General features: G+C 40.2%; 4 protein-coding genes across 4 annotated transcripts; 1 reads left to right on the forward strand and 3 right to left on the reverse strand.

Moving 5' to 3' along the window:
* Nucleotides 1–3,589: 3,589 nt before the first annotated feature.
* On the reverse strand, nt 3,590–6,776 carry LOC143863442 (uncharacterized). The gene is made up of 3 exons (XM_077374107.1): nt 5,052–6,776; nt 3,723–4,961; nt 3,590–3,598 (listed from the first exon to the last, which is right to left on the reverse strand). The coding sequence occupies exons 1-3, from the start codon at nt 6,774–6,776 to the stop codon at nt 3,590–3,592; spliced, it is 2,973 nt and encodes a 990-aa protein (XP_077230222.1).
* A 16,563-nt stretch (nt 6,777–23,339) lies between these two features.
* On the forward strand, nt 23,340–28,614 carry LOC143863887 (triacylglycerol lipase OBL1-like). Its single transcript, XM_077374666.1, has 5 exons — nt 23,340–23,719; nt 25,070–25,299; nt 25,500–25,533; nt 26,356–26,996; nt 28,222–28,614. Exons 1-5 carry the CDS (start codon nt 23,425–23,427, stop codon nt 28,477–28,479), a joined length of 1,458 nt encoding a protein of 485 aa, XP_077230781.1. The 5' UTR covers nt 23,340–23,424; the 3' UTR covers nt 28,480–28,614.
* A 10,486-nt stretch (nt 28,615–39,100) lies between these two features.
* Nucleotides 39,101–41,686, reverse strand: LOC143863443 (protein FAR1-RELATED SEQUENCE 5-like). Its single transcript, XM_077374108.1, has 2 exons — nt 39,449–41,686; nt 39,101–39,202 (listed from the first exon to the last, which is right to left on the reverse strand). Exons 1-2 carry the CDS (start codon nt 41,684–41,686, stop codon nt 39,101–39,103), a joined length of 2,340 nt encoding a protein of 779 aa, XP_077230223.1.
* An 11,134-nt stretch (nt 41,687–52,820) lies between these two features.
* Nucleotides 52,821–54,923, reverse strand: LOC143863907 (growth-regulating factor 6-like). The gene is made up of 4 exons (XM_077374689.1): nt 54,723–54,923; nt 53,848–54,142; nt 53,326–53,762; nt 52,821–53,130 (listed from the first exon to the last, which is right to left on the reverse strand). The coding sequence occupies exons 1-4, from the start codon at nt 54,898–54,900 to the stop codon at nt 53,123–53,125; spliced, it is 918 nt and encodes a 305-aa protein (XP_077230804.1). The 5' UTR covers nt 54,901–54,923; the 3' UTR covers nt 52,821–53,122.
* Between the last annotated feature and the right edge of the window lie 6,025 nt (nt 54,924–60,948).

The following is a 60,948-nucleotide window of genomic DNA, read 5'->3' on the forward strand; positions in this document are numbered from 1 at the left end:
CCAGGCAGGACTTCATCAACAATGTAAGGACCAGACCAGTTTGACCTGAATTTTCCTCTGGGATCGAACACCGGTGCTCGATAAGATTTCAAGACGAGATCTCTTGGTTTCAGGTCACGAACCTTGACTTTCTTATTGAATGCCCTTTCAATTCTTCTCTGATACCCTTGGATGTGGTATAAGGCTCTGAGCCTCTTTTCATCAATCATCTGCAATTCATCATGTCTGGCTTTGGCCCACTCAGACTCTGGCAGATTCGCTTCCATCATAACTCTTAAAGACGGGATTCTCACTTCAACAGGGAGGACTGCTTCCATTCCGTAAACTAGAGAGTACGGAGTTACACCTGTAGAGGATCTGATCGACGTCCTGTAAGCCCACAAAGCATACGGGAGTTTATTCGACCAATCCTTATAAGTTTCTGTCATTTTGCTAATAATAACCTTGATGTTCTTATTAGCTGCCTCTACAGCACCATTTGTCTGCGGTCTGTAAGGAGATGACTTGTGATGCTTGATTTTAAATTCTTCGCACAGGTGCACTACCTCTTTCTTGAAGTGAGATCCATTGTCAGAAATCAACTCATGAGGTACTCCATATCTGCAAATGATGTTTGCACGGATGAACTTCGCAACTGTATTGGAAGTTATGGAAGCATATGAAGCAGCTTCTATCCACTTCGTGAAATAGTCAATGGCCACCAAGATGTACTCGTGCCCACTTGACGACTTAGGATAGACTTTGCCAATGATATCAATCCCCCATACTGAAAACGGCCATGGCGAGGTCATAGAATGCAGCTCTGACGGAGGCACATGAATGAGATTCGCATAGACTTGGCATTTATGACATTTCTTCACAAATGCGAAACAATCTGTTTCCATTGAGGGCCAATAGAAACCGAGTCTAAGGATCTTCCTTGATAGCATTTTACCATTCATGTGAGGACCACAAACACCTTCATGTGTTTGTTCAATGAGCTCCGCAGCCTGATCTTCATCAACACACAGAAGCTGAATCCCATCAAAGGATCTTCTGTACAAATCTTCACCACAAATGATGAAGTTAGCGGCGAATCTCTGAAGAGTTTTTCTCTCTTTGCTGGAAGCTTCAGGGGGATGTCCATTGCCTGAAATGAAATTTCGGATATCAGTATATCACGGTTTTCCATCTGGACATCGCGCTGATATCTCAATGGCATTTACATGCGCTGGAGCCCATTGCGACCTCACAGCTAAAGGCTGAACCTCCATTGTCTCAGAAATATCCAACATCGAGGCTAAAGTAGCCAAGGCGTCTGCAAAATGATTCTTGGTTCTCGACAGATGGGTAAATGTGATACTCTTGAATTTCTTGGCCAGAGATTCGAGATAGAAATTATACGGGATCAATTTCGATTCTCTTGTCTTCCAATTACCATTGGTTTGACAAATTATCAGAATTGAATCTCCAAATACATCAATCTCTTGGACTTTCAAAATTAAAGCTGCCTCAAGTCCTGCGATACAAGCTTCGTACTCTGCCATGTTATTTGTACATTCGAATTGTAACTTGATGGATATTGGGATGTATTCTTTCTTGGGAGATACAAGCACTGCTCCTATTCCTTGTCCTCGATTGTTAACGGCTCCATCAAAGTACATTGTCCATCTAGTACTTGGAATTTCTTCTTCAAGTTCCATGATCTCTTCATCAGGAAATTCAGCCTTCAGAAAAGCATTCTCCTCAACAGGAGCATCAGCTAGCTGCTCAGCAATAACCCGTCCTTTGACAGATTTCTGAGTGACGTATGTGATGTCAAACTCAGATAACAATAGTAACCACCTTGCAGTTCTTCCTGTAAGAGCGGGCTTCTCGAATAAGTACTTCAACGGATCCATCCGTGAAAGCAAAAATACCTTATTTGACAAGAGATAATGTCTTAGTCTTTGAGTCGCCCAGACTAATGCTAGACAAGTCTTTTCCAAGATAGTGTACTTTATCTCGTACTCTAGCATTTTCTTGCTGATGTAGTAGATAGGCTTCTCCTTCTTAGATCCTACATCTTGCTGAGCAAGCATACAACCCATTGCTGTATCTGTGATGGACAAATACATCAACAATGGTTGACCAGGAATGACTGGGGATAAGACAGGAGGCAAAGACAAACACTGCTTGACCTTTTCAAATGCTTCCTGACATTCTTCATTCCATTTCTTGGAGGAATTCTTTTTCAATAATTTGAAGATGGGTTCACATGTCATAGTTAAATGAGATATGAATCTCCTCAAGTATTGCACTTTGCCAAGGAATCCACGAATTTGCTTTTCTGTCTTTGGTGGTTGCATTTCTTGGATAGCCTTGATTTTCTGAGGATCCACTTCGATTCCTCTTTCACTGACCATGAATCCCAGCAACTTCCCTGACGTGACCCCAAATACACATTTATTTGGGTTCAAGCGAAGTTGAAACTTTCGGATTCGCTCAAAGAACTTTCTCAAAGCGACTGTATGCTCTGGCCGAGTCCTGCCTTTGACGATCATGTCATCGACATAGACCTCGACCTCCTTATGAATCATGTCATGAAGAAGAGTAGTCGCAGCCCTCTGATAGGTAGCTCCAGCATTTTTGAGGCCAAACGGCATTACTCGGTAACAGTACGTCCCCCATTGAGTAATAAATGCCGTCTTCATCATATCCTCGGGCGCCATCTTGATCTGATTGTAGCCTGAAAACCCATCCATGAAGGATAACAGAGCATGTCCAGCAGTGTTGTCTACTAGGATATCGATGTTCGGAAGAGGAAAATCATCTTTTGGGCTCGCCTTATTCAGATCTCTGAAATCAACGCACATCCTGACTTTTCCATCTTTCTTGGGCACAGGAACTATATTTGCAAGCCATTCGGGATATTCCACTACTTCAATGAATTTTACTTCAAGTAGCTTCTTAACCTCATCATGAACTTTCAACTCCCATTCTGTTTTAAGTTTTCGGAGTTTTTGCTTCTTCGGCTTGATGCCCGGAATTAGAGGTAATTTGTGTTGCACAATGTCCTCACTCAATCCCGGCATGTCATCGTAAGACCAAGCAAAAACCTCCTTAAACTCTTTTAGCAAGGTGATTAATTCTTCGCGCTCTTCAGGAGATAAAGTTTTGCCAATCCGAATCTCCCGAATTAAAGTTTCATCACCTATATTTACGGTTTCAATTTCTTCTTCGAGTGGTTTTGCTCGGCGAATCTCCTCTTGTTGAATCATGTATTTGATTTCAAAAGGAGTTTCGTCGGCTTCCTCGTTTGAGGGGGAGTCTTGATTATTATTATTATTAGTTATTTGATCAGGCTTTGAAGCAGAATCAGAAACAGAATTAGAAATAAAGACAGGATCGTACACAAATGAGTCTTTTATTTCTTTTGCAGAATTGATGATTACATCGAATGATTCACCCACATCGGGCGTTACAGACTCTGAATTCAAATGAAATGACATGTTGACATCAGTATCAACATAGACAGGACTATGTACAAATGAAGAATCAGTGAAAACATCTTCTGACCGAGACTCGACAGGAACCGACTCTTCACCACCTCCGAGAACTACTCCGACCTCTATGGTACCTGCATCAAAAGAAAAGTTAGAAATGACAGACTCTGGGTTGAACTCAGAAACTGACACATTTTTTGAAATGACTGACTCTTTTGAAAGGACTGGACTATACTGGAGGACTACTTGGGGTATAACCTGTGCGGTCCAATTGTCTAAGGGTCCAGTGGCTGGAGTAATGCAATCCCTTGGGCTCATGAAGGGCACATCTCCTCCAATCATAGCGACGATTGGGGCCTCAACCTGATATAGGGAGTCTAGGAGATGTGGCTCAATATTTTCCGCCCAATCTGCAGCTGGTTTTTCTGCTATCGAAGCCAAGGCAAACTGCTCACTGTAGAAATCTTCTGACAACTCATCTGTGAAGAAGATCTCTAACCCTGGAAGCCTCTTCCCAGTCTTATCGCACCAGGTCTCAGGAAAACCATAGAACGGACAGTCTGCCCCTTCTTTTCTGAATCGGCCGTTCATAATCATGCTGTACGGTCCTGTCGGAAATTCTGTACCCCGACGACGACATTCAGCCCACTTCATCATATAACGCTTCATTTCTTGAACCTCTTTCGGAGTTGGCTCGTACCCTAACCCGAATAATCCGCCGACTGCTTTCAATTCCGGCCACTCAGTTGGGCCCTGCAGATTTCTTCCCAGACCAGTTCCCGGGACATAACCATACTTTCGCATTATCTTCACCACTTGAGTGTTCGTGCTTGATAAAAACATTATCTCTTCATTCATTGCTTCCCCAAAGGAAATTGTAGAGATTTCTAAAGAAAAACCGGTTAAACTAACATCTCTTGATTTTTCAGGGTTCAGTTCAGATGTTATTTGTCCAACTTCCGGCTCAGGGTCTCCTCGGACTGTTATCACTTTGTTATTCCTAACAAATTTCAACTTCTGATGCAAAGTTGAAGGAATAACTCCGACCTTGTGCAGCCAAGGTCGGCCCAGAAGAAGGAAGAAAGAAGTCTTTATATCGAGTACTTGGAATTCAACCTCAAAGGTTTCTCCCCCTATTTCGATATCGGTGGCCAGTATCCCGATCACGTCTCTTCTCGTACCATCGTATGCTAATATGCCTTGCTCAGATGGTATGAAGTTGTTGGGCCCAAATCCCAAAGTAACAGCGGTGCTCAAAGGACATACGTTTAGAGCAGATCCGTTGTCTACTAGCACTTCAGGTACCCTTTTCTTGTTGCAGATTATGGTAATCCTGAGAGGTCGAGTGTGATCTCTACCCTCCGGAGGCAAATCCTCATCAGTGAAAGATAAAGTCTTTGAGGCCCTTGCCATGGCAACTAGACTGACTAGTTCGTCAGGAGTAATCTCGACTGACACTTGGGATGCGTTAAGCTCTCGAAGTACAACTTGTCGGTGCTTTGGGGATGCCATCAACAAACCCCAAATTGAAACATTAGCTTGTGTTTTCTTCAATTGTTTCAACAAGTTGTCTTCTTCTTCTTCTACAGTCTGTCTTTGCCTCTGATTTTCTGATGCTCGGGCTATTTCGGCAGGATTCTCAGCTCTGAGTTCAACTGGCTTAAAGACCCGACCACCACGTGTGACATGACGAAGCTCGTCACACTGATCCTCTAGAAGCAACAAGTCTTCTTCCTCTAGTCTCAAAACATAGGGGACTTTTTCTTTCATCTCTTCTTCCTCCTCACTCTTGAGGACATAAGAACAAGAACACTCAGAGGATCCTGTTAATCCTTCATCTGGAATGGACAGTATGTAAGGTTTCTTGTTTTCAATCGCTTCGTCTTCATCATCCCATCTCAGAACATACGGTCTATCAGAAATAACCGCACAAATACGGGAGTGATCTAAGAGGATTTCTTCAGTGAAAATGGCATACACGTTCGGGGGAGGCATTGCATGTGTAGGCAATGGGTTTCGAGTGACATTCGGTGCTTCAACGGCAAGATCCTTTGCTTCTATCATGTCTTGGATCTTGTGTCTTAAAGCCATGCATTTGTCAGTCAAATGCCCTGAATTCTGATGATAATCGCAGTACTGGTCCTTCCTCCAATACTTGGGCAAAGGGTTAGGAAGCTCTCTAGGTTCCAACAAAGTAATCTTTTTATCTCTCAGCAACTTCTTCAAAGCCACTGATAAGGAGTAAGGGAGGGGGTCAAACTGACGAAAAACCTTCTTTTCAATAGGCCTCCTGACTTCAGTCACCGTTCTGGATGGTGGTTGATCATAACCCGGTGGTCTGGCATAACTGGAAGGCCTGGTATAGTTAAGATTGTGCACCTCCTTCGGTGCCACAATAGGTCTTTTTCCCTCTCTCACATCAGACGAAGATCTTGATCTTAGTCCCTTGGACAAAGCATCTTCGATTTGAGTCCCTGTTTTTATCAGATGATTGAAGTCCAGAAAATACTGAATAGCCATGTGATGATAGTATTGCGGGGATAGGTTCTTGACAACAATCTTAATTTGATCGGCATCTGATAATCGATGTGTCATCTGCGCCGCTTTACGCCTCCATCGGCGAATGAAAGAAGTGAAGGTTTCATTGTGCCCTTGTTTCAGCGCCTTCAGATCTCTTTTTGTCACATCTATTCCCTCCTCCATGGAGAATTGCTCAACAAATCTATTGGCAATATCCTCCAGAGTTCTGATCTCTTCGGTTTTCAAGCTTAAAAACCATTTCTTTGCTGTTCCAGTAAGAGATCTAGGGAAAAGAAGAGCAATCTGCTCTGGAGTAAGCCCATGCTGCTGTAAGAGAGGAATAAGGGCTTTCAGATGACTCTTGGGACATCCTGTCCCATCATACTTATCATGATCCGGCATCTTGAAATTAGGAGGTAGCACAACTCCCGGTATTATCATATACTCGGCCATGTTTAATTTTTTCGGACCCTGCATTTTCATGCTCTCCATCTCCTGGGCCATCTTATCCAACCTATCGACTATCCCCTTGCCTTTATCCAGATGGGGGAGACAGTTCTCTTCTTCATACTGCTCGTCATCAGAATGGTCAAAGACTGGCAACACAGGAGGCTGAGCCATCATAGGAGGTGGGCGAGGCATGATTGGGGTTTGCTGAGGTGCAGGATTTTTGGTAGTAGATTCTCTGTCATTTTTTAATCGGGCTATTTCTTCATTAATAGTACTCAATTGTAACATTATAGCTTTCATCATCTCATTGGTGTCCATACTATTTTGCCCATTCTCTGCCATCATTTCAGGGGTTGGTTGGACTGGTGAAAGTATTTCTTGAAAATTCAAGGAACGCGATAAAGGAGAAGTAAAAGAAAAAGGTGACAAGGATTGCCGGCTCAGCCTGGAATCAGATGTCTGACGGGACCATGTTGGTTTTGAAACGAGGATTTTCTTAGGAGCAATGGCTGCTCAATCAAGAATCCTGAAATGGAAGTATAATCACTAGATTAAAATTTTGATAATCGAGATAAACTATCTTGATCAAACAATGACAAAAGAAACAAAAACACACTTTCATTAATAAAATCCAAATTGTGATTACAACGGATGAAAAAATTAATCTCTGATCACAGCTGGATAAACAGACTGACAAGAATGGGAAATGCAGAAATCGGAATAACAAAACATGATATGGATCTTCAAAGTTCTTCAATCCGAGCTCGCCGGCTTGCGGGCTCTTCCGATATTTCTCCACGTCGGAATTTGCGAGATAGACCTAACCTCCTTTCTATATTTTTGTTTCCCCAAGCAGCCACAATGGATCGGACGAGATCCGGAGTAAGATCTTCACAAAGAGGAGGGATTATGATTCCGGGAGGACATGGAATTCCCGTAATCTGATGGAGAATTCGAATGGGTGCATAAAAGGAAGACTTCTCGGTACCCATGAGGTAAACAAATGAATGTGGGTAAGTGCTAGTAAAAACATGGAAACATGAATGACTTACCCAGCGAAATTGGCTCTCCTCTACATGTTGTAACCAATTGTGCCATTCATCAACGGACTGAGGTTGGTTGGCTATTAGTTTCCATGTATGGAAATTCTTCAGGGTATACGGATTTTGTTTTTGTCGCTGAAGAATTTGAAATTTTTCACCAAGCCAGACATACAACAACTTCACACACCCACAGAAATTGTCTTTGATATTTTGGGAAGCAATAAGATCTAGTCCCAAAAAGGTCTCTGCTAACATGGTAGGAATGGGATTCCTCCCTTTGTTAATTTGGTCTACCACAGTTAACAAGGTTAACGAAGCAACACGAGGGTTTTTCCGAATGACATATCGCGCAAAGACACTAAAAATCAAAGCATTGCGTCGACAACTCTGAAAACGAGAGTTAGTAGGATCGACGTTTTCAGAAAAAAGGGTGATGAGGTTTTGAACTTGCACACACGTATCCGTTAAGCATGAAAGTGCATCAACGGTTTGATTTTTGAATAGCTTGCAAAAAATGGAATGAGAGGAATCTATGTTCGAAGATTGTATCCAAAGTCCATCTGTTGGGAGCTCTAATAAAGCACACCAATCTTCGAATATAGGACAAAGCTCGAATGATCCAAATCGAAAAACATGAAGATTAGGATCCCAGGATCTAACGGCTGCTTGGAGAAACTTCCAATTTATATCGGAAACACTCAAATGACTGAAGGCACAGATGAACCGATCAGCCATACTCCTATCCGAGGATTCTAGCGGAAGAGCCCCAATAGTCTCGCTTATCCAGCCTTTCAACAAATTATTCGCCATGATTTAACCTAAACACAAAGAATAGGATGGGATAATTAGGGAATGGAGAAAAACTTGGAATAAACAAAGAATAAAGATGGACTTAACCAATAATCACAAGAAGGATATAATTGGCGACATCAAATGTTCCATTGATGATCAAAGATGATCAGAAACTCAGGGAAGAGACCACGGTCATAAAATGACAAAAGTAGATCATAGACCGGATCTAAAACTGAAAGGTGGACGACAAAAATGTACGATCAAGAAGATCAATAATGATAGACTATGGTCATAGAGACAGCAGACAGGCTATCGACCATATCTAAGACAGGACGAACAATAATCTGAGTAATACAACAAAAGAATGGATAAATGAGGTTTGCATTTGAAGGATGAAAACAGGTAATATTTATCATCACTGGGTCGAGGAATAAACCATAGCTATGAGTGTGACAGGTAGAAGCCACTAGCTAGGTTTAGATCTGAAAAATGAATATACACGATTGATTGATTCAAGCCCAGGAATCTCTACTAGAAAGTAGGTCCTAAACTTATAATCAAAAGATATATGGACAAAATCTCCATGACTAGAGCAAAAGATAGGCCACGACCATGAGAGGGCAAGTAAAAGCCACTGGTCGGGTCTAGATCCGAAGAACGGACTGATATGCCTAATTTGATTAAAAAAAGGAAGCCTCACTAATGAGTAGGCTCTAATCTGATAATCAAAATATAGATATATACATATATATCCTAACCAGGGGCACCAGCCCTAAAAGATTCCATAGAGTCAAGAAGCTTGACTCAAGACAGACATGTGAGTGTATTAGGACTGCGATGTAGTCACATAAGGTGAGCTACAATAATCTAAGAAATAGGACATGGCTCCTAAATCTAAGCTCCAACATGTGTGAGCAACACATGTTCGTCCTTATATGAATGCAATATATATATAAGCACATGCAGATCCTAATTGGGTTTTACTAAATCAACATATATATCCATGTACATAATATATGTAAAATGAAAGTAGAGCTCCGGACTCAATCAGGTACTATGCATATGATCCATACTTTAAGTATATAACACAAGTACACCGAGTGTTATATACAGTATGCTTCATTGCTCACCGGCTGCTGTAAACACAAGTACACCGAGTGTTTACGACTGCAGCACTGGCGCATAGCTTGGTAATAGATACAACAGCACCATCTGGATAGTGATATCCCATGAGGCACGCATTATATCTATCCCGTGGAGCCAATAATAAGAAAATCAATAAAAGAAAATAAAGAACAAAATGATGTATGCTGTGCAATGTGTGAATCCCTTGTTTTAAACACCTATCTGGTGCCCCTGGATTCTAAGCGATTAAATTCCCATTTATAATGATTTCAGCTCAAAATTCTTCAAAATTAATAACAAATGGCATTTTAACAGAGTTAGGCAATGTTCCAAGAACTCCCCAGCAGAGTCGCCAGCCTGTGGACCCCGATCCGAGAGAGGCGGCGGTGGAGGACGTGTGCCCCCACGCGAGTCAGTCTCAGGATCATCCACGTGAATGGAGAGCTCTACCAAGGAACTCTCGAAAGAAGTGCCCCTCACAGCATGAGTGGCGATACAAAGGTGAGATACCTCTCGATTCGGGGACTAGCCCAGATTCGAGGCGTACCTTAAACAAAGAAGAGTCGCCATCCAAGGAAAAAGGCAAATGGGCCCTGGATCCCATACTATGCTCTGTTGCAACGGATAACCAGAGATATAAAATAAGGTTCGTGCCTGGTTACGAATTCGGAAGGTCTAAAGAGCACCTCATCCGCCCAAGTGCAAACACCTGGTCTCTTATGCCATTTACTTAATAATTTTGAAGAGCTTTGGGCGAAAATCATATGGAATGGGAATGAATATCTCCGAGAAGACGTCTATCTAATCATGCATGTCTCGGAGATGAAATCAAAGGCACACAAGATAAAATAAAAGAAACATGTGTCACCTAAGCATAGCTAGGTTATAAGTGACATGCCTAATGGGTGTCTAAGTTCTGATGAACAAACACATGCACGACATACCAAAAAAGTATAAGGTCTGCGCAATAAAGTAAGAAAACACTGCAAGACATAGAAAAATGACTCGATACTATACAACCCTAAGACTCTAATCTATACCTAGGCCCGAGTCTTTAGATGATCTGATGTTCATCCAAAGAAGCCTACGTATCCCCGCCTCCACGAGAATCAAGGCAACGTAGTTCTTCGCACCTATTCTAAGCTATGATGCCTAAGACATCTAGACCTCTATCCTAGACTCGATCTAAAAGACCGGACTAGTTCTTTAAAGCTTCTTGTGTGATTATTTAAATTCCAATGGATTGTAGATTTTAGGACACCCTATATGCCTTAACTAAATGCAGGTTAGCCCTAAGCTAATGCAGGTGGTTCCTATAATCTATGTGTAGCTAGGCTGTACGCCCTAAGGGAAACAATGGGATCACTAGCGTATCCAAGACTTAATCATCATTCGGCGATATGAATCGCCAACTGACTGGACGGAGGCGCTCCTATAACTCTAGGACAAACTCCTAACTCTAACACAAACACAAACAAACCACACAACACATCAAAGACAAACTCAAAACTCTAAAACTCTTTAACTAGGACAAACTCCTAACTCTAGAGGAAGATCTTGTTGAAAACAAGGTTTTGAAGATTTTTGGTATTTTTTCTTAAAATGGGTAAATGATTTATTTACAAAGGTTTGGCTGGACCTGAGATAAGAATCTCAAGCTGCACTACGTACCTCGTGGAAGAGGATCAAGCCAACGTAGTTCGAAACAGATTTCCTAACTACTCCTAATGACTCAAGATTTTTGAGATTTTTGGTTTTTCAGATGTTTTTGTTGTTTTTAAATGTTTTTAACTCAAGGGGGTATAATCCTATCATCATAAGGGGAGGACAGACTCCTGATACCCCGCAAAGGTTGGACAGCATCCTATGCTTTGTGGGGGGAATGAACAGAATAACAACTCTGCAAGGGTTGGACAGCATCCTATACCTTACAAGAGCGGATAGAAAAACACAAGATTTGATGAAAGGTTGTATAAAATCCTAACCCCTATGATGATAGGACTGACTCCTGAAAGAAAAACAGACTCTCTAGCTAAGGACAGATTCCTAGGCTAAGGACTGACTCTGAAAATAGGATTCTAAGAAGGAGGTGCTAATGAGACAAAGCCTGTCTCCTAAAAGAAAAAGAGATAAAGAAGAGTGCTAGTGAGACTATCAAGTTAAGATAAAACTCACAAGTAATAAGGGAAGACCTTGCGCATATTTAGCAAAGGTAAAACATCCAGCCAGGCCGAACAGCTACCTAGCCCTAGGGTGCAACAAATGTGCAACCCAATACCCATAAGGGTAAGGGGTATGATGCCAAGCCGAGTAGGATGTTCTCCCAAAACCAAATGATGCACAAAGATGAGGATGCTAATAGAATGAGACTGTGCAAGTCTCTTAGACATATAGGTAGGATAGAGGAAAAAAAGCGAACAAGGAAAAAGAGACCTTGTGCATATTTGGTTTAAGTAAAACACCCAGCCGGGCCGGACAGCTACCTAGCCCTAGGGTGCAACAAATGTGCAACCCAATACCCATAAGGTAAGGGGTATGATGCCAAGCCGAGCAAGGTGTTCTCCCAAAACCAAACAACGCACAAAAAGGAGGGTTTAAGACCTATGAGACTAGAGGTAGTCTTCTAGAAGTTAACTCAGGTTGATTCATTAATGAGACAATGCCTGTCTCCAAAGATTTGGATCTAAAAGACTAGGCAAGTCTTTTGAGAAAATAGAATGCTATTTGGACTGTACAAGTCCCCTAGAGATGGGCTTGGGCTAGCGCCTTCATTGCCCTACAAGAAAAGGGGATTCTAATATCTAAAGAAAATTAACAGCAATCTATAAGACTGTGTTAGTCTATCAAAGAGAGAAGAAAAAGCTGCCAGATAATTGCAAATTTCACTCTATTTTTATAAAAATAAATCAAGTGCTAAGCAAAGAAGAATTTTCAATAAGAAAACAATACACAATCTAAAGCAATCATAAAATGATAAACATCATTAATTAGTCCAGACCAGCCGCTGGATAGCCTAATAAAGTAAAATAAAACAATATCAAACACTTCTAAACCAACCACAAACCCCAATACGGGGACTCCAATGAAATCAGATGATGCCAAAGTAATCATCTGATATCATATACACATGATAATATTTCTAATCCCGCCTTGAGATCAGACAGTACTCATGTCGATAATATCGAATAGAGTAGTCATCTGATCTCCTTCTTTCCTAAAACAGTTTATTTAAATAAATAAACAAGTATTATAAGCCTCAAGATATTCTCACCTGAGCATTCCATTTATCACCACCTTCAAAATCTAACTTAAAGATTAGTATAAAAGACAAGTATTAAATATTCAGCATGTTAAATATATTAAATGATATTTCTAATTTGTACAAATTTTAATTTGAAGGAGGCATTTACTTGTGCAGATTCAAGTGCAAAAACAGTGAATGAAATGTGGACAGATTCGTGTTGAATAGCGGGTTGATTCAGTGTACAGATTTATGTTAAACAGTGAGGGTGAAAATGTGGACAAATTTTGGTGCATTCTTTTCTTGTTTTATTTTCAATAGTAAACCAAATACGAAGTCGTATTTATAGCATTATAATAAATACCACATTTTTAATCAACACTATCTCAAACTATCTCCGATTATGAAAGATATGACCATCACCAATTTTTGTAATTTTCTAATGAATGCTGTCATTTTCAGACCAAAGTGAAAGGAAATGAATCAAGTCATTGAGCATTTATGATTTGCGATAAATCAATGACTCAAAAGAGCGTATTAAACCAATGTAATATATGTGTGCCGATTCATCGGTTGAAACTATGTAAACTAGGGGTTGATTTTATGCAAAACAGGGCGGAATCGGGGAGTCAAAACATGCATATAACAAGGCTTAATTATGAAAGACCAAATTCAATTATAATCATCAAAAGACCTAACCAGTTGAAAGTTGAACCAGCATATAATCCACATAAATCAGTGAGAAGTTGCATCCTTGGAAGACCAAGCCAAAGTGCAAATCATATAGTTACATACACATTCTCATATATTCATCACATATATTTTCACCTTCACAGCCACACTCATTCTCTCACATTCATGCACATATATCAATCTATATATCTCCCTTATCATTGCTTTGTTTAAAAAAAATTTAATTGTCGCCTTATATATGGAATGACCCCAAAAATCAATCATTGAAAGATATACTAGAGGGGAATGCTATCCTCCATAACTAAAATCGTAAAGCACACAAATTTCAAACAAGAAGTATCAGAGATATCTCAGATTTCAAAAAAAAAAAAAATCTAGAACATCAATCAACAAAATTAACTGTACAGCTAAATTCAAAAATCATGCCTCAATAATAATCTTAGATTAGTAAATCGATAGTGAAATAACTTCAGATTTACTAAATTACAGGTTTAAAAAAAAAAACAACTAATTCAATCACAACTCTATACAATTCTAGCATCAATAAGCAGAATAAGCATTGAATAGTAACAGTAATTGAAAAAATTAAAGAAATTAAACTAAAAAAATAAATACCTATTTTCCTCAGCTAAGAATGAATATTGATGAGATAATACTCCAAAAGATGTATGGATGCCTCGATCTCCCTCTCTTTGAACCGCTTCAAGGTGCAGATGATGATCGGAGGTGAAATTCCGGGCCGGAATGGACAGATCTGGCCGGAAATGATATGGATCGGTAAGATCTGCAGGTTAGGGTTTCAATGGCGGAAACTAAGGGTTTTGTCTTGAAAAATCAAATGAAAAAATGAACTAAGAAGAGAAAGAAATAATTTTAGGGATGCGGCTACCGGCGGAAAATGATCTGGACTCCGGTGGATCGGCGGGAAATAATCTGGAAAAGATGATCGGAGAAAAAGAAAATTGATCGGAAAATCAAACGGAAAATGAACAGAGAAAAAGAAAGAAACAGATTTAGGGATTCGAGATTTTTCTCTTATTCTCTTTCTCTGTAAATTTTCTCTATTTCTCAATCTTCTTCTCTCTCGGCAATATGCTTGTTGTAGAAAGTGAATCGGCTAGGGGAAATGACCGGAATTTGATTGGATCAAATCGGAAATAAAGAAACTGCCGGAGAAGATGACCGGCGAAGAAAAAGGAGGATCGGCTGAAGAAGATGCCGGAGAAGGATCGAAGCTGACGGGTCGTAGATGTAGAGGAATTCTGGTGATCGAACAAGTGACGAGCATCGGCCGGAGCTCCGTCAAGGACAATGACACGATTGATCGGAGAAGAAGTTTCTGGATCTCTCTTTGTAACTATGCAGATCGGAGATGAATCGAGTTGCCGATCCCGGATCTGCAGAGGTAGCCGGAAGGAATTGATTGGAGAAGATGATGATGAACGGAGTCGGAGAACGATCGGAACAGAAGAATAAGAAAGTTAAGGTTAGGGTTAGTGAATTTGGGTTTTTCTCTCCTCTCTCTCTCTCTCCAAAGTTTTCAGAAAAAAAAACCTAGATCCCGAAAACGAGAGCTTAAGCTCTTATTTAAAGAAAAAAAATGGGATCTGTTATTGGCACTACAATTGATAAGCGCACACATGCGCGATCCTAATAGGATAATGCACCCCCCCGCTTCCTGATAACCGCACTAACTCCACTTGTCTTTTTCGAAATTTTTTGTCGAATTTTTCTGGGATTTTGCAAGGGTTTTTCTGAGGTCTCAAGGCTTCCAAATATGTATACATGGGTATTTGAGGTCTTGATTTGACTTGGATTTTCCTTGAAATACATGGATTTTGGGGAAATCAAAGAAACAGTGTGGGCCACCCTCTCTTTGCACTGTACACACCATTTCAGCCCGTTTGCCAAGCAAACGAACTCCGATCTCGACGAAATTTTGCAGAGATTAAAATAAAGCCTTAATCAAGCTTAGAGTGAAGTTTAGAACCCTAATGCTGAGATTCGGATGGATTTGGCACGAGCCGGGAAGGTTTAGGGCTTAGTCAAAATGGGGTGTCTACACACTCCTGGTCAGGAACGAGCCCAGACAGGAAAAACCAAACCAACTTGGAAACCCAGTTCGCTAAAACTAGGGTACTCGCTGCTTGGTTCGCCTCGGCTCGTCCTTACAAAGACCGGGAGCGTACTCCTGGTCAGGACGAGCCCAGACAGGAAGAACCAAACTAACTTGGAAACCCAGTTAGCTAAAACTAGAGTACTCGCTGCTTGGTTCACCTCGGCTCGTCCTTACAAAGACTGGGAGCGCACTCCTGGTCAGGAACGAGCCCAGACAGGAAAAACCAAACCAACTTGGAAACCAGTTCGCTAAAACTAGGGTACTCGCTGCTTGGTTCGCCTCGGCTCGTCCTTACAAAGACCGGGAGTGCACTCCTGGTCAGGAGGAGCCCTGACAGGAAGAACCAAACCAACTTGGAAACCCAGTTCGCTAAAACTAGGGTACTCGCTGCTTGGTTCGCCTTGGCTCGTCCTTACAAAGACCGGGAGCGCACTCCTGGTTAGGAACGAGCACAGACAGGAAAAACCAAACCAACTTGAAAACCCAGTTCGCTAAAACTAGGATACTCGCTGCTTGGTTCGCCTCGGCTCGTCCTTACAAAGACCGGGAGCGCACTCCTGGTCTGGAACGAGCCCAGACAGGAAAAACCAAACCAACTTGGAAACCCATTTCGCTAAAACTAGGGTACTCGCTGTTTGGTTCGCCTCGGCTCGTCTCCACAAAGACCGGGAGCGCACTCCTGGTCAGGAACGAGCCCAAACAGAAAAAATCAAACCAACTTGGAAACCCAGTTCACTAAAACTAGGGTACTCGCTGCTTGGTTCGCCTTGGCTCGTCCTTACAAAGACCGGGAGCGCACTCCTGGTCAGGACGAGCCCAGACAGGAAGAACCAAACCAACTTGGAAACCCAGTTCGCTAAAACTAGGGTACTCGCTGCTTGGTTGGCCTCGGCTCGTCCTTACAAAGACCGGGAGCGCACTCCTGGTCAGGACGAGCCCAGACAGGAAGAACCAAACCAACTTGGAAACCCAGTTCGCTAAAATTTGGATACTCGCTGGTTAGTTCACGTTGGTTCGCCTCTGCAAAGGCCGGGGTCAACTGAAGCTTGAATGTCTGCCCGGAGTATTTTTGGCCCACGGTATTAGAATCAAGAAGTATTAACCAGAAGCAGACATAAGTGGACAGTGGACGACAAAATGTAATTTCTATTCGTGAAAAAGTAGGGCCTCGAAGGGCCATTACAAAAAATAGGGCCTCCAAGGGCCGTTACAAAAAGCAGGACCTCCAAGGGCCATTACAAAAAGAGTCAGGAAGCCGTGCCCAAGGGGGAAAAGAAAGGGAGCTCAAACCACCCCGTGAGTGCCACCCCGTGATGGATGTGCCTCAGGGACCTCTGCGGCAGCGGTAGTGCCCGGCTCGTCGTCGCCAGCCACTAGCGGATCGGGGAGGACAAGGCCCGTCAAAACCACAGCCGGGTTGGATTCCTTGACCTGCTCAAGACAATCAAGAATCCCAACTTGTAGGATTCACTGGACAAACTAATAAGTTCGTCCTCTTTCCTCCGCACGGCCTCCTCGACGGCCGCTATCTGCCTCTTCCGGGCTCTTTCCCTCTGTGCGTTAAGGGCTTCGGCACCCTTCTGTTTCTGGGCGGCCATATCATCTTTGAGCCGCTGTACTTCCGCGTGCCTCTCTCCGATGGACCTTTGGAGCTCGGCTGCCTCCTGCATCAGTTGGCCGCTCTCCTCCTCGGACTTAGTGATTGCCTCAGAAAACTTCTGGCTCTTCTCCCGTAAGTCATTATAATATAGTCCGATCTGCAGGCAAGTGTTAAAAACAAAAATACCTGATAGAGTGAAGAGAAGATGGCCTCGTCGGCCACAGTTGGGGGTTCGTTTAGAACCCGGAGCTTGTCTCTATTCAGGAGACCCTTGGTGATGATCATCGCGGCTACCCGGCTCTCACCCAGGCAGGTGTCGCTCTTCTGAACGGCCCAGTTAGGCCTAAAAACATTATCCCCAGACTTCACCGAGGGAGGGGGGCGGACTCCGGTGGATGCTCCCCCCGACTTAGAAGACCCTGCTCCTCAGCCGTAAGCGCCGACCAGCTTCACCGAAGGCTTGCCCTTGGAGGGCAGCGTGTCCTGGGTCAGAGCAGGACTTGAGATCTCTGCTGTTTTCCTTTTCTGGCCCTGCTGGGCCCTTCCAAAGGCTCCTTGCCTCACCTTCTCCAACTTAGACTGCGTCTGCATCTCTGCAACTTAACATGGACGAACAAAAACCGGTCAGGAGCGAAAAGAAGAAAAAAAGAGAGTTTAAAGCAAAACTAGCCACATACGTGCCGGGGTCGCAGTACTAATGCCAAGCCCGACCTGAACCTCTTCCCCAGAGAATTCCGCACAATGAACGAGGCCCTTCCGGTGCAACTCCTCATAAACTAAAGCGAACGTCCCCATATCCTCGCCCTCAAGGAGCAGCTTGCGGCTCAACGCCTGTGTGTCTGGGGTGTCCCATTTTAGAGGAACCGGCCAGGGCTCAGTAGACTCCCTGTCCTCGACATAGAAGAAGCTGTTCTTCCATAAGTGTATGGAAGTTGGAATGCCAGTGATCATTTTCACCTCAGGGCGCTGGCTAATGTAAATCCAACCCCCGTCCTTATGCCTCTTCAGGTGCGCACACATGCGAAACAACGGCACAGACAAACATTTTTGAAGCCGGCCCTGGACAAGGTATATAAACCCGATTAGCATCCTCCACGAGTTCAGCGCGACCTGAGCCGAAGCCAGCCCGTAATATTGAAGGCCGCGACGATGAATGGGTGCAGAGGGAACTTGAGCCCAGCCCTCAACGACTCGTCATATATACAGACGTCGGAGCTGACGTTGCAAGCCCTATCTCCCTCTATCGCGACCCTCAGCCCAAACCTTTGGGGAATACAGTACCTATCCCTAATGTCCCCCAGCCTGGACTCATCAAGGATGTTCTCCTCGTAAAGAGCTTGGATGTTGTACTGGGGATTGGCGTCCATCCGGGCCCTAGCTACGACCTTGACGGCCCGGCCCGGGAGGAATGTTGTGGACGCCTCAGCGGCGTCGCTACCAACGCTCGCCTCTGCTAGAAAGTAACTATCCGTTGGGAGCGGAGTGTTATTCAGATCCAAAATCACCTCGTCCCCACTATCTATGACCTCTACGCTAACGTCAGGACTCGCCATATAGGGGCCGGGAACCCTTGTCGAAACAGTTCGAGTCCTCGCCGAAGAGCTAGATGCCGAACTACTAGAGGACCCGGACTCCCCCGAATCAGACTTAGAATTGGACTCGGAACTTCAGGCACTACCGGACATAAAGAACGTGGAAAGAAACGAATAAAAGACGCGCTCAAGAAGATTACCGGTCCGAACAAAGAGAGCTCCTAAATCCGTGGACGGTCACAACCACGAGCTACCCGAGCCGAATAGGCAGAGCAAAAAAGCAGAAAGGCGAAAGTAAAAAGTTAAAAGGGGAAAATGAAGGGTGAAAACCTCTTCTTACAGCCTCTGGGCTTGGGGCAGTTCGCATTCGCTAACTAGATAATGCCACGTGTCTTTCATTAATAACGGACACACACTTCGAGGCGAAGGCGTGAGAAAATATGCGCGTATCTCCAAGGGGCCAAGGAACGTCCATAAGCTGCTTGTGTACAGGATTAGATGCTCGTGTACGCGATAACTTTAAAAACGATTGTGCCCGGCCCAAGAAAATCTGCCCGGCCCAAGCCGGACAGAATATGGCGCATTCACTAGACGACAAAAATCTGCCCGGCCCAAGCCGGACAGCATGCGTTCGCTAAATCTGCCTAGCCCAAGCCGGACAGAATATGACACATCTGCTAAACGACAAAAGTCAGCCCGGGCCGGATAGAAGGCTTAGCCGGACAAATTTTCCTGACAGACTCCCCAGGCTGAACAAACGGCTTGGCCGGACAGATTTTTCCGCACAGGACAGACGGCTTAGCCGGACTGATTTTTCGGACAGACTCCTCCGGGCCGGATAGACGGCTCAGCCGGACAGATTTTCAGGACAAACGGCTTCGCCGGATAGAGTTTTCCGGACAGACTCTCCCGGGCCGGACAGACGGCTTCGGTGGACTAATTTTCCGGACATTCCTCCGGGCTGGACAGACGGCTCAGCCGGACAGATTTTTCGGACACACGGCTTTGCCGGAGAGAGTTTTCCGGATAGATTCCGCGAGCCGGACAAACGGCTTCGCCAGACAGATTTTCCGGACAGATTCCCTAGGCCGGACAAACGGCTTCGCCGGATAGATTTTCCGGACAGACTCCCCCCGTTCAGGAATATAACTCACACTTCCTCAAATCACTACAATGACTTGGAGAACTGGGGAGCAACTGATGGGGTATGAAAAACAGCAGCTAATTAGCTGTCGACACGTGGCCCCAGGATGGCCCACCACAAATCCAGCGTTGGCCCAGGGGTAGTCTGGTAATTACCTAAGAGTAGGTAAACTTAAACCCGTAAAAGGTTGACACCTGTCCTGGGGTAGGTAATCCAACCACCCCAGGTTTTCCTCTATAAAAGGCCTTTCAGGGCTTAGATCGAAGGGTAATAACTTCTCAACCACCACTCTTAAAAACTTGCTCTGCACTCCTGCTCATACTGACTTGAGTGTCGAAGGGCCTGTCCGGCGTAACGACTCCTGGTTGATCTTCTGACCTCGTTTGCTCTTGTGCAGGACTCAGCTCCTTCACTTTGGCTCCTCGGGTCCTCCAGCTCAGCTCTGACGTCACTGCCGTATCTGTTTCCGATTTTAGGCCTAACGAAATGCACTTTCACAACTTCCAACCAATGGGCGGGTCCTTTCATCCGATTTCTGCAAGGGCACCATTGTGTTTAGAATTCCTCAAAAGAAAAACAAAGAAAGTTGCTCTCAAGCCACAATTAAACTAGGTAATGATGTATTCTCCCCCATTTTCTTCCTTGGGCCACCTGTTTGTAGTTTAAAATGGTAGTCATACACATGGTTTAAAATTTCGACCGAAATCCGAAATTTCGGTTTTCGGTGGGGACTGAAACCGGTATTTGGCGAAATTAGAAATTTTGAGAAAATGACTTTTTTATTTTAAAAAAAAAAGCGTTACAAAATTTCTGTCCGAAATTCCAAAATTTGTCTCCAGAATTTCGAATGAGAGTACCAAATTTCTACCGAAATTTTGGTTTAAGGGAAGACCGAAACCAGTACCGAAATAGAAATTTTAAACCTTGACCGAAATTTTGGTTTAAGAGAAGACCGAAACCGGTACCAAAATCGAAATTTTAAACCTTGACTCATACTCATCCATACACTAGAGGGGTCTGGCCTAGGAAAAAAAAGGGGCGAATATATCACTCCCCTTAAACTAATGGGTAACCACAAGTCAGCCTATTGCAATTGGTCCCACTATAATTAGATTCGTAAAACTTTGACCTTTGAAAGGGAACAACATCATGAATTATTTATTGAACACTGGGACTAATGTGAGTCACATGCATGGCTGTGTGTTCATAAAACTGGTTTGATCGGCCTCATAGAGATTGTCTGAACGGGTGTGAACTCCACTGGTTTGATCGGCCTCATAGACACCTACAAACAAAGGATTCCCTTTTTCTATCCTAAGGCCTTGTTTGTTTGATTTTGGGCCAATAATCGGTTGTCACAATCTGAAACGAAAAAGGCCTAAGGATGCGATTGGATTCCCAGAATTGAATTTTGACTACCTTGAAAACGGCATGGAAAAATAAAAATAAAAGATTTAATTCAAAAAGATTGAATAGGAAATTCATTTCGACTGGGGTGGAACCAGAATACCATCTCTTTGGGTGGGAAAATGATTCTAACAATTTCCTCAATTAATTCTGCATAGGTGTCATTCCCTCTCCTTGATTCCATTCATGTTTTTAATTAAACACTGGAATCAGAATAGGATTCCCATTCCAACACCTGATTCCAGCAATCCAAATGCACTTGGATGGCAAGAATTTTTTAGAAAAGTTTGGAAAGGAAAATTATTTCTAAAATTTTCTACTTGTCTTTTACACACAAATAAGATAATAGGAACCAACCCTATTCAAATTTTATTTAGAGGGACTCATAAGTTATTATAATGTCGGTCCAAATTAACCAAATCATATCATTCCCTTCTAAATCGAAAGAAAAAAAACTTTTTTTTCCATCAGAAATGTTTTTCTTGCCATCCAAACATGAAAAGCACGCGCGTGTGTGCGTAAGGGGGACACGCCAGATCAGCTCTTACGTCCTGTTACCAATTTTAGGCCCAACACTGCACACAATAGAAAAGGTTAATAATTCATGAAGGCTTCCTTTTACGTGGATGATTTATATCCTGTGAAACCTTATCTCTCACACAGTCTGAAAATAAAATGACTTTGCTTTCTCACACACGAAGAACAGAAAAAGTAAAGAGTGTGCCCCGTTGGTTGGAAGTTACGGAAATGCAATTAATGTCTGTTGACCTTTACATATTATAAGAAAGCACTTTCGCAACTACCAACCAATTAAACTAGGGTAATGATGTATTCACCCCCATTTTCTTCCTTGGGCCGGGCCACCTGTTTGAGGTTAAAATGGTAGTCATACGACTCATACATACACTAGAGGGGTCTGGCCTAGGAAAAAAAAGGGGCGAATATATCACTCCCCTTAAACTAACGGGTAACCACAAGTCTAGCCTATTGCAATTCGTCCCCCTATAATTAGATGATGACCGCCGTAAAACTTTGACCAGAAGTAGGGCTGCAACTCGGGTCGGGCGGGTCGGGTTCTACCTGAGAAATATCTCTGGTTGGGTCGGGTCGGGTCGGGTTTTTCACGTTGACGCAATTTTTTAAGGAAAATTCTTGTTTGGCAAGGCAACTCAACTCATAGAAGCAGAAATTACACTCACATTACACTTGAATCGAACAATGATGTAATTACACTCACATTACACTTGAATCAAACAATGTTGTAATTACAATCAAACACTTGAATCAACTCAACTCATAGAAGCCGAAATTACACTCACGTACAATAACAGTGGGTGCGTGAGTTTTCACTTTTAACTTTTAACTAACAATAAAAAAAATGTATATACTATAACTTATCTAACTCGGGTCGGGTCGGGTCGGGTCGATGCGGGTCGGGTAAAACCCGGCTCGAGTTGCAGCCCTAACCAGAAGTACTAAAAAGGGGTGAATATATCACCTTTGAAAGGGAACAACATCATGAATTATTTATTGAACACTAGGACTAATGTGAGTGTGTTCATAAAAAATATACCTACTCGTGTACCGGACTTGATAGAAAGGAAAATGAAGAGAGAGAGAGAGAGAGAGAGAGAGAGAGAGAGAGAGATATTGTCGGAACGGGTTTGAGCTCCACTGGTTTGTCTGAACGGGTGTGAACTGTGAACTCCACTGGTTTGATCGGCCTCATAGACACCTACAAACAAAGGATTCCCTTTTTCTATCCTAAGGCCTTGTTTGTTTGATTTTGGGCCAATAATCGGTTGGGCACTCATCATCGGTTGTCACAATCTGAAACGAAAAAGGCCTAATTAAAGACTGGAATCAGAATAGGATTCCCATTCCAACACCTGATTCCAGCAATCCAAATGCACTTGGATGGCAATAATTTTTTTAAAAAGTTTGGAAAGGAAAAATATTTCTAAAATTTTCCACTTTTTTTTACACACAAATAAGATAATAGGAACCAACCCTATTCAAATTTTATTCAGAGGGACTCATAAGTTATGATAATATCGGTCCAAATTAACCGAATCATATCATTCCCTTCTAAAAAGTGGAAAGAAAAAAAAATTCAAAGAAACTTTTTTTTCCATCAGAAATGTTTTTCTTGCAATCCAAACATGAAAAGCAAGTGCGTGTGTGCGTAAGGGGGAGTGGTGTCTATAAATTAAAGGAGCCCTGCTATAATTTCATTGTACCCAAAGAAACCCTCTGTTTTCTTTGCTCTTTGGTCTTCTCTTCTGTGTTCTTCAATGGCTAACTTTGGTCCAAGTGAATACATGATCCTTCATCCTGAAAAAGTAGGATTTTTTGCTCTGTTTCTTGCATTACTATTTCCTTGTTGGAAAAAATTACCAGATGGTGCAGCGGAAATCTCTTCTAGTGTCCCGATTAAGAGATTCTACGTCATTCTCTCCTTGATTGGTCAGAAGATCTTGTTGTTTGTTGTCAATTTGTTATATGGTTCGCGACAAAAGGCTGAGATTCTCTTGAATTCATTATCCCTCCATCGTGACATTACCAGTGCTTTCAAACTTGCTTTTGGAGGTTTTCTTTTACCCCCTTGCTCAACTATCATCCACTTCAAACTATAAAAATGGAGATTTTATATGGTGCAAGCCTGTATAGTCCAGGATTTTCAAAAAGTACTGTAAGGCTTGCACCATAGCATGGAGATTTTATATGGTGCAAGCCTGTATAGTCCATGAAATGCAATTCCTCTGTAGATAGTAGGGCTAGGATTATCCTATGGAAATGATTTTTGGGGCACATCCTATTTACGTGGTGGCCCATCAAATGGACGGTTTGGATCATCCTATGGTGTAAGCCATACAGTATTTTTTAAAATGTACAGGACTATACAGACTTACACTATATTAAAACTTAAAAAAAAAGAGATTTTATATACGAAAGTGTTACCAGCACTACTGTATTTTGATAAAGTGAGGAGTGCCCTCATCAAAATACAGTAGTGTCCAGTATCTTCAAAAGGAGAGGTGTTCTTATTAATTTCCCCCACTTGTTTAATTTTTTTTTATGTTGATCATCTACTTGTTTTGGGAAAACACTTTCAAATAGGGATTGTTTAGTAAATAAAGACGATTGTGTATACTGACCAAAATACCCTGCTTTTAGAGACTGCTAGGGTATTACTAAGCAGATTCACCCCCAAATCAAAGGTATTTTGGTCATTTTGTTGTACACAAACGATTAGCCGCGGTGATTAAAATCTAATTTCTTGTCTTTAGCACATTTGTAACGAAAATAGGAACTCATTTTTTTTTTAATCTATCAAAACTGTTCTCTGTTTTGCCATCTGTTCTCCTTGTTTTAATACCTCCCACATATCCTGTCTCTTTATAGCAAAATGTTTGGAAAATAGTAAGAAAATATGGAGAGAACCCAATACATTTGGGGTGATTTTGCACTTTATTTATAGAGAATTTTACAAGTAGTTTTCCATGAAAAACATGTGCATAACTACCTAAACTACTTGTCTTTCAAATTCAAATTACATAATAACTAAAGGGAGATGATCTTCCCCAACCCACACACCCCTCACCCCCCTAAACGGATAAAATCCCCCCCTTTGACGGTTTCTGTCAGAATGGTTCACTGCTAGAGGATAAACTCTCTGCCTTTTAAAACTTAACGAATAACGTTAAAAGGGGGGATTTTATCCGTCAGAGGGGTTGGGGGGGTTATCATTCCCCTAACTAAAAACTAACTCTCGTCTTAAGTAGCCTAATCTATCAAACTAATGATCCAATTATTCAGTATGAAATCTAAAACATTCTAACAATCTCCAATATGATTTAATCAGTAAATTTGCTGAAGCAAATTCATCCAAGAGAGTTTATGCTAATGGTATCATTCTTTAATGCTTGGTTTGTGTAGGAGAGGAAGTGGTGCAGTCATTTTCGCAATCGGACGGTTATAGATCATTCTACTATTATTTAGATGGACGGAGAGATCTTTATAAGGGGTCCCACATAAATTGTATTCCTGGGATGAAGGACATAGGCAGAATCAAAGACTACAGTTTGTTCGAGCTTAGTGTAATGGCTTCTAATCTGTCTTATGAGAACGAAATATATGTCAAGGACGTAGTCACAAACACATGGAAGGTATGATGTCATTTTGGTAGATTTATGATCAGAAGCTAATTGATCAAATGGTAAGGATTTAAGAGTATTTAAGATGGGGCCCATATTTTGAAGGTCCTGATCACACCAGCCACCAGAGTGCGCGATGTTGATTAGATTTTTGAAAATTAGGTTTTTGTTGTCTTTATTTCTTTGAATAAAGGGAATTTCTTTTTATGCAGATGCACTTTGTGGAGTTCTTCAATTGCTATAATGGTAATGTTCTCAAACTCAAGAAATCATCCAAAATGCATTAAAAAAAAAACTCAAGAAAGCATTTTTCTCTTTGAAATAGTGCTCTTATGGGTTGCATGGGAGATTAATTTTCAAGTATTAGTTTAACTCATTTTTCTTGGTTTTCTTTTTCCAAAACTAAAACTTTTGCTTGTTTTCAAAGGAAATTCAAACCTACTGGAACCTCAAATTTTATTTTTCATGGAATACTTTTCTTAAGAAGAAACTTATTTCCACAATTTTCTTCTCCACATGATCCCTCAAGATGAAATTAATACAATCAAACTAACTATTTTGCCTAGACTTTTACAATCACGTATGGCTTTGCACACTGTAACGAAATCATTTCCCCACAAAAAATTGTGGAGGGTTGGCTGTACATGTGGCAGAAACAACCAATTACTCCAAAAGATTAAGCTTTTGTGTTACTCAATCATTTATACTTCAACATTTGCTCTTGGGGCATTGATCTACAACCATCAAGATCCGATTAAGATCTTACATAGCTGAAATGGGACATTTAGCCCTTTTTTGCAAGCCAATGACTTTATCATTTTTAATTGGTAAAGGTTTCTAAAATGGCCATTGTTATCTCAACTTAATTTCTATATGATCTGGTTTGACTCCATAGTTGGCTGATTGTGTTAGGTAACTAACCAATACGCCAAAAGCTCCATAAATGATGGAACGCATTAGGCGAGCCCCTTTAAACCTGTCCCTTATTAGACTGGGTCCATCTAGGAAGGCCCCCACTCTGGACAGTAGCATCTTTCAATTACTAACTAGCACTTTTTTATCTTGCAGAATACCAAAAACAATACACTACCCACCCAAAACAATACACTACCCACGCATTCGTCTTTTGTGATAGGCCTGTGAATGCCCGAGTGATCGTCGTTGCCTTCCGTGGCACCAGCGAAAAAGCTAATTGGGGAACAAACATTGAATTTTCTTGGCTATCCATGGGAAAAAAGGGAAAAATACATTTGGGTTTCTTGAAAGCTTTGGGCCTTCAAGACGAAAAGGACTTCCAAAAAGGGTGGCCAAAGGATTATACAGGAGCTAAGCCATTGGCATATTATTCCATAAGAGAGACACTCAAGGCATTGATAGAACAACACAAGGATGCTGTGATTATAATAGCAGGGCACAGCTTAGGTGGTGCATTAGCTTCTCTTTACCCTCTTATTCTTGCTTATAATGAGCAAATTGCCATATTAGATCGCTTGTGGGGTGTTGTTACCGTTGGAGAACCTAGAGTTGGAGATGAAGATTTTTGTAATTACATGGAGAAACTGCTGAATTCCAAGTACAAGAGATACTGTAGGATGGTTTATAAGCATGACATAGTCCCTAGAGTTCCCTTTGATCATCCGTTCGGCACTATCTGCCCATTCAAGCACTTTGGAGATTGCCTCTACTTCAGCTGCTGGTTTAAAGCGGAGGTAACTGAATTTATCAACACTTCGCGCGCGTTTGTGTGTGTTACAGTCCTGAATGGGGGCCTGCCTAACCAATACGCCAAAAGCTTCATAGCTGATGGAACGAGTTAGGCTAAGCCCTTTAAATCTGTCCCATACCAGTCTGGGTCCCACCTAGTCCCATACTTAAATAGGGTCTCACTTGACTTGTTCAATGATGGCTTACTCCTAAGAAGTAGATCTAGGGGTAATTTCAATCTTGTGAGCATTATCGTTCGTCGAAGATATAATCAAAGAATGCCCTTAATTTGTTTTATGTGTTCAATAAATAACCAAAAGACCTAAATTCTTTATTTTCACCCTTTCCTTCCGTTTAAAGTCTAATTAGAGAATAAGCTAAATCGTGATAAAGGTTTGAAACTAATTTCTGCTAAGTTTTCCCAAAACCGTCAAGTCAGGTCAAGAGACTGGGTTTACCCGGGCATGAGGGGTGCCTAATACCTTCCCCGAATGTAAATATATCTCTTACCCAGATTTCTGCCCAGACCATGCTTAAAAACAGAGTTAATTATATGTTCTAGGCCCTGACCTAGACGGTAACTTTGGCCACTGCCCTTCTTATGAAATTCGGATCTTTATCGCTAGTTCATAAGAAAGACAGGCACGGGTCCTAGGCTCTAACCTACGTGGCGACCCTGAGATTCTCTTTTCAGTGAAATTCGGATCTTTATCCCAAGTTCATAGGAAACAAAAACATTTACAAACATCCTTCGACCAAAGAAAACAAAAAAGGGACAATCAAAACAACACAGCAAGCAAAACACACACCACCGAGTGTGGGGAGATAGCGGGGAAAAAGCACGCTGCACTCAGTGACCCTGACTATCCGGGATCAACAGTTCCTAGCCATCAAGTCTTTCCTCATTGTTTCGACCCAATTTGTTTTCGGTTTACCCCTACCTCTTTTACTCCATCAACTTGGCACGAGCCACTTCTTCTCACTGGAGCATCGAAAGGCCTACGTTGGATATGTCCAAACCATCTTAAGCGGTGCTCTCTCATCTTCTCCTCAATTGATGCCACCCCCTACCTTGTGTACCCTATAATACATAAAATTGAGGTTCACTCCGGGCCACAATCCTTTCAAGGTTAATTAAAAACCTACTAATATACAACCATTATCCTTTATTGTAGTATCCTATTTTCACTATTTGGTTTCCTTGGATTTATATTTGTTTCTATGCAACAGGTATTGAAAGACATGCCCAATAAGAACTACTTTGGTCTTCTGTACATCCCTGCAAAGTTTTTCAATGCTTGGTTAGACCTGATCACGGCCCCATTCCTATGGATTTCCAATGGGAAAGACTTCACAGAGACTTGGCCTTCTTGGTTTTATAGATTTTTAGGGCTTTTCATTCCAGGTATTGCCTTCCATAGCGTCAGGGACTATCTCAATTCTTCGAGGCTAGCGCAATTAGCCACAAAAGTGGAGAAAATGGAATGAGGTGTGAGGAAGATTTTTCAATGGTAGGTCTTGGAAGTCACTTGTTGTTTACTTTTTCATGTTTTCTTGTTCCTTAGAAATGAGAGAAGTTCTGTAGTAAATTTACTTCAATAATGTTAGAAGTATGCTTGTTTAGCTGTGCTATGTTTGCTATTTGTATTGGGTTGTTCTCAATGGGGATAGCAAGCCGAAGTGTATTTTATCTTTGGATAGGCTATCCATATTCAATTCACATCTAGAACGGCCCCAATGGTTAGGGTGTGAAATATTTTTCCTTTCCAAACTTTTGCTAAAAATTCTTGCAATAGGAAAAAAATTTCATGGTTTCCAAAGACGTCCTAAGTGTAAAATAAAAAATCTAGGACCTTAGGGCCACAGGAGGTGAAGCTTGGTGATCCAAAATTATATTTTTGGATTCTAATTTTTTTTTGCAAAATTTATGTATCTGATCTGCCGACGAGGCTTTCAATCCCACCGTCTATGCATGCATGTACTGTCTAAATAAAGAGGAATCGACACCAAATATATTAGAGTGAGCAAATAACCCCTCCTCACAAATCTATCATTAGATTCCTAGAAATATAAAATAAAAGAATTACTTCCTCTATTTATCATTTATAGGGAAGGAACAATGATCTAAGAAGAAGAGAAAAAGAAACAAAATTGAAAACGAGTGGGACTTACAATTCTCTAACCTAGTACATGATTTCTCTTTTTCAAACAAACGAGGTCTTCTTCTTCCACTTCTTCAAATCTGCCTCTTCATTCTCTACAGGGGTCTCTGCCCACATGTCCTCAAGATATGTGTTTCCGAGTGCCTTCTTCAGTTCTTTCTTCTTCTTTTTTCATTTTTTTCCTTGGATTGATATGCATGCTCCCTATTTATAATAGTAGGGGTTTCCTTCAATCCCACACTTACTATACATAGTAAGTTTCATACTCAACTCAACTCAACAAAGCCTTTGTCCCAAACTAGTTGGGGTCGGCTATGAAACTTACTATATATATATGTATATATATGTATATACGTACATATATGAATAGGTACATATATATATATACGTACATATATACATATATACGTATCTGTATATATGTACGTATATATATATTTATACAATATATATGTACATATGTATGTATCATATGTTTACGTACATATGTGTGTATATATATATATATATACACATATATGTACGTATATACACACACACAGATATATATATATATATATATATATACACACACATGTGTAGAGAGTTCTCTACACACTAGCTTAAAATACAGTGGGGGCCCACATTGTTTGGGTGATCCAAGCCATCCATTTTAAAGGCCCTCACATAGATAGGGTGTCTACAAAAAATCAGATCCATAGGATCATCCCAACCTTCACAAATTAGTCCATTTTTTGCCTCCACAGTTCGAATGGTTAGGATGATCCTATGGATCTGATTTTTTGTAGACACCCTATCGATGTGAGGGCCTTTAAAATGGATGGCTTGGATCACCCAAACAATGTGGGCCCCCACTGTATTTTAAGCTAGTGTGTAGATAACTTATCTACACATATGTGTAGGGACCGTTTTCTCTCTCTCTCTCTCTCTCTCTCTCTCTATATATATATATATATATATATATAAACTAGTTGGGGTCGGTGTAGATTTGACCGGACCCAAGTTCGAGTCGTTTGTGCGAAGCCTGGTCAAATCAGTGAGCTGGGGTCCCAAATTGAACCCTAAGGTAGCTTGAGATCTCCCATAGGTCTCCGTAAAATTTCGTCGAGATTCGAGCGCATTTGCTCAGTGAACGAGCCGAAAGAGGGTGCAGTACAAATCCAAAGGAGGGTGATTCATCTGAAAGGGGGGTTGTCCGCGAGAAAAAGGAGGCAGATATATCTTTTTTTATATAAAAGGGGGGTGTATAATCCCGTCTAGGCCGCGCTTGTCGCGCGCCCATCAAAATTTGTGCGCCCATCAAATGGGTAGTGCGGATATTAGCACCCTTATTTTTTATATAAAAAAAGAAAATCACGAAGAACGGGAGAACTATTCATCTTCGTGAAAAAGCTCCGGGGAGAGAGAGAGAGAAGAAAAAGGAGAATTGGGGGGAATTCTCAGATCTGGATCTAAGAATTTAAAAAAAAATCCGATTCTCGCAAAGAGAGAGAGAGAGAGAGAGAGAGAGAGAGAGAGGCAGAGAGAGAGAGGAAGAGATATAGAAATTGGAGAAGGGGAGTTTTCTTCTCCGGTCTTCTTCTTTGGGAGGACGCACCAAAACTCAGCCTAACCCCGATTCAACCTCTCTTTCTTCGGTAGAAATTTCAGGAATCTTCTCCAATCATCTTCCCCCAGAGCTCCGGTCATATTTCAGTGGATCTCCGATTATTTTCCGGTGGAATCCTTTTTCTCAGGTCAGATATTTTTTATTCTATTAAACAATTTTGTTCTACTTTTATTCTTGTTTAAAACCTAGTTGAAAGATCTGAGAGAGATTAAGAGAGAGAAAGAGAGTAGACCTGGATCAAGAAAACCAAATTTCTCATTTGATCTCGCCTGAGATCCGATCCAACCCCGATTTATCAATTTTCCCCATTTTCTACATTCAAAACCCTAGATCTGACCAATTCCCTTTTAAATTTTGCGTGTTCCTTTGATTAATCATCGGATCTGTTAATTCTTTTATTTTTCTTAATCTTTAAAGTTAGCTTCAGCTTAATCTCTGTTTTCTCGCCGTCTAATTATAGATCTGAAATTTTTTAAACCCTAGCTTAAGCCCCCGATCATAGATCTGGGCTAAGAATCCTAAACGTTGCTAATTTTTCTGTAAAATCATGTTGCTGGACCATAGAATTGATTATCTTCTGGATTAGATTTAGCTCATTCCATTATTTCAAGCTTCGATCTACATATTAACAATTTGTTTGCCTGATCAAAATAGTGAAATCTAGTGGATCTCATTGTTTCTACAAATCTGCTTACGGATCTCTTATCTTAGAGAATTTCATCGATAATTTTGATCAATTCAGTCGGGTAATATTCTTTCCTTCTTTAATTCTGGATTTAAAATTAGTATATTAATTCCTGTTGTAATCTCCTATTTTGATGAAATGATGTTGATGTATGAAATGATTTTAAGTTGATCTGTTATTATTAGATGATGCTAATTTCTGTAATAAAGAAAATAGGACTGGTTAGGTAGCTTGTGGTTGTTTGAATGTTTAACAAATGATGTAAATGCCTTATCACTTAAAGAAGATAAGAACAGTTTTTCATCGTTCATTAGTGCTTGAGAAATTTATTGTTTGCAAATACCTGCTTAAATATTATCTTGTGTGAATGTGCATGACTGCTGATATGTTGATGAAAAGCTTGATATAGAATTTATGTCTAGGCCATCATGTTGTTGAAAGGTGTTTTGATCAATAATTTCTTGTGGAATTCTCTAAAATCTTTTATAATTTCTTGTGAAATTCTTTGTGGATAGTTCATAAGGCAGTAGCATATTGTGTCATAACAGTCATCTCAGGAATAGAACCCAAGTTCGTATCCTTAATAAAAAATAGCCTGTTGAGTGTTCATTGATACATGATCATTAACTGATCAACCTTCAAAAATTTTATAGTTATATCCTTGAGATTCTATGTCTTCATTTTCAAGAGGGGAGCGATAAGACAGATTGAAGATTAATGGATCGCTCGCACGGAGGGCAATTAAAGATCTAATGGCGAGAGGTTCTATCAAGATGATTTCTGCTCACTCCAGCCAGCAGATTTGCACCAGAGCCACCAATACCTAGTAGTCCTCTTTCATTAGTTTATGTGCTGGATAGCCAACTGGTGGCCTTTTTGTTAGGAGTAACTGATGATGGCTTTAGTTTGCAGTTTTTGGACTACATGGTGATTCAGTCTTAGTTGGATTGGATTTTAAATTCTGTTTACCGTTGAGTGGCTGCTAGTGCAATAGTCATTTCTATTTCTTATGGTATTATAAGCACTTCCATGGTGTGGCTGTTGATCGCATTAAATGAATATTCTCTGTAGGTCTGCAACTCATGTTCAAATCTCTTCTGTTATGGATTCAGCCATTTGGGGCTGCCCATAGAATGATAAGAAACGGTTCTTATATGGGTTTAAGTGGCTGCTACTGAAATTCTGTTCAAAAAATATATATATAAATATACATAAATAAAAATAAAAAAATGAAATTAAATCTGTTGTTATTTTATTTTTTTTAGATAAGTTTGCTGACAATGAAGTTCAAGTTGTAGACTCTCGGGTGCCTTCGCAATTCAAAGGCCAAAGCGCAGGTGCTCATGTTCCTGATTTGGAAAGCTTTCAAGGGCGGGAAAATCAAATGATGGGAAGCCCTCAATATCGGATGACAGTGCGGCAAATACTATTTTGGAGGAGGATGCTGAGACCGAAAAGGCGCAAGTTGTGGAACCAGTGGCCGATCTCATTACCTTCAAATGTGTTACCCATCTCTCCAATTTAAATGGCGGTGGCCAGAGCCTCCTTTTCCGGAGACTATTTTAGTCTCGTATTAGTCTTTCCCGTTCTTTAGGAGGGCTTACTATGTCTCGGTAGTATCCCCTTCCTTCTTCCCTCTTTATAGAGACTTTCTTAGTCTTTTGGATAGTCTCAAATCTTTAGTTTCCCCTCTCATTGCTGGGTGATGAAGGCGATAGCCTAAGCCCATCCTTAGGGGACTTGCTCAGTCCTAGTAGAGCTTCCCCTCTTTTATTTATAGAGTTCTCTAGTCTTTTAGATACCATTAGATGATGGTTCTTGCTGTTCATTTGCTAGGGCGATAAAAGAGTCATTTGGAGCCCCTTTAAGAGACATACTTTGTCTCATCCGGGCGATCCTCCCTTGGAGACAAGCCTTATCGTTTAAGGTCTATCCCTTAGGGAGTTGATTTAATTTGGTAGGGAGTTTCCCCATAGGAGGCATGCCCTGCCTCAGTTATAGAGTTCTTGTTTGGAGACTAACATTGTCTCATTTAGAGAGTTCCCTTTTTAAGAGACTAACTCAGTCTCACCCTCATGTTTGTCTCCCCTTTCATCTGAAAGACACGCTATGTCTTATTGGTATTCCTTTGCAGAGTGTTAGAAAGTCTTTGGCTCTTTTGTCCGTTTAAGGTTTTTATTAGGGAGTCTTTGACTCATTCGTCCTTTGGATGGTGTCTTTAGAGAGTCTCTAATTCATTTGCGCCCTTTCTTTAGTATCGTTAGTTGGGAGTTTCTTCTTAGTGTTGTCACCGTTCTTCTTTGTTAGATACTAGCACAGTCTCATTAGAGCGTTCCTTTTTTGTGATCTTAGATCGTTGCTTCGTCTTTGGCGTTAGTTTGCCTTTTTTAGGGGTTTCTCCTATTTTGACCCTAGGGTTTGGCCCTAGGGTGTTGCTTTGTGTATTCCCTTAGGTCTTTGACCAAAAGGGTGAAAACTCTTTAAACTTTAAAAAACATTTGAAAAGCTTTAAAACCCAAAAAAAAAAATTTAATTAAATACATTTAAAACTCAAAAATATTAGAAATTTAAAACATCAAAAACATTTAAAAACCTTAACAAAATCTAAAGTGTTGAGTGTTTTAGAATTAGCAATTAGAAGAGTTCGTTTCGAACTACGTTGGCTTGATCCTCTTCCGAGGTACGTAGTGCAGCTTGGGATTTATATCCCAAGTCCAGCCAAACTTTTGTAAATAGCATTTTTTAAAATCTTTTGAATAAGCAACCTTTAAAACCTTGTTTTCAAAAGATCTTCCTCTAGAGTTAGGAGTTTCTCCTAGATAGAGAGTTTCGGAATTAAGAGTTTCTTTTGATAGGTTGTTTGATTGTTTGTTTGTTGTGTGCTTGTTTTAGAGTTAGGGGTCTGTCCTAGAGTTATAGGAGCGCCTCCGTCCGGTCAGTCGGTGATCCCCATCGCCGATGATGACTAGAGTAGGATACGTTAGTCCACCCTTGGTTTTTCTTAAGAAATACAGCCTAGTTACACATAGCTTGTAGGAACCACCTGCATTAGCTTAGGGCTAATCTACATTTAGTTAGGGCATATAGGGTGTCCTCAAATCCACAATTCACTGAAATTTAAATAATCGTACAAGAAACTTTAATAACTGGTCCGGTCTCTTAGATCGAGTCTAGGATAGAGGTCTATGTGTCTTAGGCATCATAGTTTAGAATAGACGCGAAGAACTACGTTGCTTTGATTCTCGTGGAGGCGGGGATACGTAGGCTTCTTTGGATGAATACCAGACCATCCGAAGACTCGGGCTAATAATTTAGAGTCTTAGGATTTGTTGTATAGTTATTGTATGATTTGATATGTTTTCTTACTTTTTTGTACTGATCCTATACCTTTAGCTATAGCTTGCATGTGTTTGCACATCAGAACTTATACACCCATTAGGCTTGTCATTCATAACCTAGCTATGCTTAGTCTTTCATTTTATTTTATATGTGTTTATTATTTGTATTCTCAGGAAATGCATGCTTAGGTAGACGACTCCTGAGGATTGTTCCCATTTCACATGATTTTTACCCAAACTTCTTTGGAGTTAATGAAAATGGCATAAGAGACCAAGTGCTTGCACTTGGACGAATTGGAGGTGCTCTCAGACCTTCTCCATTCGTAACCAGGCACGAACCCATATATATTTCTGGTTATCCATTGCACAGAGGATTTGATTTTAGGGTTCCATGGCATATCCATGGATGGCGACTCTGAGTTTATTTTAGGTATGTCTCGCTTTCGAGCCTTGGCTCCGGATCGAGACATATCTCTTTCTTTTTACATCGCCACTCGTGCTATGCTATGAGGGTGGCATCCGTTTTTTAGAGTTCCTTGGTAGAGCTCTCCACACACGTGGATGATCCGGAGAGGGTGTCAGGGACCCGCCCTCGCCGTCTATCTCGGATCGGGGTCCACAGTCGGCTATGAAACTTACTATATATATATATACATATATGTATATATACACACACACACATATATATATATATATATATACACACACACACACACACAGATATATATATATATATATGTGTGTGTGTGTGTGTGTGTGTGTGTGTGTACATAGAGAGAGAAAAGTGAATCTGTGCGGCCGTGTAGATAGCATATCTACTCCTCCCTCTTTTACTAACGCAGATAAGCTATCCACCGTCGGATTCACGCATTTTCAGCCGTTGAATGAGAAAAGTCATATGAGAAATATCAGCCCTCGTGAGAAAGAAAAACGCAGAAGCTTTTTGCAGGCAGATTCTCTCCCACGAAGCTGTGTCTCTCACGCCCACCTTCATCTTCTTCCTCTCGCAGAGGTACCTCACTCCCACCTTCATCTTCTTCCTCTCACAGAAAGACAGAGAGAGAGTTAGCGAGAAAAAAAGGGTTCAGGGTGAGAAGAGACCCACGATTTTGGGTTTTTATAAAACCCCAAAATCGTGAAGTAAATTGAGAAGGGGAGAAAATCAATTAGGGTTCTTAGGGTTCGATTTTGCTGGTTCGAACCCATTCGAACCAGCAGAATCGTACCCATCAAAGAAGAAATTGCTCTTGTAAATTCTGCTGGTTAGGGTTTTCGTTACAGTAGATTTTTCATTTTTTCAGAATTTCTTTCAGCACATTTTTTCAGAATTTTGCTGGTTAGGGTTTTCGTTTTTTCCCCAAAATCGTGAAGTAAATTGAGAAGGGGAGAATATCAATTAGGGTTCTTAGGGTTCGATTCTGCTGGTTCGAACCCATTCGAACCAGCAAAATCAAACCCATCAAAGAAGAAGTTGCTCTTGTAAATTCTGCTGGTTAGGGTTTTCGTTACAGCAGATTTTTCGTTTTTTCAGAATTTCTTTCAGCACATTTTTTCAGAATTTTGCTGGTAAGGGTTTTCGTTTTTTCATAATTTTTTTCAGCACATTTTTTTTTAAAATTCTTCCTCTTGTAAAGAAACCTTCTTTTCAGTTTTTTTGATTTTACTCAGTTAGGAAAAAAATGCTAATTGTTTAAATTATTTTATCCGATTCCTTTTGCTTCGTTTTCATTGAGATGAGATTAAGGCATGGCTTCCTCATCCAACAGTAATATTAGTACACATGAGGTTAGAGTCATCCGCAGGAACTGTGAATGTCAAAAGAAAGCTGCACTGAAGATAAGCGAGACGAACAATAACAAATATCACGTATTTTATACATGTGCTGGATACAGTATAAGTAAACACTCAGTAAATTGCCTTTGAGATGTCGGTCGCATACTTTCTATTTTCTTTTTTCTAACGTTTAGCAGAATTTCCAGGATGGCAGCAGGAGGAAATGCAAATATGTTCGTTGGGCCTACCAGTTAGAAGGCACTGAATTTGGTTCTGAGATTGAGCCTATGGAAGGTGATGAGGTTAGAGTCATATGCAGGAACTGCGAATGTCAAAAGAAAGCTGCATTGAAGATAAGCGAGACGAACAATAACAAATATCACGTATTTTATACATGTGCTACAATGTAAGTAAACACTCAGTAAATTTCCTTTTAGATGTCGGTTGCATATTTTTTCTTTTCATTTGCAAAATTGTAACCTTTAATAGAATTTGCAGGGTGGCAGTAGGAGGAAGTGCAAATATTTTCATTGGGCATACCAGTTAGAAGGCACTGATGGGGAGGCTCTCAGTGAAAATACGCGTCTCCAAAGTTTGGAGAATGAGATAGAGCAAATGAAGGTGGTCCTGGAGAATGAGATAGAGCAAATGAAGGAGGTGTTGCAAGATGTAAGGGGAGGTTTTGAGAGTGTGGGGTTTTTTTCTTAAAGTAGTAGTGGTTGTAGGACTTCTGTTATCTTTATTGAAAAAGTAACTAGTAGTGAGTGACTGAGAATCCGCTCTTGACTATGTACATAATTTTATTTTAGTACTGACTTTAATCATTTTAGTAGTGACAAAAAATTCACACTAGTTGGATAGCAAGGAGCACTAATTTTGACCATTAATTCCAATTGGAATTGAGCCAGGATTCAGAGGCAGTCATTATCAAATTTGTGAATAATCACTTATTAAGTGATGCAGCAGAACACAATTACACTATAATAGATTATTTTTATAATAGGTGATTGTTATAATTAGTTGCAACAATTGCACTATGTTGGTCTATAATCCCAACCCTCTTCCCAGTCAAGAGCCTGAAAGATGCGCTCTTCACCATCGCCGCAGTAGTTTTCTTGGTTGTCCACATCAGAACCTTGCATGGGGTCGATCACAAAATAGTGTGCGCTTGGCGAATGGATTAAAAATTGTTCACGCAAAAATGTATTACTACTTGATGTGTCATTTAAGCCCACACTTGGTGGAAGTGGTGCAAGTGTTGGCTCACTTGGTGGAAGTGTCTCTGCCATTCCACTATAGCCGTTGGGAAAGTTGATATTGTTAACAACCCATATGGGATTGGACTGAACGGGCATGGGCTCTGGCTCGGGCTGAAAGGGCACCGGCTGGGGCTCATTCTGATTGGGCATCGGCTTGGGCTCGGGCTGAATGGGCATCGGCTCAAACTGGGGCTGAACAGGCATAGGCTCGGGCTAAACGGGCATTGCTAATTGCACTCTTTCACTTTCCTGCTCAGGCCAAACCGAAACCGAACCATTGCCACCCCTAAGCCGAATCCTTCCCCAAACTACCTTAGTATCAGGATGATTTCATGGCCTGTTTGAGGAGGAACCCATTGCTAATTGCACTCTTTGCTTCTCGTTTGGCGTGTAATCAATTAGTGGAAGAAATTGGTTAAAGTCCTGTAAACTGCATATATGACTGAGCTTTAATTCTGATATTTATTTACAGCCAAAACTGATTGGAAACTCACAAAAATCATACAAGTGTTGTCTTTTTCATTGATACAACAAATGAGTAAAAAGGATGAATACAACATTTACAGTAATACAAAGTCTCACATTATGGTGCATTTGTCTTTAGTTTTCCCCTGTTTGGAAGAAAATTGTTTGCTGCTCCTTGGCACCTGCAAAAGCATTGTTCAGCCAACCTGATTTCTCACCATCAATCCATTAAATCTCTTTTTTATCCTGTTAAATAGATTAAATAAGAAAGACCAATTTAAGTAATAATCCATAGTAACAAAGGCCCATTAAGCAAATCTGGAAAATTATTAAACAGAAAATGTAATGTGGGGTAGCACTGTAGAAGCTGAGAATATGTAAACTGAAGAACAGCATGGTTCCACAAAACAAGGAAAGATGGTTCCCAATAATTGCATATCTCTTTCTAAGTAAGAAGCAGCACAGCAGCATGTTTCTAGTACAACTTTGGAACTACACAAATGCTTTAACATGGTCAACTGTGTGAGATTAACTAGAAGCATAACCAACAACCGGTTAATGCTAGAGTCTTGTTTAAAAAGTATCTCTATAACTATTCTAATTATCCTTATTGAAATCAACTTTTCTGAGAGTCCTGACTTTTGCGAAAGATTTATAAGAGCTTCAATAGCAGACTCTGAAATTTCCTGAAACATTAAATGATCGTGTTAGTTTATGATACTACTCACAAAGATAGCACATACAAGAAATAAATGCAACATATTAAGTGAATACCAAAGAGGCTTATATACTTACAGAAAGCATACTAAAGTGACTCTTCAGTATGACATCGAGTCCTCTTCCTCTTCCTCTTCCTCTTCCTCGTCATCCCCTTCTTCCTCCACTCCCTCTTCTTTCTCTTCAACCTCCGCTGCAGTCATCTATCAGAAAAAATAGTAAATGAAAAATATATTAGCTCCCTGTGACATGATAAGAAAAAAATATATTTTCCAAACACATCTAAATGACTAGCAAGCAAGAATCAAAACCTTGGGCTATTTGCACGTCCTAATATAATGGCCTCTTTGTCCACAATTTCCACACTTTCGTTGCTTGGTTTTGGATTTAGATTTCTCTAGACTAGATTTAAACCGGGTAGCCTTCTTCGGTCGACCCTTCGTTTTCACAGGTATGGGGTCACGAATACATATCTCCGCGGTGTTAGTCACATAGTTGGATTGTACTTGACTGCAACTATTTGCAACAATTTCGTTGTCTCTCTTCTCTAGCTCGGATACCGCCAAACATGCATCTAAAGTTTCGTCCACCTTCTTTATAAGCCTCTTATTATTCTGAATGACATCCAGTGCTATGTGGCACTTTGCTAGTAGAAGCCATCTCTCAAGAGGAGTTACGACTTTATTATTTCCTTCGTCTGCAGCCACCCCACCCCGGAATTGATGATATCTTGCCATAACCGTCCACCTATTTAAGATATATTGCTCCGGAATGCTAAGTAAACGTTTCTCCCTCATAATGCGCAGGATGTGTTTGCATAAGTAGCCTTCGGTCTCAAACTTGGCACACTGACAAGTAGCCTTTACACCTTCAGCTTCAGATTCTTCATCTACAACCTTGCACCATTTCCACTTCTCTTCATTACTCAATCCCACAAGGTATTCAGACACGTTACCATTCTTATCCAACAACTCATCCCAACAGTCGCTACTATCCCCAAATTCTGCTTTGAATAATTTAAACATAATACTCGTATAACATTTTGCAGCTTGTGATTCCAAAGTGCTCCTAGAAATCAATAAAGCACTTGTACTTTTAGACTTGAAATCTGCTTGAGATTCTTTATCGCGCCGATCATGAAGTGCATTATCATATTGTTCAACAAACGCCTGTAAAGTAGTGCCCTGGTTTACAAAACCATCAAAGAAAGCATTCATGCTTTCGCTACGTGAACTTGATGTCATGTCTGCCGTGAACGTGTCTCTAAAATAAGCAGGCAGCCAATGACTCCGTAGCTCCCACATTTTTGCTAACCAACTATTTTCAACAAATGGGTATTTCTCCACCAATTTTTGCCATTCTGTCTCACTGTCGGCTATGTTTTTCCTGAAATACCAATGAGTGTAATCCTTAGTGAAATCGCTAGTCGAATCTCGCATGGCTGGAATATGCTCAACTAGGTGCTTACTGATATGCCACGAGCAAAACCGATGACGGGTGTTCGGAAAAACTGTTCTGATTGCATTTCGCATAGCCCCGTCCATGTCGGTTATTATACAACTAGGAGCTTTCCCCCACATGCATTTCAGCCACTCCTTAAACAACCAAGTAAATGTCTCCTCCGTCTCGTCTACTAAGAGGGTACAACCAAAAAGAGTAGATTGCCGGTGGTGGTTGACACCAGTAAATGGTGCAAATGGCATCTTATACCGATTGGTCTTATACGTGACATCAAATACTATCACATCACTGAATCTAAGGTACGCATCCCTCACCCTTGAGTCTGCCCAAAACATGGATCTCAAGTTTCCTGAAATATCCAACTCCATGCAGAAATGGAAGTTTGGATCTTCTGATCGTTTCTGTTGGAATCTTAGGGCTACTTCGACAGCTTCTCGTCCCATGTTGTTAGCCCTCTCTGATCTCAAATGGGTCACTACCTGATTGGTTGTGACAGCACTACCTGATCCATCACGTGATATATTAATTGTCCTTGCAATTCCACTAGGACCCAATCCACTTTTATTGAGGACGTTTACCAAATTCTTACATGCGGCATTCTTATGAAAATTATTATGCGAGCGATGCAGGCATCTTTTAGGTGGAGATGTGAGATCGTGACAGTGATCCTCCACAAAAGCGCTCACTTCCCACATTCCATCTCTAAATTTAATATCCATCTTCGCTTTACACCCTTCTCTTACAGTACGACGCCTTTTCACTTCCCATTCCCTACCCTCCAGTCTCTTATCTTTACGATATCTCTCTCCTTCTTTATCACAAACAAACCTCCTAAATATCACTTTCCCTGTTTTCTTCGACTTACTGGTCCTGCATTTCCTTACCCCAAACCCTGTAGACAAACCATATACATTGTAAAAGTCGTAGGCAGCCGCCTCGCTATCAAACTGCTGCTTTTCCACCGGTTTATGAGCTACGTTGCTCCTACCATTATCCTTACTAGGAGTCTGCAAACTACCACTACAACCCTCTTCGTTATCAGCACAAACCAACGTACCCTCATTAAGATTTTCCTCCTCACCAACCAAAAGAAATCCATTCCCCTCAACTTCATCATTTACTAACCCACCAACAGCTTGTGATAACGTATCATCAACGATAATTAACCTATTAGCATCAACATCATCAATGGATAACCCACAAACATTTGACATAGTATCATTCATTACCTGCGAAGGGCATTGGCCATTGGGATGTTAGGTGATCATATACAACTCACAAGCACTATCTGCAATTATCATAAATTAAGAAATAAAATGCAAAGAAAAAAATACAAATGGCAAACTGTGGTAACGATAAATAGAAAAAATCAACAGCAACCAAAGTGAAATAAAAGTGAAGTCAACAACAACAACAATTAAAACAGGGTAAAATAATCGAACCCTGATAAACCACTTGAATGAAACACTAATAAAGCAGTTTGAAAATGGTTCTTCTTCATAGAAATCAAAGTAAATATACCCCAAAAAAATCTCTCTATATTGGTTCGATTTTTGTGAAAGATCAAAGAAGATGGTTTTCGTCCAGATTTTTCTTTTCACAACCCCAAATAAATCGTAAAATCAAATAATTAGGGTTTGAAAAATCTGGGTTAGGGTTTTCGTCCAGATTTTTCGTACCCCTAATAAATTGCTTTTCAAAAAAAAAAAGAAAAAGAGAAAGAGAAATAAGATGGCTTGGTTAGGGTTAGGGTTCTCATAACCCCCAAAAAAAAAATCAAAATAAGATGGCTCGATTTCACCCAGAAAAAATCAGATTATTAGGGTTCGATTAGGGTTTTCAAACCCACAAATCAGATTATTAGGGTTCGTGGCTGATGAAGCAATTTCTTCTTTGATGGGTACGATTCTGCTGGTTCGAATGGGTTCGAACCAGCAGAATCGAACCCTAAGAACCCTAATTGATTTTCTCCCCTTCTCAATTTACTTCACGGTTTTGGGGTTTTATAAAAACCCAAAATCGTGGGTCTCTTCTCACCCTAAACCCTCTCTCTCTCGCTAACTCTCTCTCTCTCTCTCTCTCTCTCTCTCTCTCTCTGTTATTGCGTTAGGGTGAGCAGAGACCCACGATTTTGGATTTTTATAAAACCCCAAAATCGTGAAGTAAATTGAGAAGTGGAAAAAATCAATTAGGGTTGTTAGGGTTCGATCCTGCTGGTTCAAACTGTTTCTGCTGGTTCGAATGGGTTCGAACCAGCAGGATCGAACCCTAACCACTAGTTTTCCCAAAAAAAAAAAAAGAAAAAAATGAAAGGAGGGCAAGTAAGGGTACCTGGTACTTCTGCGAGAGGAAGAAGATGAAGGTGGGCGTGAGGTACCTCTGCGAGAAGAAGAAGATGAAGGTGGGCGTGAGAGACACAGCTTCGTGGGAGAGAATCTGCCGGCAGAAAGCTTCTGTGTTTTTCTTTCTCACGAGGGTTGATATTTTTCATATGACTTTTCTCATTCAACGGCTGAAAATGCGTGAATCCGACGGTGGATAGCTTATCTGCGTTAGTAAAAGAGGGAGCAGTAGATATGCTATCTACACGGCCGCACAGATTCACTTTTCTCATATATATATATATATATATATATATATATAAGAAAGTGAAGCTACGCCGCCGGCTTAAAATACAATGGGCCTACATTGTTTTGGTGATCCAAAGAATTCATTTGATTGGCCCTCACATAGATAGGGTGTCCACCAAAAATCAGCTCCATAGGATCATCCCAACCCTACGATTTGTGGAGGCAAAAATGAACGTGTAAAAACCTTCACAAATTTGTCCATTTTTGCCTCCACAGTTTGAAGGGTTGGGATGATCCTATGGAGCTGATTTTTGGTGGACACCCTATCTATGTGAGGGCCAATCAAATGAATGGTTTGGATCACCAAAACAATGTGGGCCCATTGTATTTTAAGCCGGCGGTGTAGCTAAGTTAGCTACACCGGCGATGTAGCTTCACTTTCCTCATATATATATGTACACATATGTACATATATATATATATATATATATATATATATATATAGCTCAATATATATATATAGCTCAATATATATATGTACACATATGTACACATATGTACATATATATATATATATATATATATATATATATATATATATATATATACATATATATATATATATATATATTGAGCTATATATATATATATATATGTATATGTACATTACGTACATATATGTACTTATGTACATATACATATATTGAGCTATATTTACGTATATATATATATGGCTCAATATATATAATTACGGACTTACTAAAAATAATAATTTCACTACTAATTCTCTCTCCTTTCGTAGAGATATTTTCTTCAAAGGGAAACTCTTTCCAATAAAATAGAAGAGAGACATACCACCTCATCATTCTTTTCATTCTTAGCTTACTTCATTCATGTGAAATTTTATCTTGCATGTGGGACTCCATGATATGAGCCCACATATCTCTGAGACCGACCTGGATCATGGCTCCCCTTGTTGGGAATTTTAGTACATACGAAATCAGACTGGGTTGGGAATACATCTTCTCGTCTATACCCATTGCCCCAGCAGATCTAACCTAGGTCATCATTACCAATCCTCTCGCTGTTAAGCTCAGTCCTCAATCTCAAATTGCTGATATGGAATGGTCCTGAGAGGTAGATGGTTTCTAAGTTTGATACTATAGCTAGGATACCATGCATTTATCTCCACGGTTTGATGCTTCATCAGGTTAGTCTGCCTTCAAAAACCTTAGCTCTCTATTTGTCTTGGCTCATCTGATTGTCGATGCTTCATGGGCATTGAATCCATACCACGGTTGTCCAAGGTATTGTCGCATCATGACGCTAATACTACATGGACCAAAATTATATTTTTGGATTTTGAAATTGTTTACGAATTTTATATGGCCAATAATCCAGTCTAGTTGATGAAGCTTTCAATCACACCTTCTATGCATACACATAATTTCTAAATAGAGGAATCGACGAACTACACAAATATTAGAGAGGGGTTTCCAAGGGAGGGATGATAATTGGAAGAAATCTTGGAAGCTGTGTAACACTCTGAACACTTTTAGATAGCATATGGATTCTGTCCTTTCTTGCATGATTCTGTTCAATCTTTCTTTCTACCCTATTGGATATATAGGAAATGTGTTAAAATGACGGAAGTTGTTTGGCTCCAATCTAACGTACATTTTTTAGGACTGCCTATAAATCACATATGTGATCTATCCGTTGATCGGACAAGCAATCACAAGTTTGGCCAAATATTGTTAAGAATACATCTATCTAATTACTTTATACCCTTCATCAATCAAACCTTGTGTGTTTGGTTGCACAAAAGCCGGGATGTTTAGGGGTTTTGCTTGGCATTTAGGAACCACATTAGAAAAATCCCTTCTTTGGTTGCCAATAAAGCAGTCTCCTGGCTAATAATTGCATGTCTGGTGATGTGTCACCTTTGTCCTCTCCCTTTGTCCCCTCCCTATGATATCCAAGCCAAACAAGTGAGGGGAAGTTCCATGTTAAATTCCAATTGTTGCGCTTCGGCACGACCATGTTTTGATAATGGGACAAATTCACCTTCTTTTACAGTGTTTAACCTACTGTCAAATGCTTTTACAATTCCCAAGATTGAAACACCAAATTCCTAGGGGTGTTTTGTCCACTAGTCCTATTTAGGCAAAATTGGAAAATTAGAATATTTAGGGTTAAATTAGTAAAAATACTAAAAACCTAGACTTTTAAGTATAAATACACTTTAGGTCTTCGAATTCATCACTTTTTCTCCAGAGAAAACCCTAGAGAGAGAGAGATTTAAAGAAGAAGCCCTAAAGGGAGGAGAGAAGGCTGTGCAAAGAAATTTATAGCAAAGAAAGTCTAGTTTTTAAGGTAAGTTTTTTATTTTGATAATTAATAACAACTATTGTTGGTAGATTTATTCAAGATCTGGGAAAGTCTACAACATCAAGATGAGATCTTCTATGTGTGATCCTTCTTTCATGGTCAGATTCGATTAGGATGGATTTTCGATGATTTTCTTGATTTTTGGGGATGTTTGATTACAAAGATTTTCATGAACGATCGTCTAAGGGTCGTCTCGATTAAAGAATATCATTAGTATCAGATATAGGGGTTATAAGATGGTTCATCATGAAAGAAAATTAAGGTTTGGGGAAGAAAATTAAGGTTTCTAGATCAACCGTGAGAGCTTCTGGTCATTTTTTAGATTTGATTCCTAGGGCGATTTTGAGGGTAATTTTTTATTCTAATTATCCTATAAGGTATATTAAATACTGATTTAATATTAATAACTTTGATAGGTGTTGGATCGACACAGTTTTGTGGATCTTGCGTAGTAGAGAAGATTAATTGAATTTTTTTTTGTAAGTACCTTATTTCTATACCTTATTTCTTGCCGTTTTGGGGGATTCAATTCCCAGGATGATTTTAAGGGCTATTTTTTGTACTGATTGACCCTATAAGGCATATTAAATACTGATTTAATATTAATAACTTTGATAGGTGTTGGATCGACACAGTTTTGTGGATCTCGCGTAGTAGAGAAGATTAATTGAATTTTTTTGGTAAGTACCTTATCTCTACACCAGGGTTTTTGAAATCATGATGTTTTATATCTCATGTTACTGTGTTTTCATGATTACATTCAGTGTTGTATTTGATATGTATTCATGAAAGCATGTTTTAAAAAGGAATTGTATTTCTTGGCATATTGTTTTATGAAAATTGGATCAAGCATGTGTTCGTGTTTCTATGTTGGAAAGTTGTTGCTTTGGTTATACTTGAATATGCCATTGGTTCTATAGAATTGATTTGGCCTTTGGGTCGTGGTTGACCATGCGTATTATTAGGCTGGCTAAGTGTTTGAGAAGGTTGTCGTGGTATCTTTGGTATCGTTACCTGCCAGTGGGGCTAGACACCGGTACGTGGTCATGTAGAAGTGGTCGAATTGTGCAATCTTGGGATAGCTCCCTTGGTTCCTTGAGCATCGTTACATGCTAGTTGGGGCTGTGGCACTTGCCGTGACCAAGTTAGACCTATCAACAATTGTTTAGTGGTGTTGTGGCATTGGTTGTAGTGAAACTTATGTGATACAATTGGTTGACATATGTTTTGGTGCCTGTTCCATCGTGGTCTAACTTGCCGTTTAGAAAAGTTGTTATGATATCTTTCCATGATAAATATTGTGGGATTTGTTTATATTGAAAATGTCTGGTTTTATATCATGTTATAATCATGTTTTACTTGCATTCTTTGATCCACCTATTATATCGAATTTGTCACTTGCTGGGTGTTCACTCAATTCAATACACACACATATATGTGTTTTTCAGATAACAAGTAATAGATCATGGCGAATAACACGGTATTGCGGCTAGCATGACATAGATAGAGGATTAGCTTAGATTCGTTACTTAGAGATATTAGCTTGAACAATTTATTAGTAGAGATTTCAGCTTGAACAATGTATTAGTTATTTCATTTATAGTTGGAACTAGATAATTAGAATTATTTATTGATCCCAAACTATGTTTGCATGTTGTAAAGTCAAGTGACTTCGATGTCACTTGATCCGTAAATTTCTACGGACTAGATTGCTGTCAAAACAATCACCATACGTTAAGTACAAAATGAGCAACACCAAAACAATAGAAGAAAAAAGAATAGTGGTTAATTCTTTTGGGAAGTAGCAGGTTGTCTTCTTCTCTCTTTTTTATTAACTTTTTTTTTTGAATTGAAGTTCCCCTTTTTACATATTTACTTAGATATTCTTTTAAAAGTAGAAAAAGCTAACTCCTAATTCTTCTCTATCAGTAACTATTGTTCTCTTGTTAGCACTTGAGATAAGATACAGCCTAAAGGCTATACGTATCTTCTTTGGAGTCTCTACTATTTGAGACATTTCTCTTTACTTCCTTCTTTGCTATGCTTTCTTTGTGAGATAATGTTTATATCACATTAAGGCATTGCATCTCATCCCAACCGAACTAGTCGGAGAGTCCATCCAAATTGGAATACTACTTGCTAAGTTGCCATGTCATCTCTCCCTCATGCCAAAACATGTCACATCCTCCAATGCCCAAAAAGACACGTGGGGACCCATGTTGCACTTTTTTAGTTGCATGTGGTACCTCCGATTGGGCCCACTATTGGCCACCACGATCCACCTGGATCATGGCTCCCCCCTTTGGGGAATTTTGCTCTTGCAAAATCAACAATCAAGACGGGAGAGGGATTTCGCCCGCCCCCCCACCCACCTTTACATGTCCACTCAGGTTGGTTTGGCTTGGGTATGCCCCTTCCGATTGAATAATGCTCAATCTGGCCCATCTTGGAATTTTTCATGGCTAGTTCACGGATTTTGCCTCGTCTTGACTGACGAGTCTTCAGAGTGCGTCTCCGCTTTTTCTGCTTAGGATCTCCTTTTGGTATGATGGGTCCGATCTTTGGCGTGGCTGTCATTTATGAATTGTTCTTTGTCCCTATCATGAGCATCACGAATTTACCGCTGGCATTCACTAATCATTTGGCCTGAGTGGAAGAGATGAGTGATTTGGCACCTTCTATCAGATGATTCGCCTTAATGATGTAGTCCTTCCCATCTTTCATGAGTCGGTACTTTTTCTCCTTTATGTAGAAGGCCACATCTCTATCCCACAAATATGGGCTACGAGGATCACTTGGCAGACATCAAATGATACAGCCTCGCATCTAACCTCGTCCACATATCTCTCAGTGATGGTGACCTTAAATGTACAATGATGTGTGATCTTCCTTTCCACGTATTTTTGAATCCATCCATGTGGATACATCCGTGGATGTGGAGTGGTCGTCAATCCTTTCTTGGTGATTATCCTTCAGAGATCAGATTCTTTTGGCTTCCTAGATTGATGATAGCCCCCGCCAAGTTTTGCTTGACTTGGATCCGAACATTGAAAAGATCTCCACGTTCGTCTTGAACTGAAGGTGCTTCATCAGATCTGGTCATGAGTGTTAGTTTCTCTTCTACGGCATTCATCTCCTGGAGTTCCTCGACTTCTACGGGATGAAGGGTAGCCTTAGATTTTCCTCTGTGTTTGTGTTTTGGGATCTCATCGGGCGTAGCTCAGGATGTAGTATCCAACACTACTCGTTTGTGTGCCCTGGTCATTTGTAATGATTACACCGTGCCTTACGAACTGGGTTGGTGTACTTGCTCAGTTTTAGATCAGACTTGGAATTGTCACTTGTCCGATCATCTTTCTTCTTGTGCCTCCGATCTCATTTCTTTATTACCATGGCTTTGATGCTTGCCTCCTCAACATTGGCGATGTGAAAGAGATTTAACTCTTCCTTGATGTATTCATGCAATCCTCCTTGGTATTTCATAAAGGTTTCTCGCTCCTTTAGAGAGATCCCAAGCATTCGGCTGCGAGGTTGATGTCTCCTTGGTAGACATTAATTAGTTGTGCCATCATCGACATGATGGTAGCCATTTGACTCTCGATCTGTAAAGGTCCCTGATTGACTCCATGATCTTCCACCATACCTCTTTGCTCAATGGTTATGGATACTAAGCTTCCTTCTTCATGTGCTTGTTGGCATGAAACATGATTGGTCACCATAGTTTACGCTCCCAAGGCGATGGCGGAACCGGAGCCCTGATATCACGTGATCCAAAACTATGTTTGGATATTGTAAAGTGTAATGACTTTGATGCCACTTGATCGTTAAACAATCACAGTACAAAATGAGCAACAAAACATTAGAAGGAAAAAGAATATTAACAATTCATTTGGGAAGTAGCAGTCCTTCTCTCACTTTTTTATTAACTTTTTTTTAACTGAAGTCCCCCTTTTTACATATGTGCTTAGATATTCTTTTAAAAGTAGAGAAAGCTAACTCCTAATTTTATTCTATCAGTAACTATTCTCTTCTTATCACTTGAGATAAGATCAAGCTTAAAGGCTATACGTGTCTCTTTTGGAGGCTCTACTATTGGAAACCTTCTCTTTGCTTTCTTCTTTGCTATGCCTTCCATGTGAGATAATGTTTATCTCACATTAATGCTTTGCATCTCATCCCAACCAAACTGGTTGGAGAGTCCATTCAAGTTGAATTGAATTACTACTTGCTAACTTTCCATGTCACTTGCCATGTCATCTCTCCATCATGCCAAAAAATGCCTGAAATTCAACTAAGCAAACTGAGGTGGGGGGGGGGGGGGGGGGGGGATGATGAATTGGGTATAATAAAAAAATTTGTTGTTTAGAAAACTTGATTTTGCAAAACACACTTTTTCAAATGTTCTTAAACTAATTCAACTGTTGTTATGTGAGATCACACAGTCAAATTATGTTGAATTCACACCGTTGGATCACCATGGTGCTAGATCAGGCAAGTGGGTTGAATGGGGTAACCTAGCTAGATTAGGTAGCTAGCTTAAATTAGCAATTAGGCTGATCTTAGTAGGTGGGATTTATAGAATTATCTCTTGCCTTGGTTATGTTTATTTCTTTCTATGCTTATCTTGTATGTGCTCTATATAAGCACACCTTGAGATCCATTGTAAAATCCAAGATTAATAGAAATTCTCTCAAATTTGTCATATAAAATGTAGAGTTGAGAGATATTACTAATCACCAAGAGTAATGAGATAAAGGAAGAAGAACACCACAAAGAATACCAAGATATATAGTGGTTCGGTCTTCTCAAAAGACCTACTCCACTCTTCCGAGTTTGTCGTCCTTGGGATTCTCCACTTTTTCGGACACCACACCACGGCCAGGTCCAAAACCTCCTTACAATCAAAGAGTCTTGAAACTCTCCAAGGGTCACAACCCTTCTTTACAATGAGAAAAGAAAATATAAGCACTCTTGCCTCTCTTTTAGGCTAATGCAAAGGTATAGGCTTGTAAAGAAACTCTTGTCTCACTCAACACATAAATCCCTAATGAATCTCTCATGAAAGATGAAAGTAATGGCACTAAAGAGAAGTAAATGTAGATTCTTTTTCAATCAATAGCAAAAGGGAGTGTAGGTAGAGTTTAAAGATCAACAATGAAGGCTAACAAATGCAAGATTTATTATTCTAGGGTTTTAAGGGTATATATATATATATATATATATATATATATATATATATATATATATGTTTGTATATATACACACACACACACACACACACACACACACATATATATATATATATATATATATATATATATATATATATATATATTTGAGTAGCCAAAAAAGAAACCCTAATTTTTTGTCTTCATGGGCGTCGCGGACGAAGTCCGGATGTCCGGCAAATATTGCAGTTTGAATTCAAAAGCGCACCTTGGTCCGTCACCAACGTCCGCAGGTTTCCCGGATGTCCGACATTGGCTCGGCCATTTTTTTATTTTAAACTCAATTCTCAGACAGACGTCCGCCGGATTCCCGGGCGTCCGCCTTCGGCTCGGCCAATTTTTATTTTTATCTCAACTTACAGACGTACGTCCGCGATCCCCTCAGTTAGTTTTTTAATAAAACCCAGGTTACAGACGGAAGTCCGCTAGAATCCTGGACGTCCGTGATTTCCCTGGAATTTTGAAATTGCATTTTAGAGGGAAATCACCAACAGACATTTTACCTACTTGGGGAGTGTTCTTCCTAGAGATATTTAAGGTCAATGAGTGGACTCCCTAAGTGCCATAACTACTCAAACTTGTCAAGAGAGATTCTACATGGAAAATTCTAAGTTGTCTTGGGAGGTCTTCCCTTCTTGATCTTCATGGTTATTCGGACTTCATTCCAAGCTGAAATATGCACGCCAAAGATTCGTGGATCTTGCATCGTCAGGGTTGCTTTGCATGGTGATGATATATCATAACTTGATAACTTCATAGGCAATTGACATTAGATGTAACGAATAATCAATGTGGGTTTGGTTCCAATCAAAATTTAGGTGATCGATAGCCGTTCGGCTTACAATGCCACATCCTCCAATGGGCAAAAAGACACGTGGGACCCATGTCACACTTTTCCCATTGCATGCTGTACCTCCGATTGGGCCCACTCTTGGCCACGATCCACCTGGATCAGTTATGATGGATGGGGAAAGACTTTTGGTATAAATTTAAATAAAGTACTTTTCATTTGTTTTGTGTATCTGTTTTATAATACGGGTGATGATGTGGAACTACTTAGCCTTGTTTACCCTTGCAGGTGGTTCATGGGTGCACGACACTGTCATAGGGACCCTGGTCCGTGACGTGACAAAGATGCTCTCAACAAACAATTAAAAAGTCTAAAGCAAGGTAAGCTTGCCCCATTATCAAAACAGATACAGTTGCCTTTTCTTTCATCTCTTATGTTTTCCTCTCTCTCTCTCTCTCTTTTGTTTTTTTTCCTAAGTAAAAAGCACAAATTTTATGCCTATTTTTTAACTTTAAAATGAGCTATAGCTTCTATGTGTCTATTTATTGGACCAACGAGTTCAGTCCATGATATCTACTATAATATTGTTACGGGGATTATATCCACACTCGTTTTAATAATGACATTCCTCATTTTATTAAACACTTTTTTCATCCTTTTGAAGGGAAGAGTGCTATTATTAAAAAAAGGAGTGAAGATATCAATTCCATATTTTATTGGAAAAATTGTCAATGGGGGATATCAAAATACGAGAATTGCCGGCGGGGGACACACTTTTGAAAAATTGTTAGAGGGTTGATAACCCTCTTTTGGAGTTTGGTAACCCCATTTAGAGGGTTGATAACCCCTTTTAGAGACTTGATAACCCCCATTTCGTCCCTCTCTCACAATTTTTCAAAAGTGCGTCCCCAGTTGGCAATTCTCGTATTTTGAATTTTTGATGTCTCCCCCATTGGCAATTTTTCCTATTTTATTCTCCTTAGAAAATCTCCAGAGATTTTTTTGTGATGTCACAAATAAAAGAGCCTAAAACCAATTTTATCAAACGAGGTGGGCCCTTTTTAAGGGCATGCAAAATAATAAATGATACGAGCAGGCTAAATGGCTTAATATAGTCATAAATATATGTTACAGATATTTGATAACGTATAGGTAGGCGTGCTTTGAAAATCTTCCACCCCCAAGTTGTAAAAAGAGGGTGAAAAGATTCCTCTCCGAGCAAGTGAGAGACAATGGAGCTAGACAATCTAGTGTTGCTACTGAGTCCAATGACTCAGCTGGTCCCTTGGGTTTTGACTCGTTTGAGTCGGACATAGACACTCAAGTGTTACCACTTAGTAGTGAGTTGAAGAAATGCTCAGTTAAGGTAGAAAGAACCAAAGATGTCAAGGTATATATCAGTAAAAGACACCCTCCAAATCCAAAAAAAGATTGTTTTCCACACAAAACAGATACTATATTTGGGAAAGGATAAAATCAAACAAAGAAAAGATGAGAATCCTTCTTTAAGACAACACTATTCAAGCTACCTTCAAAAGCAGTTCTTAGACACGATAAATTAAATAGACCCAAGAAAGAGAAATGAAGTGAATCCAATAAAAAAAGAGCAACATTGTTTGGTGATAGACCACAGCCTTGAAGATTGGGTTCTGTCGTCTGATCCAAAATACCCATCTTGATAATTCAATCATCTGCACAATTAAATTAAAATACAGTAAAGAGAGGAGAAAATATAAGTGAGAGCAGATAAGAAAAAAACTTAACTGAAATTTGTTTAGAATATGTTAAAGTATAAATGATTAAATAACACCAACTCTAATAGCGTAAGCTTTTGAAGAAATTGGTTGCTTCACAGAATAGATGATGATCAAAGATAGTTGAATTACCCTTGAGATTGCCTGTTTGGTAATTGAACGCAGAGGAATCCAAAAGAGCCATTGGAGTGGAAATGGAGAGCTGGGTCCTTGAGAATGAGGCTTCGTTTGATGGGTCTTCCTCCAAATGCATCCATGGCTCTCTGTTCGGCGTGCATTCGTCAAAGAAATGGTGAATTGGCTGTTGAGGTTCCTCTTCAATCTCCATTTTCACAGGCCTTTCCATATTAAAGTCAGTCCCCATAACAAAACAGTGCCGCTTTTGCTGAGAGTAATTGCTTGGTACAGCAGGGCAATTCTCATGTTTCTTTTCAGCCAAAGAGTTCATTCCCATTGGCATAAATGACAATGAATCAACCAAAGAAGAATCAGAGATATTCCTCAATGTCCCTGAGGCTTTTGAGAAGAAAGCATGCTCATCAACACCCTCCTTTACACCATGTAAATACCTATTTTTTTAATAGAATAAGGCATCATCAGTACCACAGAAAGACATAACATGAATTGTATAATAAGAGGGTTTTCTTTTTCTACCTGTAATCCTCATCATCTGAATGGGTACGCTTATTTTGTGATGAAAACCCAACAACGAAGTCAGAAGAATTGGAAGAATTTAGTGGGGTGGGTGGTGAGATTGGTGGGGGGTCGCTTGTATTTTCCACAGCTTTTCTTGAACGATTTTGGCCTCTATACATGTGTTTCTCACAGTACTTGTAACATGGGAGTGCTTCTTTAGCGCACCTCCATTTCTTTCCATCTGTTCTTCGGCATCTACCTGGCTCAAGGTCTTCTTTCCTGCCAAAACCCATCTGAAAAGAAGGGCAGGGGACTGAAATAGACAAAACCCAGAGCCCATATTAATCAGATAATAAGAATGAAATAAAGAAAGATCAAATAGATTTCCGGACCAGCCAAAGCCCAAGATGCCTCAGAAGACGAATTATTGACAGACCACAACGAAGAAATACCCCCACACTCTACTAAAGACACTCCCAAAGATCCAATATGCACACATCAAGCTAGCCCATTATCTAACTCAGCACTCATCATTGACTGTTGAGCTACATCCATAACATATATTGGATAATTGGGAATCCAAATGTTTTCCCTCTTTCCCCTAGTTATTGTCTCAAGGGTTAGTTTGAAGAATTCGGATTCCTTGAGATCCTTTGTTTCCCCTCTCTCATGAAATCTAATCTCACAAATCTAACCTATTCTAACATTTTTTTAGATATGTTCTCTAGGGATAGAGGTGGTGCTTTGAGCTCTAGATTGCAATATATTTTTTTATACTAATACAAGGGTAGGGGCCCTGCCTAACCCCAACTCACCTATTAAAAAAATGAAATAATGAAAAAGAAAGCTCAAAAGCCCAGGTAAATGAAAAAGACAGAATACTAATATCTTACAAGGTTGGTGAGGGAAGAGCCTTGGAGTGGTGGGTTCCCATCTACTCCTGATTTTGTACATAAGTTCAGGTGGAACGGTCATTTCACACATCCTGTATTTGAAGATGAGATCTTGATGTCCCAATTCCTCCCATTGTGATGCAGTAAAATGAGGAAGCCTATTTCTTCCATTCATCATCTTAAAATCTCCACCAACAAAACCCCAATAAGATGGAGAAGAATGTCAGAATGACGCATACACGGATTAGGTCGTTCGTATCAATTCTTTATTGCGGTTATCCAAGCCTTAGTTACCAGAAACTTCTTAGTTGGTTGGGCAACTGGCTTCCCCGAAAACTCGCTTCGGAAGCTGGGTTCTTCTTGAGAAATTGATTTTCTACAATTAGCAAAATACCCTACACTACTCAATATGAGACAAAATTCATGTCGATCTTCTTCCGATATCTTATCGGGCTTCTTGTCCAACAACAACAATAATTATTATTTAAAAATCATTTTAGCATGCATGTTGTATTATTGTTATAAGAAATATATTAATTTAATTATGATTCTTACAGGACTTGATTTTTCTCATTTCTCTTATTTTACAAAAACAATTATGGCCAGCTTTAGTGAAAAAAATCTTATTTTTCAAATGGATTTATTTTGATGGTATTTTGTAATATTTCACAGTTTCCTTTTTAGGCTTTATTAAAAGAGTTTTTATATGGTGCCCAACCATCAAAATCTCAAGGGCTAGGTGGCAAACCACCTGCCCTTGGATTTTGATCTGATCAAAACACATTTTTTTAGTGTTTTGACCAAATCAAAATCCAAGGGCCAGGTAGTTTGCCACCTAGCCCGTCTGATTTTGACAGTCGGGCATCATATAAGTTCTCTTATTAAAATGTCTTTAGAAGTCCAAAGTTACGAGTCCACCTCCCCCACATCATTTCCACCGTACACATGGCACATGTATTTTAATTGGAAGTCAGAATCCGGCGGGACCCACATTGATGGGCCACGGTACCAAGCATGTAAAATGAAAGAAATTGATAAACGCACTCCCTTGATTCAACAAGGACACTCTCCTCTATACTTAATATCGTTCCCAATTACTTTAATGGGATTTGCTAGGGACACCGCAGAAGGCATTTTGCGGGTGGGCACCTCAGATGAATTAAATGAATTAAACAAAATCTGAGCATGCGTGGCTACCATAAAACCATATTAATCAGATAATTAATGAGAATGAAAAAAAAAAAAAAAGAAGAAGCAAATAGATTCTTAGTAAGACAAGGAAAATGTGATGGGACCCATCCTGGCAAAGCCCAAGATGCCTCATAAGACGAATTATTGACAGACCACAACGACTCCAAAAGTAAGCCATGGCATAATGTTTAAAAGAAGAAATACACACACAGTCCTTACGGAAGAAGGTCCCAATATGTACCCATCTATCTGGCCCATTATTTAACTCAGTACTCATTCATTGAGTTACAAAGAAAAGGAAAGCTCAAAACCACAAAAACAATAATAATAATAAAGGAAAAAAAAGGAACAGAGAAATTGAAATCTCAAAACCACGAGTTCATGAAAATGACAAAAAGTTATATCTTACTAAGTTTGTGCCATGATATCTTACTAGGTTTGTGCCTTGGAGTGATGGATTCCCGGCTTCTCCTGATTTTATACACAAGATCAGGTGGAACATCCATTTTACACTGCATGTATTTGTAGACAAGACATTGATTTCCCAGTTCCTCCCATTGTGATGCAGTAAAAAGAGGAAGCCCATTTTTTCCTATCGTCATCTTAAAATGAAAAAAACACACAATAAGATGGAGAAGGAGATATCAGAGGTACCATTGCAAGAGAGAAAGAAGGGGGTATTTATGCTATGAAAGAGGAGGATTTTTTGGGTGTGAAATCTTCTTTGCATGGAAAAAATAATGGCGCTGACGAAACTAGTACGTGCTGCCACCTGAGCCTTTTCTAATTTCTATTATAAGTCCTGACACTTATCTGCCATCTTTACCGAAACCCATAAACTTAAAAGAAGTAATAACATTTAAGAGGAATTAAATGGAAAGCAGTGATGAATTCACTAACTTCTATTACAATATTCACCCCCTATTTTTCAAAATCCCTCTATAGATCAGATGGCTAGGATCATCCTATGTAAATGCTTTTTGGGGGCATAACCTACTTACATTGTGGCCCATCAAATGGACGGTTTGGATCATCCTATGGTGTGGGCTGTACAGTCCATTTTGAAAATTAGGGGGTGAATATTGTAATAGAAAGGGGTGAAATTATCACCTCCCTAAATAGAGAGTCCTAAATGTGTACCGTTTGCTTCTGCCGGCCTTTTCTTAGGTGTTTATTCTTTTCCATTTTCTTTTTTTGGGAAATAATTTCAGCCCTACCCAGTTTTGATAAAGATGCACAACCCATCTTGTCGTTTAGTATCTAAAGGCTACTAAGAGCTTTTTGATAAGTATGATATTATTCTGACAGCACTTTAAATACTAAACGTTACGAGGCTTCGCGCATCATTATGAAAAGTTGAAAACATTGTAGCGCTGAAATCATTTCCCTTTCTTTTTTCTTTGTTTTTTGATTTTCAAGTTCATGTGAAACTATACTTACTTTTTTGACTTTTTAAAATTGGAAATTTGGGGAGTTCTGGCTTTCAGGGCCACGGCCTCTTCTGAAGTGGTGGGTTGAATGTATTTTTCTTTTCTTTTCTTGTTTTTCTTCCCTTTACTAAAGTTCACTATCTTGCTTTTATTTTGGGAAATGATATCAGCACAACCATGTTTTGATATTTTCACTAACCCATCTTGTCTTTTAGTATTTAAAGAGCTATCAAAAGGCCATTAGATTTCCCAAAAAGCTCTCACGAGCCAATTAAAACAGACAAGACAAGTTGGGTTTGTGCAAATATTAAGGGGCAGTTTGGATACGCGGATTTTTGAATCTGAGTTCTTAGTTTGAAAGCAATGTAAAAGAGGGTTCATGATCTGGCTGTGGCTGCTGTATGTTGTACTGGAAGTGCTTCTTGGATTTTAAGTAAGAGAACCGGGTTTTAGAAACCTCGATTAGTAAGGTGTTAGATGGGGGAGAAGGAGGCCATGGAGGAGCATACAATTGGTGTTAGTAAGGTATTAGGAGTTGAATACTCAGGTTCGGTGGGTGGCTTTCATGAGATGATTAGGGAGGCCGAGGTTCAAGAGGTATGGCTAGGTTGGAGTGTCGTACTGAAAAGAGGACGATTAGGGAACTAGCTAAATTAAAGACCGAGGTGAATTATGGAGGAAAAGTGGGTGAGGGAAAAATGGGTTACTCTCCCGCCGATATGAAGAAAAGTGGTCGGAAGGGGAGGAAATTTGTTAAAGTTGGTTCCCTATGAAGATTTTATCATGGAATATTAATGGACTGGGCTCTTTGGAGAAAAATGCTCAGGTTAAAGAAATGGTTAGAAAATGGAAGCCGGCCCTATTATGCATTCAGGAAACTAAGTTGGAGGTAGTGGATAGATATCTATTGAGAAATATAGGTGTTAGGGGTGATTGGAGGTTCTCCTTTATGGAATCAAAAGGGGCCTCGGGGGGTATATTAGTAGCTTCGGATGAGTCGGTGTGGTCTTTTAAGGAGGAGTGGAAAGGATGCTTCTCCTTATCCATCGTCCTTTTGAGGACGGAGGATGCTTTAAGCGTAACTTTTACTGGGGTATACGGCCCTTCTTTAGGGGCGGAGAAAGAGTTGTTATGGGAGGAACTAAAAGGGGTTAGGGGGAGATGGGACCATCCTTGGTGCATTGGGGGTGATTTCAATGAGATTAGGTTTGTTGGTGAAAGATCGGGGCGTAGGAGATCGGTTAAAAACATGAGGTCATTTGATGAGTTCATTACAAAAAAAATGAATTAATTGATCTTCCATTGGCTGGATCTCGGTTCATGTGGTGTCGAGGTGAGTCTCTGAGTAGGATTGATTGTTTTCTCTTTTGTCAAGGATGGTTGAAGTTGGTCCCTGAGGTTTTTCAAATATCCATTGTTCATCCGGTGTCGGATCACTGCCTTATCATTTTGGACCCGAGAATGGAATCTTGGGGTCACCCTCCTTTCAGATTCGAGATTGCATGGTTATTGGTCCCCAGCGTGGTTGAAAAGCTAGGTAGCTGGTGGGCATCCTATGAATCTGATGGTCCATCTGATGTTAGAATCGGTAGGAAGCTAAGATTTGTGAAGGAGAAATTAAGGGAGTGGGTGAAGGAGCAAAGGAGTATTGATCTAACCCAGAAAGTGTGGTTGGAAAGTAAAATTGGGGAAATTAATTACCTCGAGGAAATTTGTGTCCTCGGCGTGGTTTTCAGTGTTGTTAAATTTGTATCCTAAAGGCTTTTTTTAAGTCTTCCCGTGGGCTTCGGCACGGCGACCCCTTATCTCCCTTCTTGTTTGTCATCATGGCGGAAACTCTGAGTAGATTGTCAGCCAAAGGATGCGATGTAGGTTGTTCAAAGGCTTCAGTATTGGGAGAGATTGTGTGGAGGTCTCTCACCTCCAGTTCGCGGATGATACACTCTTGTTCTGCGTTCTGGAGGGATCCCAAGTGTTAAATTTGAAGTCCGCTTTGAGATGTTATGAAATGATAACGGGACAAAGATCTAATTTCCATAAGTCTAGAATGTTTGCACTGAATGTCCCCTTGGATGAGGCTTTGGAGTTGGCGAGGTTATTGGGTTACGAGATGAATAATCTCCCGGCCTCGTATTTGGGTCTGCCCTTGGGGGTTGGAAGACCAAATAAGGTATTTTGGGAGCCGATTTTAGAAAGGATTGGGCGTAGGTTGGATACTTGGAAGAGAAATTTAGTATTAGAGGTGGAAGATTGTTTTAATCAAGGCAATCTTAATAAATATTCCTGTATATTTTATGTCTCTTTTCAAGTGTCCTGTCAGTGTCTCGTTGAGGATTGAAATGACCCAACGTAGATTTTTGTGGGGAGGTAATGAGGACAAAAAAGGAATCTCTCTGGTGAGTTGGAAGGATGTTTGTGTGCCCATCAAGGTGGGTGGTTTGGGTATTAGAAGATTTAGGGAGTTTAACCACGCTTTGCCAGGAAAGTGGTTATGAAGATTTGGCGAAGAAAGATCTCATTCGTGGGTTAGGGTTATTTGTAGTAAGTATGGTTGTCAACCTGGAGGGTGGGAGTCTTTTGATAATTTTAAGAAAAAGGGTTTAACGATGTGGAGAGATATTTTTAAAATGTCCTCCCTGCTCAACCTGAAGATTAGATTTAGGGTTTATGGAGGGGATAGGGTTAAGTTTTGGAATGATTTATGGTGTGGTGATAGCTCGCTCAGGTTGTTGTTCCGGGAAATTTTTCGGGTTACGGTGAATAAAGAAGCCATGGTGAGTGAGTGTATGGTTAGTAGGGATGGTGTTTGGGAATGGTGCCCGGCTTATAGAAGAAGGTTCTTTGCTTGGGAGTTAGATTATGCGGCTAGACTTAGAAGGCTTTTGGATAATGGCTACATTAAAAGAAATGGGATGGATAAGAGAATATGGACTGCGGATTCTTCTGGGTTTTTTTCTGTTAGATCTTTCTACACAAGCCTAATGCCCTGCCCGACTCCCTCTTTTTCAGCAAAGGTGTGGAAATTTCATTGTCCACCGCGTGTAAGTATCTTTGGTTGGGCCGCATGTCGTGACAGGATACAAACCATTAACTTTCTGAGAAACCATGGTATGTGGCTTGTTGATCATTGCCCCCTATGTCTTGCGGATGGGGAATCTGCGGATCATCTATTTATGCATTGTTCGTTTACCCGGTCTATATGGGGTCGCATATTTCTGAGATTTGGGATTAGCTGGATTTTCCCTAGATCTATTGAGTTGTTCTTGCAACCATGGAGCTTTGTGCCTTGGAAGAAGGGAAAATTTTGTGGGAAGTATGCTTGCTTGCTACTTGGTGGGTGGTTTGGAAGAAGAGAAATGTGCGGTCCAAAGCTCCTCATTATCTTTATATGCAGATAATTGCATTGGTTATAAATTGGACGAGATGCCATTCATCTTTCCAGTTTGTCTCAGCTTTTGATCTTTGGGAAGGATGGGGTGTGGTGTGTTTGAGTAGTGAGTGGGCTAATAAAGTTGTGCAGAGATGGGAACCACCGCATCAAGAAGTGTTAAAAATGAACTTTGATGGTGCTTGCTTTGGGAATCTTGGTCCAGCCGGGGTGGAAG

Source organism: Tasmannia lanceolata, unplaced genomic scaffold (assembly GCF_043159265.1).
Source record: "Tasmannia lanceolata isolate RefF3 unplaced genomic scaffold, GAP_Taslan_0.1 ptg000044l, whole genome shotgun sequence".
NCBI lineage: Eukaryota > Viridiplantae > Streptophyta > Magnoliopsida > Canellales > Winteraceae > Tasmannia > Tasmannia lanceolata.

What these genes read in the sequence shown, in the direction of transcription:
- LOC143863442 (XM_077374107.1), bottom strand. Translation starts at nt 6,776, where the DNA reads ATGGCAGAGAATGGGCAAAATAGTATGGACACCAATGAGATGATGAAA. An exon ending in ATCAGAGGCAAAGACAGACT is followed by an intron (nt 4,962 to 5,051) that starts GTAGAAGAAGAA and finishes GCATCCCCAAAG; the next exon opens with CACCGACAAGTTGTACTTCG.
- LOC143863887 (XM_077374666.1), top strand. Translation starts at nt 23,425, where the DNA reads ATGGCTAACTTTGGTCCAAGTGAATACATGATCCTTCATCCTGAAAAA. An exon ending in TTTCAAACTTGCTTTTGGAG is followed by an intron (nt 23,720 to 25,069) that starts GTTTTCTTTTAC and finishes TGGTTTGTGTAG; the next exon opens with GAGAGGAAGTGGTGCAGTCA. An exon ending in GCTGCTGGTTTAAAGCGGAG is followed by an intron (nt 26,997 to 28,221) that starts GTAACTGAATTT and finishes TCTATGCAACAG; the next exon opens with GTATTGAAAGACATGCCCAA.
- LOC143863443 (XM_077374108.1), bottom strand. Translation starts at nt 41,686, where the DNA reads ATGAATGATACTATGTCAAATGTTTGTGGGTTATCCATTGATGATGTT. An exon ending in GTATTCGTGACCCCATACCT is followed by an intron (nt 39,203 to 39,448) that starts GTGAAAACGAAG and finishes TTTTTCTGATAG; the next exon opens with ATGACTGCAGCGGAGGTTGA.
- LOC143863907 (XM_077374689.1), bottom strand. Translation starts at nt 54,900, where the DNA reads ATGATGAATGGAAGAAATAGGCTTCCTCATTTTACTGCATCACAATGG. An exon ending in GCTCTTCCCTCACCAACCTT is followed by an intron (nt 54,143 to 54,722) that starts GTAAGATATTAG and finishes TGTCTATTTCAG; the next exon opens with TCCCCTGCCCTTCTTTTCAG. An exon ending in TCAGATGATGAGGATTACAG is followed by an intron (nt 53,763 to 53,847) that starts GTAGAAAAAGAA and finishes TTAAAAAAATAG; the next exon opens with GTATTTACATGGTGTAAAGG.